At 38.9% G+C, this 54,256-nt stretch overlaps 3 protein-coding genes across 8 annotated transcripts in view; 1 reads left to right on the top strand and 2 right to left on the bottom strand.

The window, feature by feature from the left end:
• Window positions 1-385: 385 nt before the first annotated feature.
• On the bottom strand, window positions 386-11,333 carry FAM221A (family with sequence similarity 221 member A). Its single transcript, XM_051785964.1, has 7 exons — window positions 10,270-11,333; window positions 8,532-8,705; window positions 7,872-8,062; window positions 5,558-5,764; window positions 4,629-4,739; window positions 3,858-3,946; window positions 386-2,121 (listed from the first exon to the last, which is right to left on the bottom strand). Exons 1-7 carry the CDS (start codon window positions 10,707-10,709, stop codon window positions 2,059-2,061), a joined length of 1,275 nt encoding a protein of 424 aa, XP_051641924.1. The 5' UTR covers window positions 10,710-11,333; the 3' UTR covers window positions 386-2,058.
• A 5,829-nt stretch (window positions 11,334-17,162) lies between these two features.
• On the bottom strand, window positions 17,163-32,327 carry CCDC126 (coiled-coil domain containing 126). 3 transcript variants are annotated; one of them, XM_051785899.1, is made up of 4 exons: window positions 32,309-32,327; window positions 20,439-20,571; window positions 19,402-19,805; window positions 17,163-18,761 (listed from the first exon to the last, which is right to left on the bottom strand). In XM_051785899.1, exons 3-4 carry the CDS (start codon window positions 19,637-19,639, stop codon window positions 18,580-18,582), a joined length of 420 nt encoding a protein of 139 aa, XP_051641859.1. In that variant the 5' UTR covers window positions 19,640-19,805; window positions 20,439-20,571; window positions 32,309-32,327; the 3' UTR covers window positions 17,163-18,579. The 3 variants fall into 3 exon arrangements, with proteins under 3 accessions (XP_051641859.1, XP_051641857.1, XP_051641858.1); XM_051785897.1 differs by lacking the exon at window positions 32,309-32,327 and adding an exon at window positions 31,838-32,266; XM_051785898.1 differs by lacking the exon at window positions 32,309-32,327 and adding an exon at window positions 21,132-26,683.
• Window positions 32,328-38,436: 6,109 nt separating this feature from the next.
• TRA2A (transformer 2 alpha homolog) overlaps window positions 38,437-54,256 on the top strand; it is a 25,429-nt gene continuing 9,609 nt past the window's right edge. The window contains exons 1-6 of one of the 4 annotated variants that reach the window (XM_051785893.1): window positions 38,469-38,694; window positions 42,517-42,650; window positions 47,024-47,335; window positions 47,615-47,748; window positions 49,242-49,407; window positions 52,870-53,058. In XM_051785893.1, the coding sequence (XP_051641853.1) occupies window positions 49,375-49,407; window positions 52,870-53,058 (222 nt within the window). In that variant the 5' untranslated portion in view covers window positions 38,469-38,694; window positions 42,517-42,650; window positions 47,024-47,335; window positions 47,615-47,748; window positions 49,242-49,374. Of the gene's footprint in view, window positions 38,695-39,753; window positions 39,875-42,516; window positions 42,651-47,023; window positions 47,336-47,614; window positions 47,749-49,241; window positions 49,408-52,869; window positions 53,059-54,256 lie in introns of those variants that run through there. The other 3 variants (XM_051785895.1, XM_051785892.1, XM_051785896.1) reach the window with 3 other exon arrangements.

Consider the following 54,256-nt stretch of genomic DNA (forward strand, 5'->3'; position numbering starts at 1 on the left):
ATCAAAGTAGAGCTTAGTAGAGCTGAATTTGGCAGAGTTAACATTTAAAACTGACAAATATTTTCAACTTGTAATGTCAAAAAAGCAGAATACATTTTTTCCCAAGAGTTATGTTATCAGTATAAAAAGGAATGCAAAATACAAGATTATTGTAACTATTAAAACCTCTGCCTTTAACAATATTTCCCTGTGAGAAAGCTCATCCCTGAAACACACACATACATTTCCAGAACTGCATTCCCTAGTAGGTAAAGTCACGGGGATATATCCAAAACTAGAATAAACTTCTGCTATTAAGCTTGTGATAATCTCTCTGAAAACTGAAATATTTTTTTCTATATTTTTAGTTACCTTTTTTTTTACCAATGTTATTTATATTTGGGGGTTTTTCTCGTGATTTCATTGTGAAATCTCCATTTACTTACAAGACCAAGCAGAGGATACGTAGAACGGATTGCTTGCCAGGGCCAGAAGAGGGAGCTCAAATTAGTATTTTCACTTATTAGGATAAAGCAGCATGTACCTGTGTAGAATTTAACAGTAAAGGTACTTTTATAACATTAATTAGCCGCTTTGATGTATTATGCATTTAAACTAAAGTAACAGATTAGCTTGTCTGATTGGCATCTGCAGTAATGGCTGTAAAGGTCAGAATTAAGGCAAATGGCTCTCTTAAATCTTTGAATTTCAGCAGTTGAGCCTTCCCCTCCCATCTCATTCAGATTCCAGCTGTCTCCATCACTCACTGTATGACCCACATGCACTCCTAAGAACTCTCTTTCCCTGTCTGAACAAAAAAGCAAGTTGCCCTGCACTAAACGCCTTCAAACTCACCTCTTTTCCTTTGCTGATCAGGCACATAGAGGCTTTCTCTCCGATGGGAAACAAAGCTTTGTAAGCTTCTCCCAATTCTTGCTGTAAAGTCTCAGTACACACATAACTATCCGTAAAGTCTCCAGTCCAAGAGACATCTTCAAGTATTTTTAAGGACTAACTGACTTACACCTTTCTCTTTTCAAAGGAGAATAAGTTAGCTCAGGCTCTGCTTTTACGTCCTAAGCTGCACCCTCTGCCAGTTATTCCATACCAAGTTCTTGCTGTGCTGCTTCACAGAATTAATCTACCACACAAAGTCACCAAATTTTATATTTTCCTGTCCGCTACCTTTAATACAACATATGCTGCCACAGCTGTGCATATGGACAAAGAATGCAAAAGCACATCTCCTCAGTCTGTGTTGGATTAGACATAATGAATCTGCTGGATAAATAAATTGTATCAAACACAATACAATTATTTATTTACATGTAATAAATAACAAATCCATTTACACTTAATGTTTTCAGTTTAGTGTAATAGTTGTTATGGACAGTAACAGACAAGCAAAACTGGGAGACTGGTACCACCAGAGAAATCTGGGATAAAGTATACAAGCAAGATCCCTTCAAGTAGCTCATAAGTGTGGAAATGGATTTACAAGAGTACAGAATGCCACACGTAAAAAAGATTTATATGATGGCAAGAACAGAGCCTAGAGAAGTGTGACAGAATAACGGTATGTTTGAATTTTATGTAAAGGAGATGAAGCCAACAGAAAGGAAAAAAAAATTAAAGGAAATATTAAAATGTCAATATTAACAGAACAAATCTCACCAAGTAAAAATCCATGAACAAGATGAGTTCAAAGGACTCTACAAATAAAGAAGATGTGTCACAGAAGTCTAAGAGTAAGACATATTTTTTTTGCCCTCTGACAACCTAATATTTAAATATATGGTTATTCTCTCAGACCTTAAATAACAGTTCTGCAACTCTCTAAATATGATTTTCCATTCTCAAATAAATATCTGTGTAACAGTTCTGGAGATTAGAAACACATTGATTAAAGAATCAATTTTATTATAACAAGATAATTAAAAATTAATTTCAGCAAAATAACAAAACAACAGAATAAATAAATTAATAAACAGAAGTATGCAGGTAGGCACAGAGAAAAATACTCAATGCAATCTGAGCAGTGTGCCAAATAATAAATATTTATTTGTTTATTTATTAATCTCATGGCTTCTTTGATGGCACTGGACTTTTCCCTCTCCGTTTAGCAGCTTTCTCCATTTTCAGCTGTAACAAGAAAAGACATGAACAATGGTTGAAGCACTAATTTGCAAGTCAGCTAACAATGCAATATTAAATTGCTACATCCAGCCACAAATTTACCAGAGTGATACATGCAGTGAAGAGAGCTACAGAGCATTATTAACCCAACCTAGCATTGCTTATGTTTGCAGCATAGGACAAAGGAGCACTTTCATAGCTCTACTGCTCCTCCCCTATTCAAACCAGGGCTGCCTTATTTCTGATAATGGCAATCTAGGTACTTATGTATTCCTCAAGGCCAGTGTGCCTCACAGATGTTCATGAGTTTATCCCTGTGTAAGGTAAAGCAGCTTTATTACAGATGTCTAACAGATAGAGTAAGATGAACCAGCATGCACAAAGTCACCAAGGAATGGTGCTGAGATAGATGCTAAATCTCCGTCTCAGGGTCTCCTCACTGACCCACAAGGGCATGACTTCCTCTCATGAGATTTTTTTCTACACAGTAGGCTCTTACAGCATGGTATGATTTACCAACACATATACATTTAACTATGCCATTTTGTAGTAAGACTGTCAATCCAAACCAATATATCTGATGTTCTCACGTATTGTTACATTAGTGAATGAAATTATATTTAGAGTAATTACATAAAAAGAATGCATGGGCTTTTGCATCTAATACTAGAAATCACACTGCTAACAAAAATGCAAGAAAAAAAATTAACATGCTTTTCCCCTCTCATAAAATAATGTCAAAAGGAAGTCAAGCCTCATTCCTCATTTGGATGTCCCTACAAATGAACTCACTGCTAAGCAATCCTGTTGTTGGTCTACACAGGAGCTGATTTTAAAACATTTTTCCTTATTTGGAGTCTTGAGGTTTGTAGCTGAAATTCCTACTACCTTTTGCAAAGAAAATAAAATCTTGGGGGGGGAAGAAATGGAGGAATTTGGATTTGATAGTAACATGTTTTCTATTAATTGATATAATATTTTTAACATCGGACCATATTTTGTGATTATTTCCAAAATAAGGAAAGCTATTTAACATTTCACAAAGCTAGAACAGCTTTCTCTTTAACAAACACCTTGTTTCAAGCACCAAGCATAACAGTAGTTTCGATTTTAAAAGTTAATTATGCAACACTGCCTTACAAAAGAATTCATAAACAGTCAATACACACTTCAGCTGAGATGGTGGAGCTAAGGAGCTTATGTGGGGAAAGAATTGGTATTTAAGCATGTAAGTAACCTATACCACAGGGCATTTAAATTTAAGATAGTCAGTGGGGTGGGGGAGACACCTCTAAGGGAGTGATACAGATCATCTAAGAAAGACAGACCAGATTTAGCCCAATTTATTCATTCATTAAAAAAAAACCACTATGAATTTTATAAATGAGGTAGCAAACACACAGTCCTAAATGTCACAGGGGACTTGCTGTGAGTCTGCTTTGTCGTTTCTTTTTGTCACATGGTAAAATATTTCAGTTTTCTGTAATGGCAGGTTACTTAATTAAAATCTGTCCAGTTAAGGTAAATGGCATCCCACATGACTGGCCTCTGAAATCCTCTAATAGCCCTTAACTGTATTTAAAACATTATGTTAAGAAGCTAGTGCTTCCTCAGGAACAAGAGAAGTAACTATATAATACATTTATATGCTAATTTATATGCTACTTAAATCACATATGTAGCATTTTAGACATCCTCTTTTGAAAGTGTATTTAAATTAGCGAAGAAATGTGGTAACTTGCCCGTTCTTGATAACGTTTTTCAAAGTAAGCCATGTCATCTTCTTCTGACGGTTTTCCATGAGAAATTTGCCCTGTGGCACTTGAACTACCTGAAAAACAAACAAACAAACAAAACAAAAAAACAAAACTCCTTTTTCATTAAGGATACTTGTTATTCTATTAGTTATGTTTTACATTTGGCAAAATGCATGTATAATGAGAACTCACCTTTACAGGCAAGTACAAAACACAGAGTTGGGATCAAAGAGAAACCTCTTTAATCTAGGCTAGCAGCTATTATAAATTGTCTTGGAGAAGTTCAACAGTTAGAGTAATTGCTAAGTTTTTATACTAAACAAGGGACATAAAATAGGCATAACTGATCTATGATTCCATCTAGAAAAGACTTTCTGGTAGAAGGCAGTTTCACAGGATTATGCTGAATATATACAACCAGTTCAGATATAATGAGCTTCTCATAGGAATTAAAAATTTTAAAAACTGACCCAATGAATAGGTGACACCATTAATGGGGAAGATAACAAATGCTAGGAGAAAATCATTTCAGGTAAAAACCACATCATGAGCAGAAATAACAAGCATTAAGAAAACAGTTATTCTAAACATTTCAAGTACATGAATGCTGTATTAACTTTTCACATAACAAGGCTTCTATATTCAATGTTTAACTTTTATTTTAGCCCTTCAATCATCCTTCAATTCATTACTAAAATCATTTAATTTTATATTAAATTCTTTTTGTATAACAGTATTATCCTACTTAAACATCACCTGCTCTCTGTGAGATGGTTTGAGCAGAACTAGAAGGCCCCTGAAATGCTTTTAGAAATGGATGATCCATGCTGGTAACAGGGGCTTCTAAAAGTTCAGCAGAAGGAGCACCTGTTAGAAAATAAGTCAAATGAAAACAATAATTAACTTCATGAGATAGATTCCTAATATACATGATGGGATCAAAACAAGGCTACAAATTCATATCTACAACTCTCAGTGTAGTCTCCATAAACTTGAGTTAACAAAAGCATTACAAGGATGGCTTTGAAAGAAATGGAAAGCTTTGTTTCTTTAGTTACTATGGCAATACCATAGTTTCTAAACTTCTGACAAATCCAGGAAACCAGATCAGAATTTAAAAAAGAAATAATGAATATATGGCAATTATAGATAAAGCAGTATTTCAGGACAAAATGTATCCATTATTAAATGACACAAAATCACAGAATAGTAGAAGTATCAAGGCCAACTAATATGTCTGTTCTGTGAATTATGTCTGTTTTTTTAAGCTGAACAGCTATTAACCTTTGAGTTTGAAAACAAAAATGCTGTAAATATATAACCAAGAAATTCGTGGGCACTATTAGGCTAAAGGATTAACATAAATATAATATGGAAGTATTAAGAGAAAAAGAGAAGTTACAGTTCCATCTAAAAGATATGCTGCCTTTCAATCAGAAGCAACTGAGATGAACACCAGAACTGTTGATAAAGAGTTATTTTATCAATTCAGTACAGGAAGGTGGACAACACAGTCACAGTGATCTGTTCACACCAAAGGACTGCTGGAAAAAAAAAATCTATCTGCATTCCTATTCCCATTGATCCAGTTTGCCTTCAAACGTTGAAAATCTATTTTGATTTAGTACTTTTCAAAGCTACTTAGGTGGAGAACTAAAACTTCATCTCAGGTCAGCTGCACTTACCTATTCCACTGTCATCAAGTCTCATGTAGCCTTCTGCTAGTGAACTAAAACCAGTCAGTCCTCCCATAGCAGCATAAGGAACATCCTGTCCCACAGGTTTTCCTTGGGCCAAGCGCTCCTCTTTGGTTTCCACAACTGTTTCATGAGCATATGTTGGCTGACCACATGCACAAGTAAAGCAACTATGAAAGCCTGAACACTTGGAACCTAATAAAAAAAAAATGAGTGAGATGCTAATGGAATTTATACCTCATTGCAGACAAAATGGTTTTCCTAAACTGATCTCATAAAAAACTAGAGTTCCTTCACTACAAAAGCATCCAGCTATATCAAAAAATCGTATAAACATAAAGGATCACTGTGGAGATTAGATCATAAAGCCCATCTAGTCACAAGGTCTCATTCAGTTTCAAGTACCTCTGAGGATGGTGATTCCACCTCTCTCAGCAGCTTGGACCAATGCTGGATCAGACATTTCTTTTCTGATATGTAACTATATTTCCTGTGTTATAACTTGTGTCCATTGCCATTAACAACACTCCTCTCTATCCACTGACAAAAAATAAAGGGATAAGAAATTCTGACACTGGTAAAGATGACAACCTGCCAGCATTTTGGCAATATTGCCTCCAGAGTTGTACAGCACATGGCAGTGTTGCATGGTCAAAAAGCTTCATATCATAATTTATTATATAAATCACAATTTAAATGTCTTTTAAAATCAGCAGAATTATCTCAGTAGTAAACAGAGACTGTGGCAACAGTAAAATGGGTTCTACACAAGAGTACAGTTAGACTAACTTTCATGGGGGTTTTTAACCTCACATAGTCATAGGATGTAACTGAAATAGTTATACACGTGTCATGTGACATTCAGAAACAGAGTGGAGTGAAGTGAAGTGACCTATCTGCCCTAAACTCGGGGATAAAACTGTCATCAAAGCCCTGCTGGAGCAATGATGTGACCAAGAAATTGAGGAACTGATTTTGCAAATGTTTAATTATACAAATTACTCTGCTTTCAACTCACAGTTAATTTTGCAGAGCACCAAGAAAGATTTTTTTAAGTCTTGCATAATATGCTCAAGGATCATATTCTTGAGAATGCTAAAGGCTTTTTCATATAATTTTGGGCACTCCTTGGTAACAAAGCTCTGTATTCTGTGTTTGGACACAGAATGCAGTGTTTATGATATATAAAGTGTAACAGTAGTATTTTCAATTATAATTTATCTATCACATTAGATTTATCAACACTGAACTAAACTAATACCATTACATTAAAACAACACAAGTCCAAAACAGAAGCAAGTCTTGACACTTCTCTGTGAAATCTGTGAATCCCTTAGAAGTGTCCAGTATTTTTGAGAAACACTGAAAAAAGTGCATAATGTATATTATTATTGAAAACACTGTGTTCTACGGATTCAGTCTGAATTGTCCAATTGCACATTTAAGATTTTGGCATTACTTAGAGTAAATCTGGAAAGGCTGTCATATAAATATTTTATGATTTATTCTATGGGATATAATTCCCAAACAGTAAAAGCTGTTTACAGTTTTTCCTGTACAAAATAGTGACATTTTATGAAAGAAATTTAATAACAGAACTCTAGCAAAAAAAATCTTCAGCTTACATAATTTGAGATTTCAAACTAAAACATCTCTATGCATTATTTATTTTATGTGGTCAATAACTATTGCTGTTTCATTACCTAAACCTCAAACAACTGAAGCAAAAAACTTCCCCTTAATCCTTTTTCAAAGCTCTTCCTTGAAACTCCATTCCCATTTACCTTTCTGGACTCCCAATCTGTATGCTCAGGAACTGCTTTGTTAGAGTGCTAACAACAGTATTATTTGAGAACAGAGCGCTACTTCCTATGGAACTGAGAAAAGATACATTAACATTATATTCAACTAGGCAATAGAGGAATGGAGATCAACCCTTCTCTCTCACAAACTACCAAGTTCAGGTAGAAAAGTCATGTGCATGGAGCTGGAAGTGACAAACTGCAAATGCAGTGCTTTCATACTGCCTAACTTCAGGCATCTGTCTCCATAAGCACCTAACTAAATCATTCAGAAACTTACGCTCCTTCACAGGACTTGGGGAAGCCAAGGATCTTGTTCTAAACCCTCCTGCAAAAGGTGATGTCTTCCTTCCCACTTCTCATCCTCCTTCAAGGATCAAAATACACATCAGTGACAAGTGCAGCATATACCTAATACCCAGGGACAAATACAGATCCCTAACTTCTTGTTTCTGTTGAGTTTCCTAGCAAAGAATGATGCAAGCCCACCCGTAACTTACAAGAGTTACATGGAAATCCAGGTGCTGCACTGTGCTGGTCAGCAAAGTGTTTGCATCTACAGCGGATGGGCTGGGTGCCATTCAGAGGGACATAGTGGTAGGACTGGCATGGACAGCATCTCACTCTGCAAGGCACACAAATAGGACGCTCTTTGGGAAGCACTTCATAGTCTGTTTTGTGTTGTTTATACCTAAAAGAGGTAAAAATAATAACTTTCATAACTTTATTAGTATTTATCAGAAAAGTAACTGAGAGCCTTATAATTTACTTCACAAATTTGGGGTTCAAGTATCCTTAATTATATTACTGTTAATTGTTAATTTTTAACTAAATGCATAGTATCAGCTGCTTTTACAACTATTTATCACATAAATATCACAGATCTTTATGTTTTGTTTTGATACCACTATCAGAATCAATATGATCTACAATAACTCATACCTTAAAGCTGAATTTATTGAAGACTGCAAAACCATTTTGGTTTCAAAAATTTATTGAGATTTAGATTTAAGAACAGTTCTTACTGTCTAAAACCTTATTTTCTCAACCCTCAGGCCTTAAATTAACTTGCTTATGTGGTACTGTAACATATCTGGAAATACTTTACATTTTCCTGATTTTTAAAAAAACCATGGTATAAAAAAAGAAAAGCTGCCTACCGGTGAGTACAAAAGCACAGTGTCTCTGGTCCCACAAGCTTACAGTCCATGCCAGTTGGTGATCTCCAGCTCACATACAACCTGTTCTGTAATCGGATTGGTAGTACTTTTCTTTTGTACTCCTCATATTCCTCAGGAGTAAAGAGCTTTCCTCCATCATCATCACCCACAATTCTGTAAGCATGTTATAAAAAGAACCATAAGGAGATGAAGACAATAAAAGTAGATTTCTCCAGATATTTTTTCAAATAATATATAACAGTACTTTTGCTGTAAATGCAAAAAGAAAATCTTGTATTTCATAATACTGTTCTAGTGATATACATTTAACAGAACTATAGCTGATCTTTAGAGAAATTTTGTGAATAATGCTCTTTTGAAAAAATTGCTCTGACAGACTGAAAAACAGTCTTGTAAGACAAAAGGAAAAAATAAAGGAAACTAAGAGCACTCCTTTTCATATGGCAGAAAATGCAATGAGTATCAAGGGTTGTGTAACCAGCTAGCTCTGCATCAGACTTCTTGAATGATCTCTGGCAAGTCACTTCACCCATCTACACCTAACTCTACTGCAGACTTGTTCGTATCAAGTGATTTAATCTTAGTCTAGTTTGAGAGTAACTGCAAGCAGGAAAACAAACTGCCATCAAAGTAACAAACACATCCAAGTTGTCTTCTAACTTGCAAGAAGGCTATGATAGTTTCTGCAGCTAAAGTTGATGGGAGCTGTATCCCACAACTCAGACAGGCACACTATATTCAAATTCAAGGTCACTGAATGTCTGGAACTCCTGAGCTGCATCCATATTCTGCATTTATAGAAACAATTTATTACAATAAGTAAAACCTGTAAAATACAATTAAGACTTAATTGCAACACTTAGCTATGCTGAAAGTTAGTTTATTAGTGCCTGTAAATATTTCAGTTATTATTTGTTGGGTGCCCTAAAACACACTGAATGAGTCATTCTGTGTCAAATATTCTGTGGATTTGTGCATTGCCAGTACTGTACAGCACCAGAATAACGTGCCAACACATCGCTGTCATTTGCACATCAACCCAGCCAACGCCCACTGAATCACTGTACACCTTATGTAAGAAATACCACTGCGCCTTCCTCTCGTGTTTTATTTAACTTTTCCTAAGCTAAATTCAGATCACACTTCAGCACAATGACTGTGTTCATGTTTATTTTTGCTCAGCCTTTCGAGAGGAGTGCTGACGACATTAGCAAAGACACACAAAGTAGTGTAGTATGAGGGGTTTATAGAGTGCAAAACTAGAACTCATGATGCACGGAAGTCCGTGTTTTCTGAAAGAGCAGTACAGCTGTCAGATTATCACAGAATGGCTTGGGCTGGAGGGGACATTAAAGATCACCTAGTTCCAACCTCCCTGCTAGCCCATACGGCCTCTCACAGCACATCGCACAGACGCTGCCGGGCGGGCCTGGATGCGATGAACGACGCGTTCCTTTGCTGCACAGCGTTTACGCCATGCCCGCACCAGGGCACACCGGCCACGGCACCTCCGGCTGCGACAGTGAACGGCGGGCGGTGGATGTGACTCAACGCAGCCGCCACAACCCCCGGAGGAGCGGCTTCGGCAGGGCGGTAGGCGAGCGCGAGCATCTCCTCAGGAGGAATCCCGGCCCGCGCGCCGGACACGGGGGATGCGGCACCGCCGCCGCCGGCACCCCGCCCCAGCGACCCCACCGCGCCGGCCCTGTCCGCTCACCGCCGGTACTCCGCGTACTCTTCCAGGGCCTCCGCCTCCACCTGCAGCCGCTCCATGACCGGCCCAGCCGCCGTCAGGGCGCCGGGAGCGCCGGGCGCCGCCTGCGCACGGAGCGCGGCAGGCGGGAGGCGGGCGGGGGGCAGGCGGGTCCTCCTCGGCACGCACCGCACCGGTCGCTGAGAAACGCGCGTGGAACTACGGGTGTGTGCCGCGTACACTACGGGGTGTGTGCCGCGTCCACGGGGACGGCGAGCCCCGCGCCAGGATGTTTTCCCGAACGCGACTCGTTTCCCGGTGCGCAGCGCAAATTCACACACCGTATTTCTGTGTTTTATTCTAGTTTGCGCAAAGGGGGGAGCTAGGCGGTAACCCACAAAAGGTTCACTGGTCATCAAGACTTTACACTCTTTATACATTTTAACAAGGGCATCGGCATTCATTGGTTACAAGTTACATAACTTTTCTATTAATACTCAAACCCCTATTTGCTAGTTATAGCTCTCGATTCTCATAAGAATTAGTCTGCAGGTGCAGTTCTCTCCATTTGAGTCTGGGGTCCATTTTGAGTAGGTGGTCACAATCGCCCACTGCCGGAATTACCTTTCCCTGAGTTACTGCTCAGTTCTGCTGACTTCACTCTTGGTGGCTCTTGTCCAGATGGCCCATTTATCCTGGAATTGTCTTCTCTTTTCCTTAAAACAAAAGATTAGCCAAACATACAACATTCACAATGCAATTGCTTAATCATAACTGTCTAGCTACAGCTACTGACTAACAACAACAAAAAAAAATTGCAAAGTTTGATTCAAATCTTGAGCAGTTCAAATCTTGAGGGGCTTGATATCAAGGACAAGGACATACATGGTGCACGCATCCCCCAGGCATGGCAGTCATCCCCCATTCCTCTCAGAATGGACACCCTCCCTGAGTGGCAGTGCCGGGGCACAGGCACATGCACATCCAGAGATGTGTGTGTGCAGATCCGCACACCTGAGGTGCCCCAGAAAGGCATCCACAATCACGAGTGCCACCAGCCACACAGCACCTTGTGTCCACCCAAGCCCTCACGGCACCTGCCCTGCACTCACATTGTCCTCAGCTGCTGCTGCTGCTATTTAGACCACCCCATTCCTGGTGGGTATTTTTGGTTGGTCACTGATTCCCCGTCACTCTTCCATTATAAAACAAAATATATGTTCCATTACAAAATGTGCGTTTTGTTCATAGTTCAAGACAACAGGAGGCTAACTTTTGGAAACACTGCTAACCAAAGATGGTTCTTAAGATTGGCAAACTGCAATTCCCCATTCCTCTCCATGTGCCACAAGCAATGCCACTACATTGAAGCAAGTCCTCTGATGTGTTTGAGGGCTGTAGTGAATACACCAGAGACTGCTATTTCAGGTACTGCACTATCCATGTAAATTACTGCTTCCCCTTGATACAAACACTTTGGCCACAAAGTGACCAAATATGTGAGGAAAAGATGTAGTATGTTTTCTTTACCTGAGCTTTAGGAAATTGGTATTTAAATTGTGCTCTGCCTGCTAGCATGAGCTGCAAACCCTCAGACTGTCAAATTGAAACCCACAAAGAGAGGCTTTTTCCATACCATACAATGACAGTAGCCTGGCAATAAAAAGGTACAGCAATTCAGGGAAATCTCTAGATTGTTTCAAACTGGGCAAGCCACAAGCAATGAAGCAGAAGGTGAAGAGGATTGTCACAAGAACTACGGCAGTGTTTTGCCAAAACATCCCCCAGAGAGAGATGAAACAACAGGGACACTCCCAGGTTTCCAGCAGTATCTAAATAAGGTGACAGGGCATATGGTCTGGGCATTTGTCCTGTGGCTATGCCACATGTATAAGAAATTTCAGCAGAGGAGACAGCACTACAATGCAACACACACGTTCTGTCACACTGAGATCTGAACATGAACAGGTCACTCAAAGGCAGAAATTATATGGGAGCAAGTCCTCACTGCAGTCAATACATCTTCAAGTAAGTTAGTGGAGGAAAATAAAATCCCACCAAAAAAAATAAGCATTATTTCTCCAGGGAAAATTCCTCCTCTGACCACAACTATTTTGATAAAGAAAGAGATGGGGGAAAGCGGACCTTGAAAGCAGGACAAGAAGCTCTGCAGACAGGGGGTTTGAACATAACAAGAAACACACTGCTGCACAGGAGCTGCACAAAATTGAAGATCTTTGAGATACCTTATCTGTATGCACATTTCACTGGTGCCAGATTCCAGCATTGCCAATAAAGGGGGGAAGGGGTGGAAAGAGCTCTGGCAAGCCTGGTTCACACAGAATGAGCAGAGCTCCTGTGTCATGGGTTGATGTGCCTCATCTGTGCAAGATCTTTGTTAAAAACAGTCCTCTGAAATACAGTTTGGGTTTGGAGTGCAGAGCCAGGTTTCTGAATGAGGCAGCTTTCAGTGACAAATGTTAGTCTATATTGCACTTTAGCATCAGATTACCTGTGAACAGTCAGTGAGAACTTATCAAGAGCAGGAAATCAAGTCATTTTTTGCTGAGGCATCTGTCCTATGAACTACCCCCCATCACAAAAATTGAGGATTTATTTCTGGATTTGATCATAGCAAGTGTTTTCTGCAATACAGACAGTGTTCAGCTTATTAGCATCCAGGTCTTATTACCTAGTAAGACCCCACTCAAGATCTGCTTGGATCCAAATCTGGATCCGTAAACTTACTTGGGAACGGATATGAAAGGTGAAAGACTTTGAGAAATGGAGTTCTTAGCTAATAAAGGTATTTGAAACACTCACTGTTTTACTGTCATAGCATGAGTATAGGAGTACATTTTGGACTCAGAAAACCCTCTCCCGTCTCTCATCTCTTCTAAGAGATTGTTAATAGACATCCAAAATAAAATTCATTAAAAACTGAGTCAAACCAGATTTTTCATGTAAACTACCAAATAATTTTGAGTAGCAAGGAAGGGAAAAAAAAGGCTTTCTGCTCCCATGAATAAGCCATGACACAAGGTAAGTAAAAGGAACAGGAATCCAGATGGCATGTTTTACCTCCTATGGTTGTGATATAGCATACGGATGCTGCTGGCCCAAGATCTTTGAACACATCAAAGTGGGTTGAACATATGGATACTTAGTTATAGTACAGTTCTGTGAGACCTAAGGTACTGCCTACACATCAAAGGCAACAGCTTAATGCTGCATGGGGTGTTGACAGTCTCTCTCAACACCCTCTGTTAACAATAAAATGTGTGACCCTTTAAATTTTTTGAAACCCTTACAAGTTTGACAAGTGCTTAAAATTATTCTCAGTGAAATACCTATGCAAATTGAAGACAGCCACTTTATTAATACAAGAATAAATAATTTAGAAAAAAACCTGGTTTAATATTTTGGACCTCAAGTCATCACTTTGAAGTAGTAGTCAGTCATTCTATTTCTACGGATCTGGTCAATCAACTATTCTGGAAACGAGAATTAAAGTAGCAAAAAGAATAATATAAACGATTTCCATTAAATTGTTCCCTCCATCCATATTTTTAACCAATATTCTGATATACTTCAAGGCAAATACAAGCAGAACTCACTTCTATAAACTTCTGACCATGACCATACATAATGCTACAATAAAGTAGTTTTTTAATTATTAATCCTAATTTACAGTATTTAAAAATTACAGCATGTTTTTCTTCAGTTTACTATCAGGAAAACAGAGCATTATTAGACATGTACAGACAGAATAAGCTGATGAATGTCACAGAGAATATGTAAGCTCATGTGCAAGTAAGGGTCAATTAATGAAAGGTTTTTGCTGGAAGTACTGACAAACATAGGTGGGAAATCTGTAGTAATTAAGATCACTTAGAGATAAGGTAATTCAGCAGCATGTGATGCCACTGATGTTTAAGAGAGGTGATTCCATGAACATATGTAACATGAAATTTTTTTAACTTGGGTTTAATTTTAATAACCTAAATGATAGTTTCAAACAGATTCAAATGCCTATGTGCATCATTCCTGACAAACTGAGATTAGTGAAGTACCAATTCAGTAAATGTCTTTTCTACATGAAAAACATTTAAAAAGTCTAATTCACTTTTTGAGCTACTATAAAGGGAAGTCTCCCATTTCACTCTTGCCTTTGAAGGTGCCATACTATCAGATATGTTAAATTGAGCCCCACAGGTAGCAGACTGCTTTATTTTGTAAAGTACAAACTAATGGCATTAGGTAAGGGGGGTCATATTTGGATTAATTGTTAAAGATACCAATTGACACTCTACATCACCTTTACAAATACTACATCAATTAAGTAAGAATGTTCTAGATATTTAACTTATTCAATGAGTTTGAGTGTTTTTAGGAGTTAAAAGGGTTTCAAGAAAACATAATAAACTGCGATGTTAAATTTTATGTAATCATTTTGCTAAATAAACTTCTTGTTCCCAAATTTACTCTGCTTCTGCATTCCCGTGAACAAAGGCCACAATGGCAGCAAATACCCCCAGAACATGTACATGCACAGGAGGTGCTTGGTCTCTTAAGCAACTTGCACACATCACAAACATGATGCAGCTTGGAAACCTCTGCATTAACAAATATATTTAATTCAAATTTAGATCTATCTAGCCAGCTTCTTTAAATGATTGCATTGATGAAAAACAAATATTTAGCAGTTACTTGGAAAAACAGACCAAACTGTGCAACATATGACACATATTACTGGGTACCAAGGAGACTGATGTTTCACCACACTAAATACAAGAATCTCTATACCCTTGTGTATTTTTCCTTTAATTTTAAAATTATTGCGTTAAAAACAGATCAGCAAACTTCTGTGATCCTAACAGTGCATAGGTAGCTTGGTAAGAGCCATCTCAGTGTGTTTCAGAGGAGCATCTGTTCATCTGTCCATCCATTCATCCCAAAGATTCTTTAATGTGGAGCCACTCAGCACTTTCTCTTCTTCACACAGACAATGCTTAGACATCTTAATTATGTTAATGTTAATAAGGTGAAATTCCAAAATGATTTATTTAGATGAAGAAAGTAACAAAAAGAACTGTCTGTTTAGACAGCAATCAATATATACTCTTTTCTTTCCATTTTTCTTCATTAGAACTTTTGTTTGGGAGTGGATCTTGAACATTTTTTGCTACCTATATTAAGCAATCATTCACAGGCACAGAAGTACTGACAATTATCTAGTAAAATCAGCTGATAAACACTCAGGAGACAAATTACAGTTGGGAAAATTTAAGACTCATAATTTACCGAAAGATTTCAAGGCCAAAACCAAAACACTCCCCCCTCCCTTCAAATCAGCAGTTCTTTATATAAGAGGTTATATGGCCCCCTGCCCTCCAAAGAAAAGGGAAAAAAAAAAACCAAAAACACCAAACCCAATCCAGCCCAAGAACCAAGCAACTTCAAGAAGATTCCATATTACAAAAATTGAAGCAGGTCAGTTTGGGGGGGGATTATGATGTTGTCTAAAATAGGAAATACACAGTTGCATCATAAAAACTGCAGCACAGTAGAAACACAACTTAAATATTTCTCAGGAAAAAAAAATTAAATGTTTGGCAACACAACCAAATCCTGTGAAACTATCAAGCATTTTGGACCCAGGGTAAGTTGTAGGCTTTCTCTTGCTTCTTTTTCACCCAAACCCTCAGGTTCTTTACACAACCTCCTGCCACTGCAGGGCTGCCACACCTCTCACATGTTCTATAAAGGAAGCTGCAGGCTAGAACATGCAGATGTATTCTTGCTACTGCTGTTAATAGGAAAGGGCAGCCGAGACCTCCCCCCTTTATCCCTTCCTTGCCTTTCTTTCCCTAGTTTTCCTATTCTGAAAAGTGTTGTCATCTTAGCAAAAAGGATAAAGCTCAGCTTCCATCCTCTGCACTGCTGGAGCACAGAAGTCATGGAAGCATGCTAGGTAGCTGGGGAAGGGAGAACACAAGTCAGAGGCATGGCATGGTGATAGAGCACAGAACAAGACTAGTGACAAAAAGACGGGTAAGATATATCATGGACAGTGATGTAATGCTGTATCAACCCCTAATAATGCTGGTTTCAGGCAAAATGAGATATAGGATGCTACTAGACGATTTTTAACTTGCTCCTTGACAAACAGTTCTTTCAACTATATTAATGAATGGAACTTTTGTCCCATAAAACAGAGGTAGTTCACAGCTTTCTCTATGTATTTGTCAAGTACAAGCTAATTCCAATGAGCCATTGTGCTAATGAAACCTGAAAAAAAAAGCAACAATTTGCTAATGGCACCATAAATTACCATGACTGCATGTATCAGTCTCCAAAATCCCTGCATAAAATAACCTGCTTGTGCACATATTGATAAATACTCACCTTGCTTGTTTAACAATCCTCAATAACTTTGTTTCACATACCCTTAAAAGAAAAAAAAGACAGTTTTGTATACAAACACAAGAACAAGGTTCTGGTTGGTAGTAGTCAAGTATCTGGAAAATAAAATCATAGATGGATAGATAGATATAGACAGACAGACATATAAAAACGTATCTTCACATTGTCAATAGAGAATTGCAGATTCAAAAGAAGTTATGCACCTATCTTCTTTAGTCCTAGATTAAAGAGCAAAGTCTTCACTATTAAAGATGGAAACTAGTTATTTTATTTTCAATTCTTTCTTCCCGTAGCTCTAACCTGAGGAAAGTTTCAGGGCATAAGAATTTAAAGAGCAGAAGAACCCAGTGACTGAGCAGAAAGAATACCAGATAGACTACTACTAAACCTTAGAGAGACACAGCTTTCCAATTCAGAAACAGATAGAGCACATGTAGCAAAAACGACAAGACTGTTTAATAATAATAATAAAAAAAAGAACAACAGGAACATTTACAAGTACAATTAAAAATTTATTTCTCTTTCTGCATTGAAGTGAGTACATGTTTACACACAATGTGACCAAAAAAAATCCTCTGGATACTAATGAAGGTTGCAAGTGTATTTTCTTTTATAACCATCAAGAATATCAGCAGGGAAACAGAAGAAAAGAAAAAACACATAACTCTGGATGGTGTATCATCCAGCACCTCTGGTTTTACCCACCCCCAAAACCCCACTCACAGGACACTTTTGGCAAAAGTCTCTGAACGTATCCTCTATCCCCACCAAACATTCACTACGATTTAAAAAACAGGTTCAGTGGCACTTAAATATGACTTCAGGAACATTTTGAAATACAGTGCATCCATGCTGAATGCATTTCACTTTGCTGTAAGACTAACTTAGACATAAGGCAAATATTACCTTACCTCTCAAATACTCCATGACTAGACACCCTTAGTATATATAACTCTGTTAAATGCAGAGATGCCTTGTTTCCCTTCACTGATTTTCCTTCTGATCAAGAAAGCAATTCAGGGAGATCGTGTGCTATACTCATCACAAATTGCAAGGTATTAAATTGTTAAAACAATCACCAATGAATAAAAATAAACCATATTTGCATATCCAAAACTTATTTCCGTCACTTAAATAATTTCATCTGCAATTACAAAATACATACACTTAAATATCTTTGTAAGAAACAATCATCTAAGATATCACAGATTATGATTTGCTTTTGATAATCTAACTGCCTTAACTCTGGCACAAAGATAAACCTGGACAGTGTTACTACCTAGAATATTTTCCTCTTATAATTAATTTTCTTAAATATACAGTAAATTCTCTTTAACTATTCTGACAGATAGTGCAAATAAAGACATTCTTTGGGTCACAATTTTAAAATATTACCACCAATGTTGTCCTCAATTTACTATTGTTTAGTAGTTAAGTAACAAAATATTTTAAGTATATACATTTTCTAACATCTGCTTAACAACGCATTTTCCTTAGTTACCTTGGCTTAAATGTAGATCACAAAAAATTAATTAGCTACAATGCTTCTCACCTATCCAAAAAATATGTTATATTCATACTTAAATAAATATATTTATAAACCTACCCATAAGTTCCCCACTGCTTTCCACATAGTTTTATTATCCAATGGCATACTACATCAAATCATGATATCAAAATATCTTTAAAGACAACAAAGATCACTTCAGAAGTACTGCTCAAAGGCAATGAAATAATGCTCTGAGAACCTAAGCACATATGTTAGGCCTACACAGATCCAGCACATAGTATAATAGAATAGTTTATGCTTCTTTTAGAGTCAACTACTGCTTTGCCTTAGCCAGAGATAAAAAGCTTATTTTAAATATTACCCATCACAGATGTAGCAACACAAAGCAGCCCTGTTTGCTATCTAATGTTGCTGGCTGGTTTTACACGTTTATTTGAAGTTACTGGTGCCTGATGGCTAGTTCCATTAGTGGTATTTGTTGCTGAGCCATTGACAACAATGTAATCAACCTTGTTTTCCAATTTCACCAGGCGTTGTAAGATGTCATCCAGAAGAACAGCAATTGTTCTCTTAAGATCAGCTGAAGATAAAGGAAAAAACAAATTAGAGACTATTATTTACTATGTGTGGAAAAGAATGGCTATTTCAACATATTCACATCTTAAGACTTGCTATCCTCCCTACTATACACTTTGGAAAGGAATGCAGACTGATATACAAGTATAGCTGCTTGATTTTTCTTTGATACCATTTCTTTGGTATTTTACGGATGGAAGATACCACCATAATAGGGAACTGTGAAGGCAGCCAATTAAATATTTGAGTGTAAGAACTAGAAGTGACTATTCAAAGGCAGTATTTCAAATTTCATCCAGACAACAGTACTAGAATACACAGCTATAACACCTTTTAGCCTTGGACAGCAACAGAATATATTTAAATACTTTCCAACATAAAAAGGTAGTTAATAGTTTTCCCCTAAATAACAAATCTAGTCCATAGAAAAACTGCTATGACATAGTATCTTATTGCTTATTATATAAGTTATAAAGTAGGGGGGGAAAAAATCTATATATTTACACCTTTGCTGATTGAAAAACAAGGAGTTTTTTTCTCTTTAAGAGCAGTATGTAATACTTTGAAAGAGAAAAAATGTAACTTTACAGCTTTCATTTAAAAAAGAAGATATTCAGACTACTAGTATAGCTTTTTCCTCTTACCATATCCTGCCATAGATGCTCCACCGGCTCCATTCATTAAATTTTTATTTTCTTCTGCCAGTGCTTTGACATATCTTCTGCTGAGATCTAATATCTGTCCACGCAACTCAGCACTGCTTTGGCGTCTTGGATACTGAAAAGTGTAGCGTAGCAACATCAAACCCCAGATGATTCCAAAAACTAGTAAAAACATACTCAGTTTCTGGGACATATTTTTTCTTGAAAATGTTAGAAACATTTCTGATGAAGGCCACAGGCGTGTCTTAATTTCAAGAAAAGTAACTGAATTTGGCTTTGTGAAATTATATTACATATTAAACAAAAATAAGATTTCTATGAAGTGAAAAATCTTCTGGTTGGATCATCTTGAATACATCTTCTCATGTTTTAGTTGGTCTTGATTCCTGAAATTTGTAAAGTATCACCTGGTTATTCAAAACTGCTATAGTTGTCGAGATCAAGGACAAATATCAGTTCCTAAATACAGTACTATATCATCATCTAGCAGACAACTATGGATTTTTATCTTCTTAGAGGTTCAGTCATCTTTCTGTCTCACCTGTTATTCACAGGGTTTCCTGTTCCCATTTTTACCAGTTTTTAGTCTCCAAAAATCAAAACTTCTATGCTTCTACAAATCACCTTAAGTATTTTAAATACTGTAATTTAAACTGCCATTAAACCGAAATACATTTCATACAAAATGCAGTATCTAGAAGAGACTTGTAAAACATTTATAGACAACATTTTGATAAGTTATACACGTACATCTACAGACAAGAAAAAGATCTTGTAAAATGATTCACATGATTCTTATTCTTCACTTAGAAGCACAGGGCAAGTATAAAGAGACAACACGAAACATAAAATTTCTTGGCTGGTTAGTTATTTCAAAGTCTCCTCTTCTGATTTTGTACACCATTAAGAGTTTTTGTTTGTTTTGGTGTCTTGCTACTGAATAAAGAAATAAAAGCAAAATAAACTGGCATATTGCACCCACATTTAGCATTTTACTACAACTTGAAAAAATGTCTTACCATAGCAGCCAATTCTGATCCCTCAATAGATTAAGGCTTCAAGAAAGAAACAAGTGGTAGGAAAGCTTCAGCAGTTAAACAACAAATGTCCAGACAGTCTAAAGCAGTATGAGCCACACATCTTCAGGGAGCTCTGTAACAGGGAAGAAAAAAAAAAGATTTAAACAAAACAAAGTGAAGAGACCTTCATTTTCTTATGGAGTGGTTGAAGTTGAGGGCTTCAAGTAACATGTGTTTAAAACAGAAATATATTTTTAAACCTAACTTGAAGCAACTGTTAGGGAAGAATAGAGAATTCATTTCCATTTTACTTTAAATGCATACATTTAAATGCCCAGTAACTGACTTCAGCACAGTTTTAAAAGAAAACTTGGTAAGAATCTCACTTAATATTTCCCTCTTATTCTAAGACAGTGACAGCAGATGGTCCAGATTCATCATATATGTACATGCACATATATTTACATGTGTCATTCTCTTCTTAATTTTTACCCCTCAAACTCATCCCATCTTTTCAGCCTCTTTACATGCACATACCTTGTATTTCTCATTTTATACCCATCTCTGAAACTACTCCAATTATTTAATACTTTCTTGAATGACTTCTACCATTCAACATAGTCTGGATAAAGCCACTCATCTTACATAATAGTTGTTTTCCCCTGCTACTCCCTGTTCTTCCCCATACATTACCTGACATGAGCACTTTTCAGACTGAAGTTACACATTTAATAGAGTTCCTCACCAGACTTTCTACAGTGGCACGTAGGTCTCTGTTTCTATCAGAATATTGAGATCGAATTTCTCATGTTGCTAAGCTCTCCTCTAAACAACTCCGCCTCCAAAGCATTTTTTCATTGCCTCCCCTGACTCGTTCAAGCACCCTTATGCCAACATACCACGGTCTGCTGCAAACACAAGTGTCACTGCCAGCAGGGCTTGTCGCTTACCCTTCACATTCGCTATTCAGATAATCCTCTCAACCGGTAGGCACACGTGCCTGATTCGAGTGGCAAATTTTTGAAGCACTCTAAAATCAACATTCTGAAAATGATTAACCCAAGGCAGGGGCAACATTAGGACTTGGACACCAAAACTGCTGTAAAGTAACAAGTTCCTGTGTGTAAAATGCCCCATAGTAAATGTCAGTATATAAAGCCTTACTTTTACTTTTGGGTGCACTAATGCGAGTGGCAATCACAAATCACTGAATGAGGAACAGCTTACTTCACCTCCACTGTGGGATACGACCATGCACATGGATAGACAGCAAACAAACAATAATTTGAATTCCCACCGGAAATTCAGTGGGATGTACTTTGTTCAAGGAGCGTGCTTATCCCCCAAAAAACTGTTTTAAGAGACAAATTTATCTTAAGTACAAAAAAATAAGAGAGCAAACATTCTACAGTACGAATATTTGGAATTGTGTGGTTTAAGATTTCCTGAAACAGATCCTCCCTAAACACGCACTTTTCCCTAGCTCTTTGCCAAATCCATGGCTCTGCACTCAGACTTTAAAGCATAAACTGCACCCACATCATTATGCATCTACATAACCCATGAACGGTATCAAATATGAAGGAAAATATTTACATATGAGGTCCAGGAGTAGGGCATTCACATGATGGCTCAGAAGACCAAACAGTATTTCTCAAGAAAAGAACAGAAGTTTCAACCCTCAATCCAAAAAGTCTACATCTTCTATTAATTAAAATAATAATAATAATAATAATAATAATAATAATAATAATAATAATAATAATAATAATAATAAAGACTGAAAATAACAGATAGTTCTTGCAGAATTTAAATTAAGTTCAGGTCTCCACAGATCCCTAGCTATATATTGCCCTGAATCATTTAGACAATATCACTACAGCGCTTTGGAGTGGAAATAACTCTGCCATCACAATGTAAATAAGACCACAAAGCCAGGATAAGAGGTCTAGCCAAGAGGAACAGATTGAATAAACTCCTGCCAAGGAGCAGCAGTAATTGCAGACTGGGCCTTTGCCTTGTGTATCTGATTCACGATGCACACAACAACTACTGAAATCAACGGAAATCAAGGACTCAACCTGCCGGGAAAATGGCACAATACCCAAATACTGACCCTGGGCAAAGAAAATGGGAGCAAGGTGTACCAAAAGGAAGGCAACTATCTGTACTTTTCTTAAGCATTTTTAAAGGCCATTGCCCATAATGAATTCCATTGTAATTTCAAAGTTCTGTGAGATCTGGTCTTCTCTTTCCCCCTGAAGCATGCACATCTAGTGACCCCTAACACACTCCATGCACAACCCTTACAAGATTACACAGTACGGAGTAACAAAAAAATAAAAGCAAGCTTATACCCACATGATTTCAAAGTAGGAAAAAAAAGAGTATTGGAGCAGCAGGTGTACATATTAGGAAGAAAAGACCACAATAAGTAAGACAAATTAATTGGAATATTCTTTTACCTCTTGTTGCCCTGAAGGGTCAGCACTTCTCTACATGAACATTACAGTTTAAACAAACCCTGTCTCAGAATGGACCTGTTTTCAGTAATTCAGAGGTAGTATCCTATGAGATAACAGCACACATGTAAGAAGAAACATTACCTCTTGTCATCTTTCTTCTTCCTCATTCTCTCAAATCCTTCTTACCCACCACTCCCTGAGCAGGGGAAAAGGGAAGCCGAGACTTCCTTCTTCACACTGACCAATCCCAGATAGGAACGCAGGCTCACCACTCTCCCAACCACAGCTGAGGGGCTTTTATGGCAAAGGCTGTCATAGCACAGCAGCGAGCAACAGCAAAAAAGGGTGCCTCAGAGCTATGCCTTGTTGGAATTCCTACCATCTCTAATCACGGAGACTGAGACAAAAGGAAGACAACTATGAAGACAAAGGAGTACAACCAGGACAAAATTTGAAAATCTAAGGAGGGAAAGAAAAGAAACAAGACTCCAAACTAACAAACCCAAAACAAAACAAAAAATTCAACCAAACAAACCCAAATCAAACAAAACCCCTGACCTGACTGTGCAGGGAAAATGGCAGTGCAAAAATCTATGAAGAAGAAAATATCTTCCAGATAATCCTTTCAATAAGCAGCCTGAAGTGACTGATTCAAGTGGGAATTTTCCAAAGTTCTTTAAAATCAGCATATCTAAATTATTCTGAAAACTACAAGCCCAGGCCAGAGGCAACATTAGAACCTGGAGTTACAACCAATTTCTGAATGAGGATCTGACACTAAGTTTGCCCTTCACAGACATATAAAGAGTTTGGTTTTCTTCACTGTTGCCACTGCTGGTTGTCTGAGAAATGTCTTGCCAAAACCTACCAATGTGAATTCAACTTTGTGCAGTGGTATCACAACACTGACATACATCTGGCAACAAAAGCAATGAAGGAAGGCACTCATCCCCTTCAAAATAAAATCACTCTATCCTATGTATTTCAACATCGGTCATATATAAGTTATATTACCGAGTGCATGAAACAAAAGGAACAAAGGCAAAAGAAAAAGCAACAGAAAATTCATTATATGTTCCATAATAAAGCAACGTTCTAGTATCTACTAGATGCTACTGTAATAAACAGTAGCATCAGACTTCAGTTTGAATACTGACTCTTCCCCATGGAAACCAGCCCATACTTACAAAACATCCTTCTTGAATTTTTTTGCAAAGTCTTCCTCAGATTCTGCTTTATTTATTTCCAGAAAGACCCAGGGATTATATTAATGCACAACACAGAAATGAAGCAGACTGTAAGGCAAAGGAATGCCTCATAAGTCCTCTGAAACAATCTCAGGTTACCAGGAAAACAAGGCATACCCAAATCCTTAAAAGCTTACAACGCACCTTACAGCACTGTCAGTTCTGCTAGTTCAGACTTTTTTTGTCATCGTTTTTCTATTCTGTCCAAGAGACTCCAGCCTTCCTAAACCACTCAGCAGGGCAAATTTCAACCTGTCCTGCAGAGATGGGTGTACTTTCTAGTTTTGAAAAATGTACAGGACAGATGAAGATAATTATTTGTAAGAGAAAAAGAAAGCAGCTAGTCCATCAGGTATTTTTGATTGTTATGAATAAGCAGCTTTAGCAAAAAAAAAATTACAAAACAGAGTCAACAAGATGTAAAGAATACAGAAAACTGAAGCCTGAAAATCCCATTTCATTCAAAGATCAAAAATACTTTTAAGGACAAAGCCAAGAAAAATGCAGTGAAAGTATCATTGTCAGCATACAGTCCAAAAAAGTCACCTTTTGGTTACATATTTTTAAAGACAGAATGCCAACTACTGAGGCAACAGTTCCTCAGTGATACTCTAGAGACCTAGAGAGGTCTCTAATGTATACTAAGAAAGTAGGCTTGAAAAATGGGAATTTTACTCGGTGTATTACTTAGTACTTATCGATTCCTCTCTGCCAAATTATCATCAATGTGACACTGTGAATTCAAGAGCAGGTCTGGCTTTGCGACCAGTTATTATTATTAACACAGTTAATTATTATTAACCAGTTATTATTATGTATAAACACAAGACGTGATTTAACAAGATAGAGGTTTAAAAAAAAAAAAAGTCGGATATAGTCATAGGAGAGTGCATCCAACTACAGAGGAAGGGGAAAAAAATCTTGTAGTATAACAGGCAGCAGACAGAAATTAGGACAGTACAAATAAAAGCTGACATTAATAATTACTATAAAATAATTGTACAGTACAAAATTAGAATTTATTAGAACCTCAATGTGAACACAAAAAGTTTATGAAATTACTAATGATTTAAAATGAACATCTATGCAAGAAATTACTATTAAATTCATGGTAACAAACATCCCTGGGTACAGAGAGGGTACTGTTTCAGTAAACAATATGTTGTGCTGTAAATAGGCAGGATGATACCTCATTGCCAATGAACATTTCAGGAATACAAATATCACAGGGCATTACAGAATACCAGAAAAAATATTCCACAGTTCTATCAAACTCTGTTCTACTATTTTTCTTTTTTTGCACGTATTGAGAGTGTGCTCGCCCTGGCCCATCTACCTCTGTGATCTCCAAAATATTTTTTTGCCTGATTTTCCAATAGAAAACTTTGAGCATCACTCAGCTGACAGGCAACGATCGCGCTGACCATTCTGAGAGCAGACGGGCTGGTTCCATGTTATTTGGAAAACTAACAGCAGAGTTCCTGTGCAGCAAGGAAAACGGGAAGTCTAAAGAAGACTGACACACACAAAAAAAGCATAGAATGTATTTACTGACCAGTTAATCACAGAAGACTGGGACAAGGAAATAAGCACCTAGAAACCCAGGAGATTATGTGTTGAGATTTTTTGGAATGCCAAAAATGATGTTTGCATTCTGGTGATTTGCAGTGTTAGACTGCTGTTGGTTTGCAAGTAGAAGAAAAATTTGCATGAGGTGCAGCTGACAAACAGGTTCTCAAAGAGCTTAAGTGTTTATTGTAAAACAGGACCCTGATACCTGGCAATACACAGAAACTTCAGTTCTCTGTTCCCACACATAGCACAAACTCCATTTAATAAATCATTGTATCCACATCATTCATATTTAAAACTGGCGCACAATCACATTCCTCATATTTTTAAGGGCACATTAGTTCTAGAGAGTGCCAATAAAACCGCTGTCCTTTACTGGCACATCTGTACTGGTGACTTTTGCAGACCAACACTGCCCAGGTTCATTAATCACTGAGGTTCACTCAGCTGCATAGCACCACAAAAGAGCAAGATATTATGCTCAGAACCAACAATTAATAGCAATGCCTGTCCCCAGACAAGTAAAACACGTTTGAGCTGTCTTTTGACAAAATCAACTCTCACTCAGCATGTTAAGTACTCCTATTATTTGTTGCTGTAAAACTTGGTGTAGTGGGTTGGCTTTTGGATTTTTTAGGCCTTCCTTAGCAACTGGGGTCAGAAATCTAAGGAAGTATTCCATATCATCCTTTAGCGTAACACAACATATAAATAAGGCGGTGGCTGAAGGTGACAGGTCTCTCCACAGACGGTCTTTGCTTGTATAGGCCAGGGCCTGCCTGCTCAGACCTGCCGTTATCTCCGGTTCCCTCCGGGAGGCGTGGGGAATTGGTTGGTGCTTCACACGGCTCTGCTGTCTCCTTCAGGGAAGTATTTAATTCGTTTTTTTGTATTTATTCGCTAGCTCTATTAACAGGATATTTGGAGGACATTTGGGTTTTTTTAATCCCTGTTTCCCCCTCCCTTTTCCTTCCCCTCCCCCGAGCTCCCTATCGTGTGTACAATATTCAAATTGTATATATAACTGTAAATATATATGTAAATATATATTTTTTATATAATTCCGTTTCATTCGGACCTCTTTCAGTTTTTCTGTGGTTTGTTTTCTTTTCGCCACTTGAGAGAGAGGGATAGGGAGGAGAGCTAGCTCTACCTTCTTCAGCCACTACCGCAGGAGCTCCATAGGTGGCCCTAACAATGACCCTGAAATCAGCATGCCTGACGGTCCCATAGCACAAGGGTTCTCCTTTTAAAGGCCATTTTACCCATTTCCTTCCTGATTTTGGCAATGTTTGTGCCTGTCCTGGGCTATCCCACAGGGAAACGTCCAGGCCCAGAGGATGAATGCTACCAATACTTTTCTTTTCTTAATTTCGACATCAAAGGCCTTGTAAAGGAGATCCCCACGGTTACAACTGGTTCCAATTATTATCTAAATTGTGTTGCAACAATACTGTTACTGATGAAGGTAATGGAAGTGCTACTTAAAATTGGAAGAATGGTGTTGTATTGCTTTCCCTGTCGCAGGAAAGATCGTACCTCAAATGGACTCCCTGGAACTTTGGAAAGGGCTTCGGACAGGCCAGTCCCCGGATGGCATGGAGCCTGGGTAGATTTTGGTAAATTAGTAGGGCGTGTGTCACCTCATCAACAGAAAAATGTCAAAGCAGAGACGGAAAAGAGGATACATTCCTGACAAAACCTCAGAAATGCCTGGCACAACAGAGCCCAGTAAAATGCTGTACCTGTGTGCTGGTGAAACTTGAGGGTCTTTCCAGACTGCATCATAGAAGAGACAATTTATAGCAGTACCTGCTAAGATCAAGAGGAAGGATCAGCACTACACAGCACATTGCCATCTTAAGAACAGGTATGAAGGCACATTTCTGGGCAAAAAAAAAGGCTGCCCTATCACTATGACAGCTGCTGGGCTGCAGGTTTTAGTAGTTCTGTACCACTTTTGGAGTGTGCTGCCAAAGGAGTCTGTCTTCGTGTCTTTTCCAGTACATCTATCTTTATACCTTCTCCAACAGCATGTGTTTCTTCATTCCCTGCTTCTGCAAGCCATAGACTTGCAACTACCAGGGAAAACTGATAAAAAGTAAAATTTATCCTTTTGCCTTATTGCTACCTGTCTTTTGGGGAATACCTTTAATGGATGTTCCAAATGAAATCATAGGAGATGGGAGATGGGAGGTTTAAGGGAATAGCAAAGATGGGTAACTACCAAGAATACCTATTCTGCAGTGCTGCAACAAAGAAAGAAGAAAATCTCCTTGTGTGCTCCAGGTGGTCCCTGTCTCTCAGTGCAGCCAGTAAAAGTCACAGCTCATCAAGCAGACACAGTGTCGCTACTGAGGAGCTGCTGGGATAATCTCAGACATATCTTAAACCAGAAACAGTTCTACCTCCTACAGGCTTCTAAGAACAGCACACGATTTGTTTTGTAGATGAACTTCAAGTTAAAAGCAAAAACATATTGCTTGAGACTTGAAAACTCACACAACAAGCTAACAGTGGTTCTGATATAAAATTATCTGAGAGCCCAAACACTATATTACCTTTTGTATGTCAGTATTTTAGAAATATTGGTGACTTTTTTCTATTTTGAATTCATATGGTCCTATTTGCATTGGTTTTATTTTGCATTACGTCTAAGGAATCTGCTCAAGTACTTTTTGGTATCTTAGAGTATCCTTTTTTTTTCAGCTCCTCCCTCCTTTATTTTGCCTACTACTGTCAGTAAATGCTTTTAAAATAAACCAACCATTTAAAAACAGAAATTCTTTGTTCCTTGCCTGTGGGCAGTCAGCCAAGATTCAAGATTTTGAGAGGGGAAATGACTTGGCAAGGCTTGTGAAGAAAATTAAAGCAAGCAGATATCAATAGAGACAGTATGTTATACTTGTTGAAGTTCCCTTCCTCCCACTGGGTCCATCTGGGCCCCAAAATGTTTCTACATCTCTGTATCAGCTTCTTGGGGACAAAAAAAAAAAAAAAGATATCTCAGCTTCATTCCCCCTCGGACACTTTATTTTCTCACTATGCTTTATTGCTGCTTTTCAGGTCACAGTAGGACCCTTGCTCCTAAGAGTCAGTTATGACAGAGCATAAGGCACCTTCTTGGCTTCTCATTTCCCATAAAATTGCCACAATTTTTTAATTGCAGTTGAACACTAGGCTATGACAAGTCCTCCCCTGCAAATTCCTAACTAGTACCTCTACTCCCTTGTGAAATTTCACAGCTGTCTTTGTATCACTCTTTCCAAAGCCCCTGGGACTTCAAAACTTCCTTCCGAGATGATAATGTTTAGCTAATTTTAACTAGTTTTACAGAGAGCCAAGCCTGCAGGATGATGAATGTAGGCTACTGATAAGAGGGTGATTTTCACTGAGCATTCTAAAGAGACCTAAAAGGAAGGTGGGTGTCATTAAAGAGAACTAGGAGGGGAGGGGAAGGGGGGAGACAACTAACAAAGTGACAGCTGCGATGGGGGAGAGACTGCCACTGCTCATACATGGACACACAGTGCAGCATCCACACAAACACAATTCCTGTAGAATGGCAGCAAAAAAGGACTTGTACCACTGGGAAGAGAAGAATAATTTAACTTGCCTGGTTTTCTTTCAAGAAACCTGTAGAATTCAAACTGCATATGAATTTGTCTATCAAAATTATGTTTCTATGGCAAAACTGCAAAACAGACAAGGCTTTGGATTCACGCTCCTTCCAAGGAGACTGATCCAGTTGAAGATTTCAGAAAAATTAACACTGGAGGAAATATTAAAGACAGATAAATCCTTTTCTTTTACATCTTTTATTATTTCTAGATTGACTTGTCAGTTCATCTTAGCACACCACGTGGGTTATGACAGACATTAGTTAACCATAACACTACAGTGGTCTGCACTGCAAAATATACTGTTCTTAAAATTAAGTAGAAGGTGCCCAAAAATTTAACTGGTAGCCTCTTATCTCTTCAATATTAGTGAAGAAACCAATTTCAGTGGAATAACTTTTAAGTCCTCTTGTCTAGGACCTGTTTTATGTAGGCAAAGTACTGACTCAGTTCTGAGCAATCCAAAATTAATCTTTTAAACTACATAGGCAAACGCTAATATACGTTTTTTTTTTGTAAAGTTGACAATCACAAAAGAAAATATATGAGACGATTAATAATGTTCAGTTGAGGAAACCCTGTCCATTTAATGGCACAAGTTTTCAACTACAGGTGAAAGAAGTTGTCGAATAACAAGTAAATACTATATAAAGTACATTTTAGCAGTAAACTTGTACAAGGACACAACACATTCATTTGAATGACTGAGCCTCACAGATTTTTGACAGTTACTGGAAAACAGCTATTTTTGACACTTACTAGTCTGCAGATATGTTGACTACACAGCTGACAATTTAAGCTGACAGCATGCATTTATCCTACTTACAGTCTGGGCAAGATGCAAGAACTAAGTGCCTTTTACTATTCTTGGAAAACGTACAAGTCACCATGAACTCCAGGGGAAATATCTCACTTTTAGCAATTAAATGACATCCAATCCCACAGCTAAACCACAGTATGGGATTAGCTAATACTAATGCCTCCTTCAAGAAGATCACAGCCAAAAGGAGTCTCTAAAAGTAGAGAACACAAAAGGGTTTGTTATTTTTTTTAGAAAGGAAGTAGCTTTATTTCCAATTGTCAAAGCTTTAGGAAAAAAGATTTATTTGCTAGAAAAAAGGAATTGCAGCATAAATGTTTAATTCTCTGGGGCTCTCAAATACCTGAAGTGAATTATTAAACAGTTATGTATTTTAACATATAAAGTAACAAAAAGAGGCCAGAATAATTTAGGCTTTATACACACGGGCATCTCCAGCAAGAACGGGAACAAAGATAACAATAAATTTCCATATTTGGTATAACACTGCAATCGCTCCACTTGTGACACTAGAACAAGATGCTGCTCACAATCTAATATCATCTTCATACTGTCTCCTTTCTTTGGTATTCTCACAAGAGTGAAACAGCAATTCATTACATTTGCTCCAAAATAAACTCTACGTTACAATTGGAACAAATCACATGCATGCTTAACTATGATGTTCAGCACGTCCATATTCTGAAGACTCTTTAAAAAAAGACACAATTCCTACAAAGTTCACTTTTCACGGTGAAAAAACACCCTCACACACACCAATGAGCCAACTCTGGGGGTAACTTAACAACCAAAAAATCCCAAAAACAGAGCAACAAAAAAGATCTAGTTAACCCTATCTGAACTGCTCTAAGGAAATTCCGCATCATGTCACAGCATAGAACAAAAATTCTCTCTTCTTGTTTTGTGGCACACAAACACAGAAATTACACTGCACTCTAGCTGTCAGTATATTTTAGATGACAAGACACATAAAAGAGAATTTACAGGATGCTACCATGTTAGGTTAGGGAACTGAAAAGAAAGTTTACTAATAATGAATGATGAACAGAGCTACAGAAATAAAGTAGACATGATAGTACGTTATAAACATTTACAAAAATAAACTTAATGGGAAGATTTAAAGTGCAGTTAAAACGTCATCAGGTATTACATAGAAAAGTAATTTTATTATATTGTAAGCAGGAAGCATCCCACAACTATTGCTGTCAAGAAGTTTCATATATTATAATCTCCTAAAACTGAATGTTTCAAACCTTGCAAATTTCCTTCAATATTGCTTCTTCCTATTTATTCAATATTACCGAAGAGACCAATTTCAGTGAAACATTTACCCGTTGTTTGTATGTAGACATGTTAGTGCCCGAAGATCACTTAACCTGACATTATTAAGGATACTGCCTTTGTTTAAACATGAATTAAATAATTCTTCCCCCCTGTAAGTTCCATCACATCACTGTAATCAAGCTTTGCCTCTTTAGAAGTTGTGTCCTTACGGTACGAGATCTTGCAGAGTCACTGCAGTCACAGTTTAGAACGGGAAGACCACTGCAAACGGTGAAGGAAACCAGGCAACCCTTGTTTCCTCCACCACTTCCTCCCATCCAAGGACACTGCATCACAGCCCTGGGACACGGCTCTCCGGCCGGAGGGATGCCCGGATCACCGCACAACTCACCGCTCCAGAGCTCCGCCGGCGGGGCCCGCAAGGACACCGCAACACCGGCGCTGGGACCGACAGCCGGCGGGAAGGCAGCCAGGAGGACAAACCTGTCCCACAGCAGGGCAGCTCCCGGAGGACGGGAGGGGCGGCACGGCGCGGGCGCTCAGGCGCGGTGCGGACGCGCCCGGCAGCCGCAGCCGCCCTGCGCCATCCCGCTCCCGCCCGAGCCTGCAGCCACCCCCCTTTCCCCGTGCACGCACGGGCTGCCGGGCCGCCTCCTCCGCCGCCCTCCCGCAGCCCCGCCAGCCCCCCTGCCCCGCTGTCCCGGCTGCTGTCCCGGCCGCTGTCCCGGCTGCTGTCCCGGCCGCTGTCCCGGCTGCTATCCCGGCCGCTATCCCGGCCGCTATCCCGGCTGCTATCCCGGCCGCTGTCCCGGCTCCCGGCACGGCCCCCGGTACAGCGCCCCCCGCGGCCGCCCCGCGCTACCTCCGCCCCCGCCGCGCGCCCGCTTGCGCCGCTTCCGCCCGCGCCGCGCCGCCCGAAGCCCCGCCCCCTGCCCCCCGCCCCGCGCGGCGCCGCTCCCGCCCCCTGGCGGCGTGAGGGGGCTGTGCAGCCGCCTCGGGAACGGGCGCCCTCCCTCGGCATCGTGCCGGGAATTTGCCGTCGTCCCTGCGCCGGGTATTGTAACCCGCATCGGCGCGGGCTGGACCAGCATCTGTCTTAGGAGGAGAGACTGCAGGAGCTGAGCCTGTTTAGGGAAGAGAAGTCTGAGAGAGGGGTCTCATTAATGCATATAAATACCTCAAAGGCGGATGCCAAGGGGATGTTTCCAGGCTCTTTTCAGTGCCCAGTGACAGGACAAGGAGCGATGGCCATAAACTAAAACATGAGAAGTTTCACCTCAACATGAGGAAGAACTTCTTTACCTCTAGGGTGGCAGAGCACTGGAACAGGCCACACAGAGAGGTCATGGAGTCTCCCTCTCTGGAGACATTCTAAACCAACCTGGATGCATTCCTGTGTCACCTGCTCCAGCTGACCATGCCTTGGCAGGGGGGTTGGACTAGATCTCCTGAGGTCACTTCCAACCCTAACTGTTCTGTGATTCTGTGACTGTTTGCGGCTGGGGTGGTCTATAAACTCCCACTACAATAATTGTGTAAATAAAATCCATTGTGGGTGCATGACTGCGCTAGTGAGTTACCTCAGGCTCTTCCTGCAAGGTGGTGTTTAAAGGAAGCTGGTATCAGTTACGCAAAGGTGAACATAAGGGCAAAGCAAAGAACATAAGGTCACATCAAACAGCTGCAGAGTTGATAGCATTCAGGATTATCTGCTGTTCACCTCAGCTCAATCCCTTCAGGACTGTCCCTACCCAGACAAGCCGAGGTATTGATTACAACTCAGATGTTATAGGTGCGTGTAGGTGAAGGTTCTGTTTCCAACATTGCATCCCTTGTAAAATAAACACAGTTACAGCCCATGTTGTCCTGGCAGCTTGCAGATCTCACCTCTGCTCTACCTCCCCACCAGTACCCCCACACCTGCACTGTGCCATGCTGCACCTTTCCCCCCCTTCCAGTGGGCGTCAGGGGCTACCTGGCTTCTCCTCGGTTTCCAACCTTTATATTCTTCAGAGGTTAGATGCAGGAAAAATCAGCATTTAAATCTGTTGCTGTTCTAGAAGAAGGGATATTTATACATCAGAGTGGCTAGTGGCCTAGACCTGAGTAAACAGACAAAACTGTTGGCACGTAGTATCATGTCAGCTGGTGAATAAGTTGCATATAAAACTTTTCTTACATCAACTAGTTCACAGTCACTTATTTCAGAATCTTGGGAAACGTGTTTTGGTAAAGTTGGCTGTTATTGGTTTTTTTCTTGTTTGTCTGGAAAACGTTGGTGTTCACTTTAGAGTTAATTTAAATTTGAGAAAATAGGCAATCTTGGAACTGAATAGAAAGCTGTATTACCACAGAGAATTCAGAATAGGCTGCATTAAAGGAATTATATATTTGATTATGCAATCCATCCCACAGACAAAAGTATTTTTCTAAAGTGTACAATGTTAAATGAGGACAAACAAAACCAATAAAAACTGAATTATTTGCTAAGTAAGCTTTTGAGTGAACAGTTTGACTATATATCGCGCAGCACCAACAATATTGTTGCTAGAAGTATTTTCTAAAGCAGAATCACTTCATCAGTTTCTGTGGGTATTTTCTTATGAAGATTCCCTCTTGAAAAAAATCAAAAACAGATGGTCTGAAATGGACTTCACATTACAAATATACTGCAGCTATTTATCACCATTTATTACTATATTGTTTGCTCAGTGATTAATCCTCTATTTTCACAGACATGCAGTGAACAGATGTAATGTCTTTGCAAATATAATTTATATGGTATTTAGATTTTACCAGGGAGAGAAAGGGAAATCTGTCAATAACGTAATAGCAGGAAGATTTCCTTGTGAAGGTCACAAAATTATATTAAGAAATCTGTCTCCACTATTAATATACCCTCTGTGGACAGGAACTCTCAACTATTAATAACATTCTTAATTCCTATTGCCTAAAGGCATCGTGTATCTGGTCATCTTTCATAAACATGCATCTCACAATATCATGGGATACTTTTCCCCCTTATCTGTGTGGTAAAAACTGTATGACAAAACAGTATCAAGCAGCGTGTTTCTCCTCAGTGACATATGAAAATCAAAACTTAACAGTGTTTGTACAGTCCTTAAATTTGTGGGTAAAAATATTCTGGGCATCATTTCAAGGGACAGATAAAAGCCCAGGACTGGAGAAGTAAAAACTTGATATATTGCAGTGTTCTGTATTATTTTTCACAATTAAAAAAAAATAGGTTGAGGCTGCAATATTATTTCATTCCTCTCATGCCATTCATTTTCTGTAGACTGTTCTTCTGACATTAATTTGCATAACTATTGCTCTGTCCTTTTTAAATATGTATTAAGAATTTCCTCTCATAATATATGTTTAAACTGCTGAATGGTAATGGCTAGTGAACAGCACACTAATCAGTATGCTCTGTGATTACTGTACCTTCTGCCTTCTTACTTAACCAATTAATCCTCTAATCTGTATATGCAGATAAGAATATATGCAACCTTATACTTGCCTTACTGCCACTCCTATTTTTCCCTCCTCCTGATCCCTTACCAGTTGTTTATACCCTTTCACTTTAGGGAATGGGCTTGATCTGGGCCTATCTTTCCCCCTAAAATGCATTTTTTCCCCAAATTGTGAATACTGTATACTCACTACTGCATTAAAACTAACCGTATATTACAACAGTATATTAATATTGCTTGAAAAACCTCCATCAGGCATGCTTGAAGTACATGTAATTATGTCACGTTAGTGTATCCTTTAGGTCATCTCTAGTTGTCTTCTTGTTTAAACCATCTCTCATTTAGCAGACAGGCTCCCAAAGATGCAGATCAATTTTGCAGTCTTACTGACTAATAACTAATGAAATCTGAAATGTAATATCAAATAATTATTGTCTCTATAGTCCAGGAAACTGTGGTTATTGTAGAGAACAATGAAGGCAGAAGAGTTATGGAAAAAATTGTGAAGACAGCTTGTAGCTTTCAATTTAAAATATAAACTTGATTAGAATTTTTAAAAATAGATTTTGCCATTTTTACTTTAGATTTAATTGCCAGAACGTCTTAGGATAACAGGAATGAAAAAATTCTGCTGGAATAATGCAAATGTCTTGAATGTCTGCATTAGGATTAGCCTAACTCTCAGGAACTGGAATCACAATGTGTACTGTAGCTAGATCTTATATATGTACAGGTTAAGAAAAAGTATATTCCTGTCTTATATTCTCCTGGCCTTTCCCTCCCTCCCCTGCATGTTTGTTTTTTGGTTTTTGGTCTGTTGTTTTTTGGGTTTTTTTTAGTGTGACCACTATGTATTTTCAGTGGGTTCTTCATATTCTGTTTTTCCAGTGATCCATCCTATGGTAGAGGAGAATTGATTAGCATTTACATCTCGGAATTTAGGCATGCTCTTCATGCCCATTCCCTTTTGTTCCTGGAGTTAGAATATAGACAACATCAGACAGGATCAGAATCAGATAATGCCAGAACAGCATGTGATCTTGCAGCAGAATAAATACTTTACTAATAAAGTTACACTCGAAAAGGGAGATGAACAAATCTATCTACCGGAGCTGAATGGAATAGAGCTGGTATAAAAGACAGATTATGACATGTATTCAGAATGGCTTTTGAAAAGTGAGATATCAGCAGAGGCTAAAACTCAGGCCAGCCTCCTAGGAATGAAAATTACAATTTAATTGTAATTAAACAAGAGCTGGCTAAGGAGCTGACTGAAACTTTTGAAGTAAGTGACATGCAAGAAACTTTTTTGCCAAAATTAAATATTTTGCAAACCTCAATTACAAGGAAGGTCTTTCCCCATGTGCTGGTTTAAGAGTAAACTGGTGGGAGAAATGAACCCGACTCAAGGGAGATTACAAGTCAGAGTTACAATTTACTAAAAAGATTACAATAAACACAGTGATACAGAAAAAAAACCTGGTTTTAACACCAAACAATCCATTTATTAACAGTCCATCAGAAATTACATACAGGGTGTAGAATACCCAATTTTTGTTATACCCACATAGTGATAAACTGGTACCAGCCCCTCTAACTAGGACACCCCCATACTGCCTTCTTTACCACTGTGAGCTAATTTACTCTTTAATTGATAATTTGCTTCTGACTCATCAAGAAAAAAGAGGAAGAGCTGGCAAGTACAGTTCCAGCCTTCCATTTGCAATAGAAGCAAGAAATTATCAATATCATTTATGGTCCAGGTAGGATGAAATACTAGCCATTTCTGTAAAGAAGAGTGTATGTCAAGGCTTGTTAGAACCTTGAGCTGTGGTGACCACTGGTTACCAGTGTTAATGTGGCTTCTCCATTGGGACACAGCATCTGTTGGAAACCCAGTGCCACAGGCTGGAGAAGCAACCAGTGCTGTAAACACTGCCATTGTCTATAGCCTTAGGAGTGTGCTTCATGTAGCAAAGGTGTTTGATTTCCAGGGAACCGCTTCCTGCCTTTGAATCACCCTCTGAGTGCCTCATTCCTTTTCAGAGATATTCACATGAGCACGCAGTTAGGCTGCTCACCCCTTGGGTACAGTGGTGGCAAACTGAAGATAACCAGCCTCAGCCAGCACAGGAATTTGGACAGAACAGCTTCTAAAGCACAAAGGGAAGCTCCTGCCCCTGAAGAAGCACAGGAAAGATGGAGAGCTGGGGCAGGAACATTCTTGCTATCACTACTAGCAAGAATCTGGGAAGGGCAATCTGCAGCTGCTGGCCATGCGTCTTCACCTGGCTTTCCAGTGCTGACAGAGCAAGTTAAGCTGTTTCATCATCTTTGGAAATTTTCTCACCAAAGGAACTACCAGTCAGTCTCGGTTCCTGCAAGGTACTGCAAGGTATTGGTGCACACTGGAGGAGGAAGCACCAAAACCGCACAGGATTTAGGAACAGAGAAACCTTTCTGAGGTAACTGAGCAGAAAGGATAAACCTTTAAGTAAAATAGTGCTTAAAAGGCAGTTCTCAAGATTGCAAGCAAAAATTTAGGCCTTTGTTTCCTAGAAACACTCAAGATGGGATCACGTGACTTTACCTCCGTGTGTGTACAACAAAATCAGTTCTTCAGCCTCGCATATTAAATATCCCAAAATAGGTTCTTTTACCTGATGTGCAAGAAGCCAATCCACAGAGTTGAGGTATTAGATGTATTTACAGTTCTGCACAGAAAGTGGCGCTGGGTGGCAAAGCCAGTATGACTACCAAAACTTTTCCCTATTTATACATTTTAGTAAGTGAAGGCATCAATGTTCATTGGCTACAAGTTACCTAGTTCTCTTATTAACTGGTATTCTATCTTCTGTTGGTTGATGATCTCTCGCTTCTCATGCTAACTAGCCCGCGGGCTCCGTCTTTCTCTTCTTTTAGGTCACTGGGTTTCATGGGTGAAGGGTCTGTGAATCGGTGGTCATGATTTTCCCCTGCTGGAATTACCTTGTACCCAGTCAGATGTGAAATCAACACAGTCGTTGTCTTTATTAGTTTCTTCCTTACCTTGGGAGCTCTGCCAAATGGCCCTATGGCCTGTAAATTCTGCATTCTTTGTTTTCACCATCAGTGGGCATCCCTCTCTTCGGTTTTGTTAACTTCCCCCAAGGTCTGAGATCATTCAAACGTGTCAAGCCCTAGGCCTTAACAAGACAATTCTACCGACAAGTAATTTAGCTTTCCAACACGTGGACATCACTTAGAGCTTGCTTGTTAGCTGCCTATCTGTTTCAGGGATTAAATCCCCTTTGTTGTTGATTAGGCTTGAAAACATACAAAAATTAAACACCAAAGAACATCCTTTCTTAAGAAAAATCTTTTTACGTATTCCACATTTCCCTGCTCCACCAGCTCACCCAGCGAGGGCGGATGGGTAGGGGCGTACGAGGGCCGCGCGCGCGCTCCCGGGACGGCAGGTGTGCGCATGCGCGGCGGGTCCTCCCGCAGCGCTCTCGCCTCCTTTGTGAGGGGCGGGCGCGGTCCCGCCCCGCGCGCGGTGCCGGGCGCAGACGGAGCGGCCGCGGCGGCGCCATTTTGCGGCGGTGCGGGAGGCGCGGGCGGGAGGCAGCGGTGGTGCCGGTAATAGCGGCAATAGCGGTAACGGCGGCGATAATAGCGGCCGTGGGTGCTGCTGCTGCTAATCGGGACTAGCGTCCCCCGTTCGCCGCAGCCCCGTGGCCAGGACTCTGCCGACATGAGCGACGTGGAGGAGAACAACTTCGAGGGGAGGGTGAGTGGCCGCCCCTGCGCGGGCCGTGCTGAGGGGGGGGCCGGGCCCGGGGGCGGGGGGTGGGGGCGCTCGGCGTCCTCCGGCCCGGCAGGGGTGGGGACAGCGCAGCTTGGCTCTAAAATGGCTCCTTCAGGCGCCTGAGGTTCGCCTGGGCCGTGGGTGACGGCCCGCGTCCCCCTCCGCTCTCCGCGTTTCTCCGGCACACGGTGGCTTGTCCCATCGCCCCAGTTGGGTGCGGGCCCCGGGCCCCGCTGCGGATCAGCCCCTGCCCGCCAGTGCAGTTGTTTCTGTGAGAACGACGCTGCTGTAGCCCCCGGGGTTTCTGCCCGCTGCTGTTTCCCTCCCGCGCTCCCGAGCCGCCCTGTTGCCCGCCGGGCCCGCGGGTCGCTGCTCTGCCCTGCCCCTCCCCGTCCCCGCTTCCCGGGCCGCGGCCGGGCAGCCGAGGCCTCCTCCCGCCCGAAAGAGGAGGGACCCCGCGTCCTTTTGTGCGAGGTGCGCTGCTTCCCCTGGCTGCAGGAGCGGCCTCTGGCCGGGCCCCCTCCGGCCATCGGGGGGGTCCGGCTGTCGCTGTTAAACCAGTGAAACTCATCGATCGCGCAGCTGGAGGGCTTCGGACGAGCTGCTGCGGCTTTGTAACCTCGTTAGGACTGTGTCTTTTTCCTCTAATGGCTGCAGGTGTTCACGTACACGTGTGACAGGTCCCTTCTATGTTCATTGTTTTGTGGGTTTTTCTTAGGGATGATCGAGGCAGGCAGGAATTAGAAACTGCTTGAAACGGGAATAAAATGTATGTTCAAGTCCTCCATCACCATTTATTTTTTAAAGAAACTTGCAGAGATTTTTTTTTGTGTTTTGATTCTTTAGAGGAACACCTGAGCATCCTTTTAGTGACTTTTTTTGATGAATCAGTGACAGTAGCTTTGCAGTTATATGTAGTTACTGTCTGGAGAAACAAGCAATGAAATTTTGGAAGAACAGTGTCATATTCCAATAATTATTTTTACACGAGTATTGTTGCCCTTTTTATGGTGTTAGTTAAAAAAAAAATAAATTCCGTAGGCCGAAAGTTCTTTACCTGGCTGTGCAATGACTGCTGCTGCTTCCTCGGGGAGGTGAACAAAACCTGTTCTTGTGTTGATTGCTTGGACAAAAGGTGGCTGTGTAGCTAAGATCTATTCAGGTAAATAAACTAATCTCTGAAGGGGAAATAGCTAAGTCTCAGAAAGTTAAGCAACGATTATACTTAGTTGGGGGGGTTGTTTGGTTTTTTTCTTTTTTTGTTTTTTTATTATTACTTCAATCTTCCATTTTGCAGCCAATATTTATATTTTTAAGAATTATTTTCTTGTCTGTATTCCCACTGGGGGGTTATTGTTAGGAAATAATTATATTAGGTTAATATCCAGATCATTTATATTGGGTTCCTTGATGGATCTGTTGTTTGTATTACAAAGCTGCTATAGCTTTGTGCTTTCAGTATTCACACTGCCTCCTGCCAAAGATAGAAGTAAAATAATGTTTTCAGAGTATGCAAAGTCTGAAAAGTCCTATGGAGCAGTTTCTGTAACTGCTGTTTATTAGTTGTTGGTTTTGTTTGTTTGTTTTTGTGGCGTAAAATTTATATGTTGGAAAGAGCTGCTGAGTGTGTCGAGTCTTTGTTTGGAAAGCTTCTCTTTTTGCTCCATAACACTGAGATTTCTCAATAAGTCTGGCATGTGCCAGTGTCTTGTCTATTGGTGTTTTTTATGATCGAACATAACGACAGGTAGTAGTTTGTAATTTGGGGGAGTTGTGCTTCTGTTAAAGCACCTTTGTAAGCTTTTTTTTTCTTCAGTAATACTTTTTTGTTGTGATGCTACTAAAATACTTGAAATAAGAAATTTCATTTCAGAGTAATGTTTTACATTTAACTTCCGCTGAAAGTGCCCATAGGCATAAAATTAAGCATGTACAACTTTGAGGCTGTAGTGTTTAGTCTGCTATTCCCAGTTGGATAGGACTCTTATCATGCATTGAATATCCTGGTGCTTCAGTTTGCTCCATGCAGGCACTTGAACCTGAGAGTAAAACAAAAAATTTCACTGGGAGAAAGAACTGCAGAAACCAGAAAAAACTTTGTAAAGAACTCGTTTTCCTGGAAATCGGCAAAATAAGAGTTCTGAGTACCCTCTCAGTTCTTTCACCCCCCTCACGCTTAAGTACTGACTAGTGTGATGCACTTTTAAAAAACTAAATGCCAAAGGAGTAAGGGGGCTTTAAGTTTAGTTTATGCCCTTTTGTTTTTTACCTGTGTAGATGCACATTGTCCCAAAACACTTCAATGAAAATTGAGTATGATCAGGATTTTTTTTTTAAAAGCTTATTTTATTAGCATTAAGATATTGTCCACATATGTGCTTTGCCTCTAATTTATTATTTTTAAATCATAATGTTAATTAATCTGACCAGGAAATTGAAAATAATTATGGAAATAACTTGTCAATGAAATTGCTTAATTTGCACTATTTAAAAACTTTCATTTCTAAAGTATTGGGTAAAATCATTGTAGAACTTTTTTTCCTTCTTGAGCTCACTCATCTCTTTATTAAATTCTTTTTTTAAGCAAATGCTAATCAAATATGCTCATATTAATCAACATCCACTCTGGTTTTGTGTCATTTTGTTTCAACTTCAGCAAGTTCTCTTTTAAGAATGTGGCTGGTTGAACAGAAGAAATCCCCCTCCTCAAGCATGATGATTTAATGGAAAGAAATTGACAGAAGAATTAAAAATATAGTGGATGTGCTAGAGCTAAGTTTATGGACATTAAGAATAAATAAATATTTTAAGTAGTACTTGTTATCCAGTGACTTGGTTTTGGAAAAGTCAAAGTATTTTATCACCTCTGAATGCTTTTGGTGAGGAAGTTAGACAAATGACGCTTTTTTTTCTTTTATTGTTGTCAGGTGACAGGCAACTCTTATTTCCTTTCATATTTTCATTATTTTCAATAGGGTGTTGTTTATTTAGTGTGTGTTCTGTGGTACAACTTAACATGTTTCCCAGAGCAGCGAACAAGAGGGAATCTAAACAAATCTGCACTTCAGTAGCTCCACATTAAACTTTGATTAGTTTTTTTCAAGCTTCTGATAACATTTGAATCGTAAAGGTTTAGTAGTTTTGTACCAGTATTAATGTGCTGTTGGTCTAAATAGATAAAATTTTTTATCAGAACAAAGGTTGAACTCCCATTTTATAACTGTATTGGTTCTGTTCCTTCCTTCTAATGAGATGTCTCCTTCTGCTCTGTGCAGAATGTTACAGTGAGCTAAATAGTAAAAACTAATAAAGCACTTCAAGAAATGTATGACTTTGCAGGTCAGCCATCTTGTTGAAGGAAGTATGCATAATTCCTAGGTATGTGAGCAGCTTTTGGGTTAGTTTAGCTGTGAAAGTGCCTTGTATTTTCTTCATCAAGCTTATATGCAAAATACTTAACTACCTGTGGAATTACGTAACTGATCAACTTTGAGATAATTTCTTTGCCAAAAAACCCACAAACGGTGCGGGGGTCGGGCTCGTTTAGCTATTGTATTCCACTCTCCTGAAGTGGCAGTGTGCCACCTCTGAGCAAAGGAAGGCGTATTGCTTTCCATACCTTTTGAAACACAGGCACAATGTGTGCTGGTGCTCAGGGGTTCTGTGTTCACTTGGAGAGTGCTGTGATCACCCTGTGGTGTCTAATGACCAGTGTGGGAAACAAGAGCTTTTCTGAAAGTCAGGGGTTTATTTTTCTTTTAATTTTTTTGTTTGTTTGTTTTAATCGAGCTTAATAAATTCTAGGTTGTTCTGGACCATGTCAGCTGGGAAGACTGCTCTTTTTGAAAACAAATTCTTTTTACCATCTTCCGTGTGTGGTAAAGGAGTGACTACAGAAGCCTCCCTGAAGAGGTGTATTTTCAAGCCTCAGTGAGAAGGTCAACTTGTAATTTCAAAAAGTTTATTACTGAAGCCTTTTTTTCCCCCCCTTTTCATAAAGAGGAACATTGAGAAATGCATAAAGTTTACTTATTTTGGTAACTTTTAAAATATACGTGTCTTCAAGGTAGCAAAACTTACGAGTTGCTTTTTATACAGAAGTTTATTATGTATACTATTATAATATTTATAGATGAATAGCTACTTAAGGGATCAGTTTTGGTTTTATTATAGAGTAACAGGGCATGGTATGAAGCAAAAATGATTTAACTTCTCTTGTAAATTTCAGGGAAAGTTGGGAGATTGCTGTCAAAACTGTTTAAAATGTCATCTTATCTTTTCTCAGAAGTGAGATGTCACTAACTTGACAGTTTCATCTAGTGAACGTAGGCTGCTGCTAAGTTCCTTTTTTTTCCTAACATTTTTCTCTCCCCTTAGAGATTGATTTCGTTTGTTTGTTTTTTTTTTTTTTTAGTTTGGATAGGATTTTTTAGTGGGATTTTTGGAAAATGTGAACTATCATTTTACTGGCTTAGTGGTATTGCTAGGCTGCTTGTTGTCCTGTCCTTTTTTCACTCCATGTGTATTTCCTCTTAAGAGGGCCAAATGAATTTCATTTGAAATTTCTGTGTGATTTAATGATTTTTTCCTTTCCATTTCATTTCCCGTGCTTTGTTAGAGAAAGCTTAGTTTAAACTTATTTTGTTCTTTTTATTTAGCATCTTGCTCTAAATTTTGATACCTTTCAGTCATACTCTGAAATGGTAAGGTGTGAGTTGAGGTAAGGCATGACAGAAGTTCAGGACAGAAGAGGAATGTAAAAGAATAGGTTTTGGTGGGGGTTTTTTTTGTTTGCTTGGGATTTTTCATGGGGGACAGGAGCAGGTTGTTATTTTGGTTTTTTTGTTGTGGTTGCCTCCCCCATGTTCTTTATCATATCATCTTCTCTTGGTGAGTGAAAACTGAAAGAATACTTCTGAAAGACTTCTGCAATTCTACTCTGTGTGAAAGTGTTGTAAATGCTTTTAAAATAGTAATTATATTGGAAAGTAGGAATTATTTTGAAGGATGCAAGGAAGATAAGTGATAGAACTTACATCAGTTAAACAGCTGTACCGGTATGGATGAAATACATGGACATGGCTGATGTCTTGCTCAGGTGGATCATCAGAAGTTGTTGATAGTTCTTCAGTGACTGGTTTTATGTGATCATGAGGTAATGGGGAGAGATCCTTACCACTTCATTTTGTGATTATTTCTGGGAAGAGAGAAGGTGGCAAGGATTAAAAATACTCTTCAATGCTCTCTTTAAGTGCTTCTAAATGCTCCTCTTATCAGTAACTGAAGCTGCAGACCTTGGATTTTGTGTTTGTCTACAATAACTTCTTTGGCTCCAAGTTCCAATTCTTGATGAATCATTAGTCCCGTTTCCTGGTGTGTATCTTATTCTGAAGAAGCACCCTGTTACAATTGAGTTGGGTTTTTTTCTGTAGTTATTATTTTAGGTGAGGGGTTGGTATGGTTTTTGTTTGTTTTTGTTCGGGGTTTTTTTGGGGTTTGTGTGGTTGGCTTTTTTGGGGGTAGGGGGAGTGTTAGCATTTGTTTTGAAAGGGGGAGTGTTAGCATTTGTTTTGAAAGGGAAGTCTGATCTTACAAATATTACAAAGTTAGCTGTTGCTTCTATTCCTGCAGGCAGTAGTGACAGCAGATCTAGGTGGTTTGACATGGTGACAGTGGCCAGTCAGTCATTTGGCCCTTAAATGACTGAGGATCTTCAGAGCAGAAAGATAGGAAAGTGCTGAGGATCCAGAGTGCAGTATTTAGTTTCTGTGGTAATGATGGAGCTAAGATCCGAATGTATAGGTTGCTTAAGGACTAGTACAGAATTGAGAGACTTTAGTGCTTTGGATAGTAGAGGTGTCTGGTTTTGCATGTTGAAGATAACATACAATGTTAAATATTTTTGTCATTCATATTGCAGAATGGATATAAATTGTTCATGAAGAACAGTTGGGTTGGTATAGATTAAGATACAGCTTGATAATTGTTTCATTATAGTAGGAAGTAGAGGAAGAAAATTCTCTAAAATCTTCCTTTGTGACTCCTTGGAGCTCTGAATCTCTTAATCCCTGCCTGTAGTCTTTCTCATACAAATCTTATTAGGTACTTTTTCAGCATCATCCTTAAGTCCTTAAATTCTTGCAGGTTACTGTGATTCCGTGTGTCTCTCCTTTTGAAGCTTTGTAGGAGGTATAACTAGATGATCTGTGTTGCATCAGAAGATGAGATGTAATTGCTGCCAGTGACAGGCACAATGTGCAACTGCTATCAGGTAGCTTCTCTTCAGCTGCAATTTAAATCTACAGTTATTTGGTTGAGGAAGCTTGAAATATGTAGGAATTTAGGCTTTTGCCTGTGTCGTTCCAGTTTTGAGGTTGTATGTTTGTTAGTGCAGCCCCTAAGGGTCTTAAACAGTTCCAAAAGGACTTGATGTACATTAAATGATGTCATATTTGGTTTTGGCAACTTTATACAGATTTGCTGTCATAACTGATATTAAAAAAACTCTACAGGTGGTAATCCTTAGGTGCTTCAGGTGAATAGTTAAGAACTCTAAGCCGACTTTTACATTGTATAGTATTTTTAGCACCTCCCAACACTTCTAGGCTGTGCAGTGTCTAGGGAGTGAGGTGGGGGGTGATGGGTTGCTTTTGTCCAGGCTTTCAGAGTTCTTGTTCAAGAATTGATTTCAAGTGTAAAAGATATGGACAGTGCAATATCCTCATGAAGAAGGGCCATCTGAGGAGGCTTTTTATTGAAGGGTGTTTTGTAAATATGATGTCACTTTGAATGGTTTTCTATATTGCTGGTCAGTTTTACTAGGGGGGAAGTAGAAATAATTCCCAGAGAAATTGGCAATTGTCGCAAGGGATGAAGTATAAAGGAAAGAATTTAGGAAGCTATTAAACATTGAAGAATACAAAACCAGAGGAGAGATGATGAAAAATCATGTTACTGGTTCTAAAACAAAATTATTTTATCATGAACAGTGGCTTTCAAATGTAGAAACGCTAAATAAAATTTGGTAATATTTCAGTGAGTGTACATAATTTTTTCAGAGAAAGCAATGTAATTAACTTCACAGATAACCATCTTAATAAGGGTGACTATTATGCAGACCTGATTATATGGTTCACCTGTCACAGCCAAGCATTGAATTTGACCTTCATTGTTGAAGTTTGGCAGGCCTGTCATCCCAATAGGTGACATTCTCCATGTGTCCCTTGTCCTTTTCACTGAGGTAAAAGGGAATGGTAGTGTGGCTGTAATACTTGTTACTAGGGAGTTCTCAAGTTCCGTTTCTGGTGGACTTTTTGTCTTGAAATATGAAGACAGCATCCTTTGAAAAGAATTTCAGCCCAAAGTTCTGAAGAATTTTAACTGCAAGAGAAAATGCAAATCTGGACATAGGTAGAGTAAGAAATAAATTGAGAAAAACACTGTGAGGACAGGCAGGAGGAGAAATAATGCAGATAAACATGAAATGTAACACCTATGGGAGGGGAACTTGCTATGCATTTTTTCATTAAGCATTTTGCACGCTTTTGTGAATTTACAGATTTTTATAGCATACTATTCTGTAGGGGATTTTATAGCTAAGCTCCCTAGAAATGCTGTGCACTATAAAATATGAGGAAATCCTAACCTGCTCTTTGTTTGCTTGTTTTCCTAGTTTTTCTCTTGTGTGTCTTACCATGCAAGAAAAAAAACCAACCTCCTGTCTTTACTTGTATTGGATTGCTTTAATTATACTATTCTATGTCTTAGTTTATATGGATTATATAAGGAAAACAGGATAACAATGAGGAAGAAAAAGTAGGAAGAATAATAATTTATGTTGCTTATGCCTATGTGCATGTATTATGCAAGTAAGTATGTACATAGATAGGTTTTGACTGGAAATCTTTGGCCATTCTGTTGAACTGATAGTGTCTTAGTAATCTGTAGGAGTAAAATTTGGGATATTCAATATTGAGAATACATAGCTATTATTTTAGGGGGGGGAATCAATGATATCGATACTTCAGTATATTGTGCTAATTAGTTTTTAGTGTATCTATGTATCTTAAAAAAAAGTCTGAGGGGAGGAGGGTAGCTTTGCAAATACAGTAAAACACTGAGAACTCAGTAAGCTCATTGTTAGAACGTAGACACTTATACAGTTTTAAAGATATTAAAAAAAATTGTTTTATAAAATAGTTTCTTGCACTTTACCTGCTGGCTTTTCAATTTGATAGATAACATCTGAACTCCAGCAGAGTTTTATAATCCCCACGTGCTTAAATATACTAAATGTTCTTTTTCCATTAAGGTTAATGTTCGTGAAGAAATTGAAGAGTTTTTTCCAAGAATGTGGAAGATAAATCAAGATAAAAGAAGGCTAATGAAAAGTATTAAAGATCAGAAAATTAAAATTGAATGGGGGAAAAAATTGAACAGAAGATTGGTCAGATAGAAGCACTTGAATATTTTTTTAAGGCTATAATGAATTGTTTGAATTGGGGAAGAATACACGAAGTATGAAAAATGAAAAACTCAATGAAGAATGAAGAAAAGTAGAAAGCAAGAGTGAAGTAGAATTAAAAGAATCTGGAAGAATGAATGGGTCCTAGGTTAAGTAAATGTATGGTTTATGTTCCAGTGTCTGTATGATCAAGTTGTAGATGAATTTGCATGATTACTTAGTTAATAGAGAATTGGTGATCTGGTTCAAGCAGGGACCTATTTGAGGAAAGCATACAATATTAACAGTGGGTTAGCAAAATGAAATTTGTTTTGGAGGGTATTGCCTAACCATTTGTTTTTCAGGAGCAATCAATATAATAGAATTACTGTACTTTAAATGTTAGGAGTTAGGCATTTATGCAACCAATACCATTTTTAATACTGTCTTTTTTGTTAGGAGTCTCGCTCCCAGTCAAAATCTCCAGCTGGGAGTCCTGCTCGTGTAAAATCGGAGAGCAGGTCAGGATCTCGCAGTCCATCGAGGGCTTCCAAACATTCTGAATCGCACTCGAGGTCAAGATCAAAATCAAGGTATATCCAGAAAGTTATTTGGTGTTCTTTTGGTAGATTGAGATTTCTTTTCTCCTGTTGTAAAAATTATAAAGCTTCTGGGGTTATGTTAAATTTGCCTGTTTGTGCTGCTCCTAGATGGACGAAGTTGGGGAAAGATTTCATGGGTATGAATGGAGAAAGTGCTGTAAATAGAAGGACTAATGTAGAAATCACAACTAAAATTTGTAGGCTTGTCTGTTCCAAAAGAGAGAGGGGATTGCATCTCAGTTCTGTAAAGGTCCTGCCTCTTCCCCCTAAAATCTTTTGGGGGGGAATTTTTGTGTGGACTTCTTTTAGGGGAAAAAGAAGTTCAGTGAGAACTGTAGTAGGGTAGTCAGGGCTAGATAAAAAAGAGTAGGCTCTCTAACTGTTGGAAATATTGGAAAGCACTTGTTGGGGATGTTCTTGACATTCCTTCATTGGAGGCTTTAAAAACATAATCAAAAACTACATCTTAAACGGTTGTGAATAGGTTCTTGATTTATGAGAGCTCTAAGATTTAAATTCATTTTTTGATGCTGCGTATCTTTCTCTGCCCTTCTCTACTCCAAGTCTGTGTGTGCAAAGGTAAAGCTTTATAGCTCTCGGTTCTGACAGAGCTTGTGTGGAACAGAAGAGATATGTCTGTCTTTTTTTCCTCTAATATGTCATAAATATTATCTGGCTTATACTGCTGATCTTCTTTATTCCCTTGCACCATTATACAGATGAAAAGAAAAGAGAGCTACCAAATCTTTCTCTCATCAACTAAGAGAGAAACTGGAAAACAGCATTTGTAGCTCTGGAGGGGGAAGAGGAATTGCATAGTGTTATGTCTTTCCTCCTCCCCAGTTTTTGGGAGAGATCAGTAACCCATCTTCTTTATACACTTCATACTAGGGCAGCTGAAAAAGAGTTGCTGTGCCCTGAATTCCCAAAGTTCAGGCTAATGTTATAGTTTCTCTTATTGCAGTGTTTAGCCAGATAACTACCTGTTTAAAACTGAGCTTATTGTTGGCAAGATGTGTGCAAAGAAATGCTTGAGGAGTTAAGCAGGTGTTTAGGGTTTTTTGGTCTGGAGTAATTTTTGTCCCTAGTTGAACTTCATTTGTAGATATTGCAGCAGTATAGTGCTGCCAGATCTTTCAGTTTTTCAGTCAAAACAGTACTTTACAATGTGGCATATCTGGCTTCTGTATCATTGTGCAAATATTAGTTACATAAGCAGCCAAGCTGGTAAAAGTTTAAACTTTGAAATGCCTGAAATATAATCCTTAGTGTGTGCCAGAAGTACTTTCACAGAGTTAAAAATGGTGCTACCGAGCAGATTGTTAGAGGTCCGTGCAATCTTTAGATGTGCGAGGTAGAAGCAGCTTAATGATTTCAATTGTAGAGAACCTCTAAAAAAAAGATTTTTGTCTAGGAAATTCAAGGCTTACAGTTCAATACATTATGTGCATGTGACCTAACTAACAGCTTTCTTTTTGTTGAAGATCCAGGTCCAGAAGACATTCGCACAGACGTTACACTCGTTCCAGATCCCATTCTCATTCCCATAGGAGACGTTCTCGAAGCAGATCGTACACCCCAGAGTACCGTCGTCGAAGGAGCCGTAGTCATTCTCCTATGTCCAACAGGAGAAGGCACACTGGCAGCAGAGTATGTTCATCAAGGCTGAGTATCAAAACAGTTGCTGCTTATCCAGGTTACCTGCAGGCTGAGTTTGACCTGCTGACTTGTCACTGGACGATATGGGAATTGGGTGGGAGTGGGGGGTATGTGTGGAGCAGTCTCTGTCCTTACAGCTGGGCACTTATTTCTTGGGTCTGTGACTGGCAGGGAAGTTGTAGAAATTCATTGAAAAACATTCCATTACAAGTCAGTATGTACAGATATAGTGACATCTGCTCCCATCAGCTCTAGAAGTTGAACCCTTCTGCCTTTTTTTTTTTTTTTTTACAGTTCCTAGTAGATACACCCCTCACAAAAATGAGACCTTTTCTGTGTGAGCTTGCAACATGACAGTATTGATAAGATTGACTAGAGAATCCAAAGAAGGAAATTCCCAGGTGTTTATTTGCTTATAACATAAAGCATATTATGTTGAAAGTTGCTTGTGATTTTATACCTCTGATTATTTAACTTGGTATAACTTGAAGTAAAGCCCTGTGTTATTAGGCAATACATAAATCTTAATAAACTAGAAAAATATACAGTTACAAAAAGGTTCAGTAAGCTTTTCAAAATGTAAACGAGAAGTGTCTCTGTATGGGCAGGAGGAAGTGTAGCTACACCAACCAAAATCTGAGATACTGATCTTATGTCATTCTGGAGAGATTTCTCCCAGTGTCCTTTGTAATCACAGAATGGTCGGGCTTGGATAGGTGCTCTGGAAGTCATCTTGTCTGACCCATCTGCTGAAGCAGGTTCACCTAGAGCAGGTTGCACAGGATCACATTCAGGTGGATTTTCATTAGGAGACTGCAGCCTCTCTGGTCAGCATGATCCTGTACTCGGTCACCCTCAAAGAAGGTTTTCTTCATATTCAGATGGAGCTTCCCATGTTTCAGTTTGTGCCCATTGCCCCTTGTCCTGTTGCTGGGCACCACTGAAAAGAGTCTGACCCTGTCTTTGTGACACCTTTCCTTGAGATACTTGTATGTGTTGATAAGATCCCCTCTCAGTCATCTCCAGGCTAAACAGGCCCAGCTCTCTGAGCTTTTCTCCATAAGAGGTACTCCAGTCCCCTAATCTTCTTCATAGCCCTCCACTCCAGCAGTTTCTTGTCTAATCCATAGCTTCTGGTTTCCCGTTACTTCAGGCTGATCTAAATGAGTGCTGTTGAATACAGCTCAGTGTTTTCCTTGCTGAGGGCAGTGGTACTTTTCTCATCCTTTTAATCTGGTTTAGTCTTCAGATTTTTTATTAATTTTGTCAAAAAGCATATCGTTTTTTTGGAGGCTTACCCACGTGAAGCGTATCACCAGGAGCAGGTGATACCAATGTGAGGGAGCAGGCAAAAGCATGTGGAAAAGGGCAAGACTCCAGTGGTGTTAACATATAGTGGTTTAAGCTGTTGTAAAGCAACATTCGTAGTTGAGCTTTTTGTGGATTGTTGCCGGCCTCTAATCACAGTGTAGTAAATATTAATCTAATGTCTTTAAAAATTGGCAGAAATAACTGAACTTCAAATGGGTTAGCAGTTCTTCTGGTGAAAGGTGGAAGAATCTGCTTTACTACTTCAGGAAATACTAGGATGTTTTGCTCTGTGAAGAAGTCTTTCTGCCTTGGAAATGACTTTGTGAAACACCAAAATTGTTCTCACAGTGAATTTCACATTAATTCTAAGGATTCTGAGAATTCTAAGGACTAGTTCTAGTAGCATCAAAATGAAACTCAAGTCAGTCAGATTTGGAATCCCCTAAATAGCAAGGTCCCAAAGATGCCAGGAAAATTGATAGCAATTTTCTTCTGATCTTGTAAAGAGAGCTTGCATACTGTGTTGATGGGAGGCAGTACAAAAACCTAATATAAAAGCTACCTTTTAGTCCTCCACAGTCAGTTTAGTCCTTCCAGCGGTAATATAGCCATCAGTTGTAGCTTAGGGTGTGCAGACTGATCTTAGTACTTCTCTTGTCTCAGAAAAGGTAATAGGGTTTTTAAGTGTAAGGGGGTTGCTAAAAAAAGGGCAAAAGGTATGGACTCTGTGGAGAGACTTCTCCAAACAATGATTTAAAAGACAGATTTCATTAGACTCCCAAGAGTTCAGTAAAAAAATCGGTATAGCTGCCAATGCCATTGAATTATCAGATATGTTTTTACTCCATGTTTCAATCCATCTAAACCTGTATAATTAAAACTTTCAGATTACAGACTACCAGGTTTTGGTGTGCTCTTCAGCTGTAATAAGGAATTGCAGAGGATTTGTGTCTTAAAATAAAAGTTTGAACTTTGACAAATGGAAAGAAAGGAACATCAAATATATGAGTAGTTTGGGCATCTTATTTTCACAATAGACTCCTGAACAAAAGCACTGAAAAGAACGTGACAGAAGATCTAAGCCTGTTCACTCTTTGAATCAGGCTGAAAGGCAAGCTCTGGGGCATAAATTACTGTGCATTGATGGGTTTGAAAATTTGAAATACAAATTTCAGGTGTGTCAACTTGCAGTTATTATTTTGGCAGAAACATTAAATCCCTGTGCTTGTTGCTGCTGTTTTAAATTGCTGCATCTAGTATAACAGGTGCCAGAAGCTTAAGTGAAAAAAGTGCTTAATTTTGATTAAAGTAATCTTGTGGTGGAATTGGCATTAGATGAACTCTGTGACATGTAGAGAAACTTTGACTTCTCCATATAGAGAAATATAAAGGAGAAATTTTACCTTGTACAATTACATATTTGACTTTGTTTAGTTGAAGTGAAATAAATAAATAAATAAATAAATAAAAAAGGATGCATTCTTTTGGATTACAGTTTCACAGAACTGGCCTTCAACACTTGTTTTTCTCTAGATGAAAGAACCAGGTGACTTTCATCCTGTTTACAAGTGGGAAAATAAACTTTCAAATGTAAATATTGACTTTCAGTGTAGTTGGATGGGAAATGTTGAGGGGGAAGAAGTTTTGGTAGAAGCTAAATTATAATTCAGTTGTCTGTTCTTAGGAGCTCAAGTGCATTTAGTGTGTGCAGCTGGAGGCAGTGTGCACTCTTTAGTACCAGTGGTGACCATGCAGACAGGCTGAAGGTGGGAGTTCAGACTGGCAGACCTGTTCTTAGCACAGATTTGTATGTTGTATCTGCAGCCTGTTGGCAATTTGAGTATGAAATACTAATAAAATGGATTCTTATTACTCTATAGCTTCTCTGTAATCAGAATGCTTAATTTTTATGAACTGAGATTTTCACCAACAGGAGTAGTTTGTCTGGGTCTTTTTTCTGAAATAAAAACTGTTGAAAGTGGTTGCCTTTTTGAAAATATCCTGCAATGAAGTGTTAAGCTTTGTAATACTGTATGTTTAGTTTTCTTCAGATTAATTTTTTAATAATTGCTAAGTTTTTATATGAGAATATATAACTTTTTTAATGTAAATTTAATTGGAGTTGAACATTTGTCTTACCAGGCTAACCCAGATCCCAATACCTGTCTTGGAGTGTTTGGTCTCAGTTTGTATACCACTGAGAGAGATTTGCGTGAAGTCTTCTCCCGCTATGGACCTTTGACTGGTGTCAATGTGGTTTATGATCAACGGACTGGACGATCAAGAGGATTTGCTTTTGTTTATTTTGAGAGAATTGACGATTCTAAAGAGGTACATTCATGCTTCATTACTTTTCACTTTATGCATTGTCATCATGAATTCTCCATTAAAAAAAAGAAACATGTTTTTGAGTGTGTGTTCATTAGCAGGTTCTCATAGTGAGATTAATTGAAAATACTTTGTTCAAGCAGTGTGGCACCTATAAACAGATCAGGTATTTTAGTTCAGTGTTCTGATGTTTGGGCAAATTTTAAGTAGGAGCTGGTTGTACTGAATCACCAGTGAGCACTGGACTTTGATTTTAGTCTGCTACTTTAAAATGAAGATAAATCTTTGTGAAGCTTCTATATCTGTAGTATTTTTGAAACGTTTTAGAAGTTAACTTTCGAAAGTAGTTTTCTGTATCAAAATTCTGGAGATTCTCTTTGCATTTTCTTCTCTAAAAGCATGTTATGCATTTGAAAAATAATGGGGTTTGTCTTGAAATGTGCCTTGGTCAATGGTTTTGCTGGTTATACAGATGGCTATTTACAACTAGACTGAGTTGTTAGTATTATTGATTTGTAAGGAAAGAATCAAAGAATATGAACAGCACCCTATATATTATGACTCACCACAATAAGCAGTACTTTTTTATCCCTGTGATGATACTGTGAACCTTACTACATTTACTGAAAGTTGGAGATGAAATTGCTATTAAAAGTAAAGACATACCCTAAAAAAAGAAAAGGTCTTTAATCCTGCATTGGGGCATTATCTTTTTCTTTCAAGCAAACTTAGTCATAGACTTCATCTTGTTTATGGATTAATAGGCTTGGGTGGATGTTTCAGATTTGCTGTTTGATTCTGTTCATATTTGATAAGTTTCTTCATCAGGAGATATTAAACAATAAATAGGACTCCTCTCATAAATCACTTAGCATCACAGGGAGGGAGGGAGGGAGCATGACAGCTGTGGATCCTTCTAGCAGGAACTGAAAAATGAGAACATCGATGCCAGTTGATGATATTTTAATGAAAAAAACCTGTTCTGTGAGTTACTTGATTGATGTATACTCAGTTCTCACCTTTGATTTCTGGTATGATCCAACTGAGAATCAGTTTATAGGAAGAGGAGGTGTAGATGTGTGTATGTGTGGTTGTTGCAGAATTTAGGGGTGAGTAAAAGGACATAAAACTTTAGTGTCCCTTCTGTATTTTCCCACTTTCACTTGGAAGGTAGAGAGGGAGGTTAATAGGGTTGGATAGC

Source organism: Manacus candei, unplaced genomic scaffold (assembly GCF_025592945.1).
Source record: "Manacus candei isolate 608988 ecotype Guabito, Panama unplaced genomic scaffold, ASM2559294v1 h1tg000021l, whole genome shotgun sequence".
Classification (NCBI taxonomy): domain Eukaryota; kingdom Metazoa; phylum Chordata; class Aves; order Passeriformes; family Pipridae; genus Manacus; species Manacus candei.

What these genes read in the sequence shown, in the direction of transcription:
- FAM221A (XM_051785964.1), bottom strand. Translation starts at nt 10,709, where the DNA reads ATGAATGCCGATGCCCTTGTTAAAATGTATAAAGAGTGTAAAGTCTTG. An exon ending in ACTTGATGACAGTGGAATAG is followed by an intron (nt 4,740 to 5,557) that starts GTAAGTGCAGCT and finishes ATTTTCTAACAG; the next exon opens with GTGCTCCTTCTGCTGAACTT. An exon ending in AAAAACGTTATCAAGAACGG is followed by an intron (nt 2,122 to 3,857) that starts GCAAGTTACCAC and finishes TTCTTGTTACAG; the next exon opens with CTGAAAATGGAGAAAGCTGC.
- CCDC126 (XM_051785899.1), bottom strand. Translation starts at nt 19,639, where the DNA reads ATGTTTCTAACATTTTCAAGAAAAAATATGTCCCAGAAACTGAGTATG. An exon ending in AGCATCTATGGCAGGATATG is followed by an intron (nt 18,762 to 19,401) that starts GTAAGAGGAAAA and finishes CTTTATCTTCAG; the next exon opens with CTGATCTTAAGAGAACAATT.